Below are 72,089 nucleotides of genomic sequence, written 5' to 3'. Positions count from 1 at the left end.
CCAGCTCCACAGGGCCCTGCTACAGGGAAGAAAATGGAAATTGAGAGAAAATAAGGGCAGGATAAGGAGGGAGAAAAAGTAGAGAAGGAGCAGTTAGCATGAATTATATTTTTTTATTTAATTTAATTTAATGAACACTGATGGGACAGGAAGGTGAAGAATTACGGAGGGCAGAAGATTGAGGGAGAGATTGAGAGGAGGGAAGGCAGGAGATAAGGTAATTGAAAGGATCCAGTGTGAGGGTCAAAGGGTGAATGAATGAGGTCAGGAGAATGGGGCAATAGTTTATGAGGGACATGATTGAGGGGAAAAGCATGGTAAAGGGGATTAAAGGGAGGGGAAATAGAGAGAAGGGGTTCAGGAGTGTAAGGAGAATGGGGAATAATGGTGATCTAACGAGTCACGGAGAAATGAGGAGTATGGGAGGGCAGGAGAACGGGAGTGAAGGGAGGCAAGTGAATGAGGACTGCAGAGTGGAGGGGCCACAATGTAAAGGCAAATGGTGTGGTGGGTAAACGATGGAGGGAAAAATTGAGTGAAGGAAGGCAGGTGAGTATGGAAATGGCAGCAAAATGAGGAAGAGTGCACAATCTTTATGACAAAGAACCTTTAGCAGAAATGGAGAAAGAAAAGGGCAGGAGGATTAAGGGAATGAAGCAAGAACAGGGGACGCATACTATTCAAAAAGAGCAGGAAAGAGTGGGATAGTAGAGAGGAAACTGCTAGTAAGCAAAAAGAGGGGGAAAAGAATGCTGCATGGGAGAAAAGGGAAGCAGGAAGGAAAGGAGTAAAAGTGGAGCATATTTGAGACGCGAGGCAGGCAGGTGCTTGCCCAAGTTGCCCAACTATATGCAGTAACAGCTGAAATAGATAAATGTACAGGGAAACTAATAAAATACAGCCACTTAGATAAAGTTATATGGAAATGGGACAAAACGACTCACATGGTTGACGAAAATTCCTTTTGTGCGAGTTCTCTGTGCTCACTTTATATCAATTTGGCAGCTAAACAAGTCCAGATGAAACCCAAGGTCGGGGAACGGGGCTGGGTGTGTCTGTAGGGTGGCCCACCATCCCACATTTTGCGGGACTGTCCCAATTTCATGTGCCTTGTCTCGCGCACAGAATGCTTGTGACAGTAATAAGCCCTGACTTTACTCCTCTGAGCATGATCATCTGTCCACAGTCTTCCCACATTTCTCGTGTGACAGTTAAAAGTCCAGGGAAACACAGTACCATTCCCTCTGCTCCCCAGCACTCCCAGGTTAAGCTTTGTGTCAACCTCATTTCAATAAATCGATTAGAGGTCGTTGACCCAGACACAGGATGGCACCTGGGTAAGGACTGTTGTCCCTTAAAATGTGCAATTGGTGTGTGATAATGAATGGGAGGTGAATATAATGTTGCATGCTGTCTAAAATAATGTCTCAAGCAGATTACCTTACATTGAATTCTCTTTCACTGTGAATATAATTTTTAAAAACCAAATGATATTGTTTTTAGGTCCACATTCCTTTTCTGGCTGCTACTGAAATCGTACATTTAGGGTGGCAAAAATAAAGCTATACATGTCTTTTTTGTTTGACCTATTTCTATAACAATGTATATAAGTCAGGTTGGTTTCATATGTGATTTGCGTATTTTTCAAGGCATTGATAGAAAAACTAATTATTGTGTTTTTGGAAACCCAAACCTTTGAAAAATATTTGTGACATATCACTGGGGAGATGAGTAGACAAGTGCTTAAATCACAGCCTGGGTCCAAATACTGAACGAAATGTGCTATCCTGGGTAAATCATGTAATCTCACTGTGCCTGATTGGCTGACATTGGGTGTCGCTAGAAGTGATTTAGTTTGCAACTTTTGCTATGAAGAAAAACCCTCATGGTGTACTGAACTACTGAGTTGTTGCATATTAATAATAGTGAATATTTACATATTGCACAGCACATTGGCCCTCATTATGTGTTTGCTTGTAAATCCGGTGGGATACCGGCAAACTGACCTATCGTTACCAGAGCCGTAATATGATGTAATAACTGGCATAATACAGGTGCCAGCAACGGTAGGTAAATCCCCATTACATGGAGTACATAGGACTCCATGGGAGAATTGGGGTATTGCCGGCACTGTTAATACCGGAGCCAGTAATACTATTTGTTTTTTGCTGGCTCTTGGCTGGAGGTAAATCAGTATGGGGTTCGCCTGCTTTATGTACCAGCAGGCAGTGTTTACAATTGCAAATAAACACTGTCTGACATGTTTACATTTCAAACAGCATTTGCTTTTCATTTACACATGATAAGCAGTGTTTACGACGAACATTAAATGCTCTCTGAAATGTGAGCATGTCGGACAGCGTATAGTTGTAATTGTGGGTACCGCTTTCCCATGTGGGTATGGTAAGCCTGCGCCCACAATTTTATGTATTTGTATTTATTTATTGTTTATTTGTATAGCGCCTATACACAGAGAAGTGTTTCAAATCTCTCAGGGGGCGTGGAATGGGGAAAAAATGACAGTCATTCAGAGCCCTTGACTTTCTAAATGCTACAGGCCTGCGCAGAGCTGGGTAAGTGCCAGGATAAGTTCATGTATACATATATTAGTGAAGATAACTCTTTCATGTCTGAGAGTCCTTCGTTTTTGAAAGTGCCTTACACATATACGGTAAAAAAGGGGTGGGGGGCAGGGTAAAAGCAGACGGGCTACTATACAATCCTAAATTGAGTGGGCTATGCAATTATATAGCGGTGTGACATGAATACAGTGAAGGTGGTTGGGTGGTTGAGAGGGGAAGGGAAGAGGAGTGTAGGAAAGGTGGACTACTGGGCATTCTACACTCCGAGTAGTTTAACCAGTTTTAAGGTATAATGCAATGGACAAGTAGGGTGGGGAGGAGAAGAGGAAGGGTGGGGAGTGGGCTTGAGAGCAGAACGGGGGGGACAATACACCAAGAAAACAAGGAGGATAGAATAAGAGGAGAGTGCTAGCAGAGGGTGGGGTAGAGTGGGAGGGCAGGGGAGGAGGTTAAACAGGGGCAGGGAAGAAGGGTCTGCAGATGATCCAGCTAAATTCGTCCATGGCAGGACAAGGTGAAACACATCAAGCAACTGGACACAGTCAAATTTTATTTTCCCAGGACAAGGTGAAACACATGCAGCAACTGGGCACAGTTAGATTCGATTTTAGTCAGGACAAGCTGAAACACATGCAGCAACTGGGCACAGCCAAATTCGATTTTGGTCAGGACAAGGTGAAACACATGCAACAACCGGGCACAGTCAAAATTGAATTTTTCAGGACAAGGTGAAACACATGCAGCAACTGGGCATAGCTAGATTCAATTTTAGTCAGGACAGGGTGAAACACATGCAGCAACTGGGCATAGCTAGATTCGATTTTAGTCAGGTCAAGCTGAAACACGTGCAGCAACTGGTCACTGCTAAATTCATGGGAGTCCAGAAGAGATGGAGAGAGGTGGGACAGACCCAGGTGTGTTTTTAGCATTTACAGTTTGCACTGTGGAGTGCAAATGTGAAGCGCAAAAAGCAGCGTACTTGCTTGTAGGCCACATTTAGCCCTTTGCATTTGCATAAATGATGACAATGTGGCAGCTGGGACCCACTTACGTTAAAGTGAAAATATATCAGACAGTGCTCCAGATAAGATTTGGGAGCATTTTACTCCACATTTTTTAAGGTTGGATGTAAAAGGATTTTTATGGGAGTAAAAATGTAAGTCCAATCCCAATGGGAGTATTTTTATAAGCGTTAAAAAATGTTTTTGTAAAAAATATTTCTTTGCACCTCGTTATTCATGCACATTAACTTCATGTTTACTTCATCAGAACAAGCACTATAGTAGTTTCGTCTTGTGGTACAACCTGCACTTCTGTTCCAAACATATCCATCGAGCTGTGTGACAAGCAGGAACAGAAGGTTCTACGTGTTTGTCTTATATTTTTGTTGGGAGTATTTTGACTCCCTGCTTTCATTTTTGGGGAGTATTTGCCTATTTTTAGAGGGTAGAAGTGGCCAATACACCCCTTATCTGAAGGGCTGGTAACGGGTCTCCGCGATCAAATTACTCAGGTTAACAAAATGAACCCCTATGCAAGCAATCTCATATATATATAATAGATCAAATCCGAACTGTATGTCCCACCATGCACATTATTTATACAACAGCCCGAATGATTGGCTTTTTCCATGGCTGTTAGTTATTTAAATGGTGAAGACGTCTGTCCAAGCATAAAACTGAAGTAAAAGTGAATGTTCATAAACGAATAGAGGAGACTATAAGGTTGTAAGTGGCCTGTGTAGATGAGGACATGCTTTCCCCCTTCGAGCAGGAATCAAATAACGTTTTTCCCTGTGCGAGAATTTGGAAGCTCTCCAGTGGATAAGTGCTAAGTAGCTTTAATACATTCCAGCTGCAGGTTAGCGCAGTAGGCTTGCTTTCCTGCTAATTGCTTGTAGTTATTTCACTTCGGGTTGTCGCACCATTGCCAACAATCCTAGATTTATGAAGGAGCTTTAGACCTTTTCTGACTTGTGTACCTTTCTCATCCTTCCTGAAAACAGTGAAAGCTACTGAGTGACAGGGGCAAGATTTGGTGCAGAGGGGGCGAAAGGCTCCTATCAGGGAACCAGTCAATGCCATTTCATGTATTTGCAGGTAGAAGGGGTGGGCCTAGAGGATCTGAAAGGGGCCACATGTGGGGCAACAGAACCCCCCTGTCACACAGTCCCTCGCCAAGCTCTGCCTCTGGAAATATTGTCCAATTGATGTGTATTGTTATATCAGCTCATACACAAGTTTGGAGGCTGACCCTAAGTTATGAATGAAAGTAAAAATAATAGAGCTTAAAACGGCACAAGAAGATGGACAAGAAAGGATTACCATCCGCCACAATACTGCATCCTCTAATTATAATCTAAGCTTCAACGACCCGCCATAGGCAGAAGTCAATAAACTGGTATTATTCGGCCCATGAGAATTCTAGCAGTAGGAATTCCACTGTATGCACAGACGATCTTGACATCATTTAGGGGTTTCCAGGGAACTTCATAAAAGTACAAATGTTTTTCCATATGCTGAATGTGTTTATACACTCTACCCTACCATATAGCACACAACAGCCGGCATGAGACAGCAAGGAATTGTTTGACAGCCATTCTTATTAATGTCACAGGCATCATCTAAGGGGTCACAGGGTTTTGTAACTTCTACTCCTATGCTGTGCCTTTAAGATCACATTCCTTGCATGTATCTGATTCTGTAAGATTTTTAAAAGCTTTGCAGTTATTTAAGCAATGAACCCCGAGCTGAGGGGCCATTACTTTGTCCGGTAAAGCCCTGTGGCCATCGTTACATTGGTCTGGGGTACTAATAGTGTCTTTGTTTAAGTTTGGAAAACGCTTCAGCGTTTCCCAACTGGAAAAAAAGTAAACAAACAAGATGGCCCCCATGGACACCGTGAAGGGAATACATGTAGTCCCTTCTCCCTTTCCATGGTGGACATTCGCACAGCTGCAGGGATGTGCCGAGAACACTGCTGTTCCTGGCGACGGCGAGGTACCAGGCAGCACAAGGTAAGTGAGGGAGGCGGGAAGGGGTAAAATATGTGCAAAAGGGATGGGGAGTGTAGGAGGGGGCACAGGGCGTAGGGAAGCACTTACATGAGCATCCGGCGGTGAAAGATGGCGGTCTCCTGCTCTGAGGAGGCTCAGAGGGGGGCTTTACCATGTGATCTCCTCATTGGCTGGGATGCATAAGCCACACCCTCACAGGGTACTAATTTGTTTTATCTTTTAGCTGTGCACCCTGGTTTCATCAAAGTCAATGGTTATGCAATGTTACTCATTGTGATGTCACAAGTTCAATGGTCAGGTGATTTGAGTGACGCCACACAATGTTATCAGAGGGTCAGAACATAGGCAGTGCCAGTTCTACTACTCCTATGAAGTTGTTGAAATGGGGACAGTAGAGTTCGACCCATGTACCTCAGTTTGATAGTGGTGAGTTTGCTGTGCTTTAAAATGCATTTAAATTCTGCACCTTCTCCTGCCTCCACCCCAACCCATACCCACAAAGGAGGAAAATACAGGAAGAAAACACAGCATAGACTGACGCCCTTCATCATAAAAAAGAAAGGTAATATTAGTTTCAAGCTACAAGCTTCACGGGAAAATGTATTTTAATATGGTTTCCCAAAAAAAGACATTTTGCCTCATTACGAGTTCAGTGGTAACCCCCCCAGTGCTACCGACAGGTTGCCGTCAAACTCGTAAAACTGTTTCCAACGCCAGATATCCCAGTGCCACTGGGACATTAGTCCTGCCGGCCCGTGATGTCATGCAGCGGAAAGTGTAAGTCCCCATTCCCGTGGAGTCCGCTGGCACTGAACAGGAATGGGGACACGGAAGCACCAGTACTGTTGCTAATAGTGCCGGGGCTTCTGTGAAAGCCATGTCTGCAGGGGCCAGTGGCATACTCGGAGCGTGGCAGTCCGGAAAGGTGCCGGTAAATTGCTACCAGGACCCTTATTTCCAGACCGCCAGCCTCATAATGAGGCCCATATTCTCTGTGCAGTGGAAACGTCCTTGTATGTGCAGAATTATTTTCTGTTCAGGTGTACCTCTCTTCTTTTGGGCCTTTGACTCATCCATAAAGCATGTCACGTTTAGACGAAACTTAAGACCTGGCAATCTTTACAATGGCTGGTACTAGTCAAAATCAACTGTTCAGCAGCATAGCACCAGGAAGGCACTTGAGTGGAACAAGGGCACTCTAAAAGAATGTGGAAGCATGCAGGCAGTGGCAGCCTGCCACTATGGCTGGTAGGCACCGCCCTCCCCGCAAGAGTAGCAGGTTGCCACATATGCCGCAGGAGTGGCAGGCAGCACAGTTTCTGTGTGCTTTACTTTCATGTGAGAATGTGCTGCCTGCCTTTTGCAGAGGCTTGTCCTTCTCTGCGCCTTTCTTTTCTGTTTCTAGCAGGAGTCCTTTGGGTTCTGCAACAAACCTAGTGCAGAATAATGGGAAATGGCGGGGCATCGGAAGACTGCCCCATAGGCTCTCATTATTGCACCAGTAACATAGACACGCTGCATCACAGGAGAAGTCTCTCCTGTCAGTCAGCGTATCCATGTTGCGGACACCCACAACCTGAACATGCTGACTGACAGGAGAGGCATTGTGTGATGAGAGTTATCACATGGCTAGACTGATTTACATTGGTGGTTCCAGTCTAGCCATATATTCTTTGTGTGTCATGGCATTTTAGTACTTTGGATCAAGGGTAAAAGCGAACATAAGTGTGATTGCCTGGTATACTTGCCTATCTTAGTATAGACTGTCTGGATTTACTTTCTTTCTGTGGCATGGCATTGTTTTCTGGCTCTGAGACCTTATATGGTAATACTGCCATATATTGGTGCAGCATGCATGGTCATGTATGGGCTCAGCCAGCATGAAAATGTTTCATATACTGGCATATATTGTGGGCAAAGGCATCATAAAAAATGTGTTGCAAAATTGTTCTGTGCACTGTTGGTGACTTGCATCTGTTGGGTCTTTTATGTGCTACCATAAAAAACTGACTGCAAACTGATCACAGAAAGTACAGTAAAATGCACAATTGTTGCCATTATTTTGAAAATGTTCTCAAGGGGTGAATCCCCCTGACCTCCTGAGCCCTCTTATTTGGTTCCTGCTCACTAGCTTTCCTCAATCACGCATTTTAGGCTCAGATATGTAGTTAGAAAATTCACCAGCCGCCACTGCTCGCATACTTCTCAGAATGAGCAGGTGGGAACATATTACACCAGCTCTGTGCTCTCTGCGCTCGCTCTCAAGAGTATCAATTTAAAGACTTCTGCATAGAGAATGGGACAGTTCACAGAGTCCGTCTTGCATTTTTTCCAGACAACTTTTCTCTTTATTAGCCATGCCATCTTTTAAAACCCCAACACAAATAATCTCCTAGTCCTGTCTACATTTAAACGAGGGGGTGCGGCTTTCTCTTGTATTTCTGCTAAACCAATTCTATTCCATACTTAAGACTTACACCATAACCACCTACATTTCAGAAACAATCTCAAAACATTTGTGTTCGATAACCTCTGAGTTTTTAAATTAAGTGTCTGGTAGATTACTATCGTTTAAATCCCAACATGTAGGGACCATGAGACCACTTTTGTGGTGATAGAGTGATTTTGAAAACCTGCACAACATAGCATAACAAAGCATACGCACTAGACTGCAATGTCGGCATGCTACTTTATTTGGAGGAGTTGTCTGATTAGTCATGTGGAAGGAGTCGAGTTTCTCATTTCTTGGATCAATGCATAATTACCTTTTATCTCTCCGAAAATTATGCACTTTCTTCCCTTCTTCTTGATTTACTGGCCAAGAAGGGCTAACGGTTTTTCTTACATAGATATGGGCCGGTGGGCACTCCCACAATCCGATTTCTTTGGGTGCGGAGTAAGAGGGAGCAGAGAGAATTCTTCAGAGTTTCTTATAATGAATACAAGGATTTTGACATGAACTGCCTTTGCGAATTGGAGGCAATAAATCCTTACAGACCAAGAGGATACAGGATACAAAAGTTTGCGCTTTTTTATCTTTTGTGTTTATGGCTTTTGCCTTTCATCAGTAAATATCAGTTTGAGAATGACAGATTTTGCGTCATTCTACACATCATCGGCGTCAAACGTTAGCAAATATTGCTCATAAACACCATATGCATGATACACACAAAAAAGTATTATTCCATGAACAGCAGCCGACACAAATGAAGACATTGAAGGAAAGGTGACATTGTGCGCCATGAGGAACTCAAGAATCATTTTATGTATCAGTCATCAGAAGCAGTCTTTCTGTTCATTTATCGAGAATGATAAAAACACCCAAAATAGCTTCCACTAATCCTGATGAACCACATTCTTAATTTTCAATAATAGTTGTTTCTTATTTTTTTCCGCTGCACATTGCCATATTTTACATAGAAATTGAAATATATCAGCGTGCCAACGTTTCACTTGATATAGATCATCTTCGCAACAAATACATTCTCAGGAACGTTTCTCCAAGTCTTTGAATCAGTGCTAATTCAACGTGCCATCCATTCAGGAAGTTCCAAATCTTTTTACCATAAACTGCCAAGGATCAGTTAGCTAAAAAGCATATTAAAAAGAAGCAAGCCAAGGCAGTGTTATCTGAACTGGTAGAGTGCATACAGTTACAACTGTGAGAGGATGGTCTTCCAAATGGTTCTCTGGAATTTTCTTCAAATATTTCTGAACCAAATTTAAGATAAAGGTAAATGAGCTGAGTGAGCAGGATCTGAATAGGTGCTTCCGCAGTGACGAACGCATTGATGACTTAATTGAAGGAGAATGATGATAAAATTATGATTGTCCTCAAAATCTAATCAGGAGAGGAACAATGTTGGGGAAAGACTTCTGACATCTTATGGAGGCATCAAGATCAATTTAAAGGATAACGATTCAAGATCCTTATGGAGGGAGGAAGTGTAAGATAGTGCAGGTGGTAGCAACATACAGATGAAGTGATAAAAAGGATCCTCCTGAATCTGGTTTGGAGCAGAAATAGCAGATGCTGGAGGGACTAATACCAGAGAAATCCACTGAATGTTGTTTTAAGACAGAGATAATCAAAGACAAGAATGGTTGGCAACAAGCAACGGCATTTGTGCTCTTCCACGGTTTGGAAAACAAGTTGCTGTCAGGTTAGTGGCCATAAACAATTTGTTTGTGGTCTCAGTTTGTTGCTGTACATAGATTTCTTTTTTAAGAAGGCTTAGTTTTCAGCTTGGGTGGTGAGGCACAGCCAGTATTTGCCCCACCAAAAACAGGCACTTTCTAATAGCACTTTAGATTGAAAGGCCTAAAGTTGTCACTTGGATATAGCTCATGTGGTTAGAACAGTCCTTCTGTCAATTTAAATGTTAACATTTCTCTAAATGTTAGATGCGATCTGCGTGGTGTTATTGTGAATCATCTCTTATTTATTGAAAATTGCAAGATGTACTGGTTTTAATCAATCTATTTGCGGAAGCCATAAACCAGATTTAAAAAGTGATGCAAGTGGTTCCAGTTCAAAGTTCATTGAGTTTCCCAAATGCTGAAAATATTGACAGCTCTAAATCGATGGCTATTCTTCATGTGTGAATTTGTGCTCATGTGTAGTAACATTTGACTTGGCATAGAATATAAGAAAGACTGGACTCATAGATTTGCCAGGAATGCTGAAAGATGTCAGAATGTGTTTCCCTGCATTGAAAATTACTGCAAGCACAAAGCAGGCTGTAGCCATCTAATTTGACATCAGAAAATGAACTTCTTTACCATAAAAGACATTTGCACCCATATGAAACAAAGTGTTTTCCGTACTGCCTTGTTTATTTTAGGCTGACACCTGTGACATAGTGCACTACAGGTGATTGGAGGAGAACCAGAGACAGAGAGGGAGAGATAGAGCGAAAGAGAGACAAAGAGCTTCAAGGTGGGAGAGGAGATGGCAGGCACTAAGAAGCACAGAGTGGTTTGGAGTCAGGAGAAGGTGTACCCAGCCTCTGACAAGGGTGTACCTGAGAGGGGGAGGTACAAGCATGTGGTGGAGTGCCAAGGAGAAACGGAGGGACACACACACTTAAGGGAGAGGACAGGTGGTGCAGGAAAGGTTCCCCAAGACAAACATGAATTGTTACCCGTCAAAGCGGACAGGTGGCACAGGCTGGTTGGACACACCAGGACCCTCAGTCAGGGAGGTGATGAGAAGATAGACAGTGAATCTTTGAGCTGAATCAGTTTTTCACCCTCTTTGTGGAAACCTGGGCTTTTCTATATATTCAACCCCAAACTCAATATTTTTGTCGGTCTAGTGTATGGGTGCACATGGATCCCAAGGCCCTGTAGTGTGTCTTGCAGGAGCTGAGGAAAAAAGAAGATAGCCAGAGTTCATTAAGCCTGGAGATATGAAAGAAGTGCATGAGACACTTCAAAAGTCAAGGGGCCTCATTATGAGGTCGGCAGTAAGGGGTTAATGGTGCCGGTAAGGATGCCGGTGCCGTTAAACCCTTACCGCTGCATTACGAGGTCCCTTAGTGGGTCCCACTAAGGGCGGCTAGTAAAACTATGGCTACCTCCATTCTCGTAATGAGGCCCAAGGACTGTGAATGACTGTGTAATGACCCTCCATGCAAGGAGGAGACCCACATTAGAATGTCTGAATTAAAGCTTGTTTTGCTAAAGGAGAATCAGTCCTGTCATTGATGTGTTATGTTGCTTTCCATATTTAACCCAGCCCTGCAAATATCCTGAATACCTCTTTATTTAAATATATGTCTGGGTCCTTGCCTTGTGTTATTGTAATTAGCGTATTGGCCCAGCCCACGTTAAAGTATCCCTGCTCCTTTAAGGGGCAATCAAACAGTTTACTGTCACTTAAGTAGTTGCCATAGGTCATTTCCTTGTCTAGTCAGAGCATGGGGAAGGCGATGTCCCCCCTTACCAGAAAGCAATTACTCAAGCTCCAGTATTGATAGGATGTGTGACTGGGAGATTACATATTTAAAGCAAAGTAAAGACTGGATAAATAGGGATACTTTTGGCTCAGACGGTGCCATGGCCTGTGGAGACTAAACTGCACAGGAAGAGACCAGATCTGAAGAGATATCTGTGAAGGACATCATCATTTATATAGCAAGCTGTTAACACGCCATTAAGAGGAAGATGAATAGATAGTGTACGGTCTATGGCTGCTTTTGCGCTGTCGTGAAGACTGACATGCCTTTAAGTGGATTTGCATCAGCACTGTTGCATTCACATCTGCCATCAGGTTTGGAAGCAGAAACAGGCAGAAGGCTCTTCGAAGCAGAGACAAGAGATAAAGTGGGACACAACCATATACTACCAGGCCAACCATTTCACAGAGGAGCCAGAGGACACTGGAGCAAGCAGACACCGGAATTATGGGCCTGACTGGCAGGCTCAGGAACACCTCTGTTCTTTACATATGCACTAATCTAGTCTTCTTTTGGATATGGTGGTTTCTGAAGATAATGATCTCATCTGATATAGCCCACCCCCTTTTTTCTTTCCGTGTTACTTGTGTGTACTCGCATTGTACCCATCAATAAGGGTATCTCCTTCTTGGAATAATCCCATTGGACATATTTACATTTGTACAAAGGTTTCCGTTACACTGTTACCTGAATGGACAATATTGCTTTGGGAAAATTCACAGTGCACACAAACGTTGTCCCGTTTGAATAATAAAGTGTAAAATCACAAAACAGAGGGTTCATATCATCGCCTGGACCTACCTTATACTTTGAGGAATTACCTAATTTTAATTTCCCCTGCCTCTTTGGTAACAGCACTGATTTGTGACATCACACAATTTGCATCATACACTATTACACCATTTGAACTTAACAATGTTCCAAAGCTTGGTGGCTAGGAAGGGGGGCTTGAACCGCCGGTGAAAGACAGTGTTCATCTCACCTGACAGCCGGCCGGCTCCCCTGCCACCATCTTCCTTCCACCGTCCATCCTGTTTTTTCCCCTTCATACCCCCCACTTACCTTATTTCTGCGGAACTACTTCCTCTGCGTGCTCCTGCAGGCTGCCATGGAAAGGAAGAGGGGCTCTGTGCGGACTCCCGCTTCCCTTTCCATGGCGTCCAACTTGGTAAAGTATTTTCCTTCGTTCAACGGGACGCCGCACACATCACGTTGAACGAAGGAGCACCCTGGGTTACCACTTTGGTAGCCCGGGTTGCTACTGGCCTTAAACCTACTTCGCTCGAGCCGTTAACTTGGGCTGCCGGCCCGTTACCCTCTGTTCCAGCCCTTGGAATGGCGGTTTAACGCCACATTAATCACTTTGGACTGCATTATAGAAGGCCCACTTTTAGAATAATTTCCGTGGATTGGGTTTGCAATCAGACTTCTTCCAGGAGATCAACTGCTTGGGCTACGAAGATCATGGGAGGAAACATTTTAGGAAATGCCTTATCTTCAGTGGTCATGTAGTCAGGACGGCAAGACAAGGCATCAGCGATCAGGTTCTGTGATCCAGGGACATGAGTAATGTGGAACTGATACTGGGCAAAAAAGTATGCCCAACGTGCCTGACGACTGTTCCTGCACTCCAGTGACTGTAGAATCTGAAGGTTTCGATGATCAGTACGGACTTGGAAAGGATGTCTGGCTCCCAGAAGTAGGCGTCACCATTCAGTGAAGGCTTGGCGAATGGCTAAGAGTTCCTTTTCCAGGACGGAGTAGTGTGTTTCACTCGGAGTTAAGGTTCTTGAAAGATAAGCAACAGGATGTTCCAAATCGTCCTCCATCTTCTGCTACAACACTGCTCCTATAGCGTAATTAGAGGCATCCGTTTCCACTAAAAAGGGTTGACTTGTATTGGGTTGAGCCAAAATGGGAGCTTGTGTGAACTCGGTCTTCAAACGCTGGAATGCAGTTTCTTGTAATGTTGACCAGACAAATGGGGTGCCCTTCTTCAGCAGAGCCACTATAGGTTGTACAATCTCAGAAAAGGTGGCTATGAACTTTCGGTAGAAATTGGCTAGTCCTAGGAAGGATTGGATTTGTTTCACGGACGTGGGAGTAGGCCAGGTGAGAATGGCCTTTACCTTTGAAGGGTCCATGCCAATCCCCTCCGGACTAAGGATAAATCCCAGATAGTGCACAGAGGTAACGTGGAACAAACATTTTTCAGGCTTGGCTAAGAGGTGATGTTCCCGGAGTCTTTGTAGAACTGCCTTAACATGTCCTTCATGCTTCAGAGGGTCCTTGGAAAAAATCAATATGTCGTCCAGATAGACGATGACGAAGAGTAACAACATGTCAGAGAACACCCTATCCATAAAACGTTGGAATACTGCTGGGGAATTGGCTAGTCCAAAGGGCATGACCAGGTACTCGTAGTGGCCAAAGGGTGTTCTAAAGGCAGTCTTCCACTCGTCTCCTTCCCGGATACGGATCAAATGGTAGGCACCCCTGAGATCCAATTTGGTGAATAATACTGCACCCCTCACTGCCTGCAGGATATCCGATATCAAGGGTAGAGGGTATCGGTCCTTAAGAGTGCATTGATTTAGGCCACAATAATCGAGGCAAGGTCTAAGTTCCTGGGTGTCTTTCTTAGGAACAAAGAACAATGATGCGCCTGCTGGTGACTTTGAAGGTCTTATGGTTCCATTTTCAAGGTTTGTATCCAGATATTCTTTGAGGGCCTTTTTCTCAGGTTCGGAAAGGATAAACATCCTACCGAAAGGAATCACTGCCGAGGGTTCCGTTTCAATTGCGCAGTCTTCGGGTCTGTGTGGAGGTAAAGCCTGGACTATGGCAGTGGAAAAGACATCGGCAAATCCTTGGTAGGCCTCCAGGAGCTGTATTATATTGGAAACCATGAGTGGGGTTTCTTGCTTCTTAGGTGGTTCCTCAGGGGGTGTTGAAGGAAGTTCCAGGGATAGACAATGAGACATACAAAACTCAGAGCCTAGGAATAATGATCCTGCTGTCCAGTTTATATACGGATTGTGTTTTTGTAACCACGGCATACCCAATATCATGGGGTAGTGGGCGGACTTAATGATATCGAATCTGATTAGCTCTTGATGGTGGTTTATTGAGAGCTGGATTTCCTTGGTCTATAGGCTTATGGGCCCTGAACTGAGGGGTCTTCCATTGATGGCTTCCACAGGCTGCATGATGCTTCGTGCCTCATATGAGATTTGAAGTCTGACAACCCATTCCTGATCTATGAAGGTTCCCATAGCTCCACAGTCAACCAGGGCCAGAATGGGGCAGATCTTATTCTTCGAAGGTGAAAGAAATGCCTGGAGAACGACCAGTCTGTTTTGTCCAGGAGAGTTCAAGGATGGAATTGATGTGGAGCAAACATCTCTCTCCCGAATCTCTGCTCCATTTAAGATCGGGAGCTGGCGTTTCCCGAACGCCGAGGAGGTGCCAGAGGACATTCCCTGACCAAATGTTTGTCTGAAGCACAATACATACACAAACCCGTATGGATCCTTCTTAACCTTTCTTGAGGTGATATGGGTGCACAAAAGGCTCCGATTTGCATGGGTTCAGGTTCTGAGGCTGGACTTGGGTTTACGTCCGTTCTGACTGTGCTCTCAAAGGAAGTCTTGGGTGGGTTTCCCTTGGATTTCTTCCTTTCAGCCTTCCTTTCCTGGATGCGAAAGTCTATTTGCCAGGCCAGGTTCATTAGTGCTTGGAATGAATTTGGTCGGGCCACCCTGGCCAGTTCATCCTTGATCTCATCGTTCAGGCCTCTCCTGAATAGGGTAAAACTAGCCTCAGAGGACCAGTCTGCTTCCTTAGCCAATTGTTTAAATCTGGTCATATAAGGGAGCATATCTTGGGAGCCCTGTTGAAAGTCCAGCAAGCGTTCTTGGACTGTATAGACCTGCTCTGGACGGTCAAACATGCCTTTAAGGGCCTGTATGAACCCATCATAGTCGTCTAGGAGGGCATCGCCGGAGTTAACAAGGGGTGTTGCCCAAGTTAAGGCGTTGCCGGAAAGGTGGGATATGATGAAACCCACCTTAGCCCTAGGAGTAGAGGAATAATAGGGCTTAAAGGTAAAGTGGACCAGGCACGAATCCGGGAATCCGCTAAGTGTTTTTGCCGAGCCATCATACTTGTCAACAATACCGCCCAACAGGGCACCCTCCTTTGTAGCAGAATCCCGAGATAAGACCAATTCTTTCAGCGCAGCGTTTTCCGCCTTAAGATTTTGGACTTTGGTTGATAATTCTTGCATGCAACGCATTAAGTCCTGCACGGCGGCTTCCATCTCGTTTTTTGGTTCGATCGGGTGGCGTCCCAAACTGTCAAGGAGTTCCCCCCCTTCTCACCTGGATACGGTGTTTGCCGGTGTCTTCGATCGCTGCCTTCTTGCGAACGCTCCTGGTCTTGAGCGCTGCTCGAGTCTCGTCTGGTTCCAGGTTGCGTTTAGTTCCGGGAGCGCGGAGTCCAGGAATCCGGGAGTCTGGGAAAGCTAGTAATGCTCGGAATCAGGAAGGGGGAAAGGGTCAGGAGCGGGTAATAGTACTGGGACAAGGAAACAATACCGCGAGCTACGAACACACGTCTGAGGCTACTCTACAATAGCATTGAGACACGCAGAGCCGCGGAAGGCGTGGTCTATAAATAGATCACGCCGCGTTCAGCGCATGGAGCGAGCAAGGGCTTCAGCGCTGGACGGCCATGTTGGAAGTAGTACGGAATGTAAGCCCCGTTGAGACAAGGACCAGGAGGTCCAAAAGGGGCGTCATCTGAAGTTCATGACAAGGGTGATATTAAACCAGTGTTTACTAGGATCTTGAACCTGTCATTAACGCAGATCAGTCAGGTTATGACCATGCCTAAAGGGTATTGTGGCAAAAGCAATTATGTAGACCAAGGGCCTGAATTACTTTCTAGTTTTCTATCAACAAAACCGATGTCCATGAATTAGTGTTGCCTCGCTTGACCAGAATGTTCCTGTTATATTAATTATAGGAAAGATGTGTTCCCTTTATTCTTCTTTAAGATATGCACTACTCGTGAACCTCGGTTTCATTCGGACCTCCTACAATGATAACTTCAAAACGCAAATTTAAGAAGGTAGATATGAAAACAAGCATGCATTGGATTCCCGGCGACTCTTTACACTTTGCATTCCTGCGCTGTGGAGGAAAGCTTCATAGTGAGGCAGTAAGAAAGAACGAGGCCTCGGGCTAATGGGCAGAACGATTTGGAAGATGTGCCTTTGCACTATTTAAAGAGCACATTCAACTTCCATGTCTGTAAAATGATGCATAAAAGAAAATCAACAGGATATATTTGCACCTTATCTTATGTCAATAAGTGTTGCAGTGCAGTAATTGGTAGTTCAATTGCTTATTTGTTCTATTGCATTTTGGCTGTAAAATCAGTGATCGAAGTGAAAGGGAACGGTCAGGATAGGTGTTCCACTACTTTTATCTCTTTCTGTTTACCATTCCTCTACTTTTTACGACCATATTCACCAGTCTGTATAGAGGATGTGTCCATTCATGTCCCAGTGCAAGTGTGAAGTTCTAATAAGAATCTTAGTTACTAGTAAGACTATAGCAACGCCCCAGCTGCAACACCTTGTCACATGTCGCACTAAGCTTCCACCTGCCTCCGCCCCTGCCGAGACCACAGTTCCACTACTTTTTGGGTATGCTTCTACCACAGCACCACTCTGTTTAATCCATCTTGTTAGAAACAAAGAGATGTTCTGTTTTGCTTGAAAGCGCCTTAAGATGGCTGCGAGGCATATTGATTCATAGGAATGAATGGTGGTTTATGTTTGGACCCTTCACATTGGTTATACGGTGCATGTATACTCTGTGTTTCATTCGAAAAATGAAACTTTGGCGTACAAGAGAAGTGTTTCACCACTGAAAATGTTGCTTTAAAGAAATGCTAGTCACTTTAAAAAGCTCATTATAATAGTTTTTTTCAGTTGCATGTTTCAATATTTAAAGTGTGTTGCTTCCTTTCTGCTGCTAAATTAAGGCCTACTTGCACATTAATTGCTGTATATAGCCTAGGCTTGGCATCCAAAACACATTCATATGGCGTTAATCCCCCGTTCCAAGGCATGGAACTATGTTATCGGCCAGAACGAAGCAAGGGCAGATAACGAGGGCACCGGGCCGTTACCCCCTGTTCCAGCACTTTGAACAGGGGATTAAGGCTATTAGCACCCCTTTCCATGCCGAGAAGAAGGAGCGGCTGCGGCAGCGGCACTCGTTGCCGAAGAAGTAAGGTAAGTGTGGGGTGGAGAAAAAAAGAGAGATGGAGGGTGGGGGTAAGATGACATTACAGGGGTGTACCAGCAATCAGGCAGCATTGAAAGGGGGCTTAGATCACTGGTTTCAGCTAGCGTTCCTAGCCACCTTATTGGCTGGCTCCAACCACCAGGGTGCCAATTGGTGCTAAATCATGTTAGGAGTTTTCTAAATATATTTTCCCAGTCACCACCCTAGTGGCCTTACAGCTTCGAGACTTGTCCTGAGAATGGCATACTGTGCCCATGCCAGGAGTATAAATACCGTAGTGTGCCGGGCAATGGAAGCAGTGGCAGAACCAGGGGAGATGCAGGCGGGTGGTCACCCCCTGGCTACCTCTTGGTGCCCAATGCGCCCTGCAGCCTCCATCTGGTGCCCTATTATCCCCCTCCTGGCACCAAATGCTGCCTCTGCCACTGAGTAGAAGGGCAGGAGAAATGTTAAACACACATGAGGGAATGATTTGACAGGCAAGTGTTAAGGAGAATTCTCAGGAATGGCTAATTTCCCTTACCTACTGAGACCCTCAGCAGCTTTGCTGGATTTCTAGGATACATTTTTTCACCTGGTAAGATTGTGAGCCCTTTTTTCCCACTCGTACATGTGTTTTGGTGTATGTGTATAACATTTTTGTGTTCATAGACTGTGGAGCCTCGCCTACTCCACAGGCATCATCTTTTTACTGTGTGTTACACAGCACCTTCAGTGCAGTGACACAGGGTTGTCTTTTAGACTTCCCAACTCAGACTCCATTTTCTGGGACTGACTACTGTCTCCCAGAACATGTAAAGTTGGCATTGACTTTATTAGTCTTTTTAAATCCACAGACCCAGTACAAACCATCTTACATGGAGTACTGGAAAGGGTTAATACTCATCCCTGTTTGTCTGTTTATCTTGGAGCATTGTTTTGCTCCCTTTTCATCAAGACTTGGTTGGTGGCAGTGGTAACTACCCTATTTTTCCTACGGCAGTTATCTCAAATAACCTTGGTATTGTTTTAGGCTATCTTGGTAGCCTCAAACGTAAACCCGCTAGACCATATAAGTTTTTATACGGTTCCAGTTGGGTTTATTCACCATTTCTTTTTGAAAATGTCTTTCTCATGTTTTTCTCTGCGCCCCAAACCAGCTTTGATTCCTTTTTGTTCACTGTCTCTTCCCAGGCTTCTACACAGAAGTCCTCCTTAGGTGCCTGAAAGTCTGGGTAGGCAGGATGCGAGTGAGGGGTTTTAGGACCCATGCCATGGGTTCCCTTGATAACCCAAGTTGCACTCCTGTTTGATTGGCTAGGTGACTGTCCGGCCAGGACAGCCACCCTGCTGTGTGATTGACAGCCAGGCTGTGTGAATGGGGGAAAACTGCATAAAAAGCAGGTCTCTGGGTCTGGAAAGGCAGAGCCACCACTGGAACGAAAGAACCAACGAGGAGCTGACGGAAGAGGACCCCTACCATGACTGAACTGCCCGGTGAAGCCCTGCTGCAGGTCTGAATCCTCGAACTCCAACGACAGAGAAGATACTCCCAGAATCTTCTTCCCCTGAGCTGGTGGGACCAACCAGTTCGCCCAAACTGCAAGCCAGGACTCCATCCTCTGGTTGAATACGCTGTGCAGAGCTACAGTGGGCTGGATAGCCAGGAAGGTCGGGCCCTGCTTGGGTTTTAAGGAGCGCACCTTTTATTCGTTGTTTTGTTCTGCTGCTGATTTCTTCCCTGGGCAGTGCAGGACCCTCCAGTCTTCCCACTTCATGTCAGTCCAACAGTAGCTTCAGGAACCGTGAGCCTGTAGGAACTACCAGGAACGTCCACCTCAGCTACAGCTTCTTCTCCATTTAAAGGTACTGTGCAAATCTGGTTGTTCGTTTCGTCCAGCCGCGGTGAAGGTGTGTGAAACCTTTCGCCAATCCGAGGGCTTGTCCTTCTCTACTCTTTAAACTAACTTTTGGCCCTAAGCCTATTTGATTTGATTCCATCACTGTAGTTCCTCTTTCTGGATTGCCCTGCTTACTTACCTGCTCAAATTCTCAAATTCTCAAATTCTGCCTAACTTTGTCTTTCCCTCCCTTTTTAATTACTAGAGTGCCATTTTGCTCCCACTTCATTTTGTGAGCTTAACTTATCTGGAAACTATTGGGAGTGGTGTGGTGTATTAAGAGTTTGATTATTTTAACTGCTTTACTTTAGTGAAATGTCATACAACTGATGTGTAAATAAATGTATATTCTTTTACTCAGAAACCTTGAGTCAGTGTTTTTTTGAATCATAGTAATTGCTGTCCTTTGTGTAACATTGATACTACTCACTTGCTCTTGAGATAAGTCTGGCTGGTCAGCCATCGCTACCACTTTTACTGTGTAGTACAGGCTTGTACCAAAGGTGAATTTGCACTGTCACTTGTAGTCTTAATTGTGTGTGGTGTTCCCAAATTCTGCCTAAGAGCAACAAAGGAAATGAGAGGTAGGGATGGAGTTTGCGATGCTTGCGATCGAGTCATTCTAGAAATATCCAAGCAAGCGTTGATCATAAAAATGCAAATTCGTAATGCTCCTCCTTTAAACGAGCATATACCCATGTGGGCTGTTTCTGGTCCTTGCAGGGCAGTACCGAATTTAGTGAGTGAGTTGCGTTATGGGCTAGGGATGATCTTAAGTGTTCCCTTGAAGCGTGGAGACTCAATGTCCATCAGGTGTTACCATCACCTGACAGGCCCCCAGAGCTGATTGGTTCTCTATCACTGGTGCTCTCTTTCTCTGTCTCTACGTTGTATTTGTAGGATATGGTGTGTTTGTGGATGTCACGTGGTTTGTTTCCTTTGATAACATCATATTTTTAGCCGTTGTCTTTCTGAATATTACTCTGGGTGAAAATGTAGTACTGTTGCGTCATTCATACCCTTGAACATAATATTTTGTGTTGCTAATGTGATTACCTGTATTTGTAACAGTGCTGAGCCTGATGTGGCATAACACAACAGCAAATGGTAGTTTTGAAACCTTTCTTGAACTGCTTTTTTGGGTAGTTAGTTTTTAAATAATACCATATTATGTTTAAACGGTAATAAGACTGAAGCAACATTCTTGCTAACAACTTTTAACATTTCAACCACATTGGGCAAATCAGAGCACATACAGACCAAAGTAATTTCATTGCTCATTCGCCCAGGTTTTGATGTTCTAAAAAGGTTTGTAGTTAATTAAAAAATTGCATCCAATTGTATGTGAGTTTGATTGGTTACCTGTTTAATCAGTACTGATAGAAACATTGGTTGAGAGGTGGGTATGGTCCATGTGTTGAAAACTTAAAATTGAAACAACGTACTCCTGCAGGAGCAAATTAATCAACAAATAACACAATGGTCATAAGAACAATACGTGGACAGATTACTTTGCATATTCAAGTGGGCGCATTGCATTGGGCTACTAAACACATGTGACTAACACATGCCTTAGCTCCTGTGGTGACTGCCCCATGTGCTCATAATAAACAGGGTGTTGACACAGCCCAGCAGTGCGACCGTGGAGCTGGACAGTAAGCATTGCGTGCTCTGTGCTCTGTAGCTGGGGAGGCTCACAGGGCTGGCTGGGCACACCGGTGACCTGTAACAGTGGCAACGAGGTTCCATGGTCGTCCCGACGCAGGCCGCAGGGCTGAAACGTGAGATATTTGGGGAAATTTCTTCTCTGAATTTTCATGCCGCAGAGTCGTAGAGATTGATGCGGTCGGCCACCATTTTGTCCACGTGGTGAGGGTTGTGGCTCCCGTCAAGAGTGCTTATTCACCTCCCACGTGTATTTTTGGAACCCCTCATGCAGGGGGCAGCATTGTGGTGCTGGAAAATCTTTTGGAGTGTTTTGGACACTTTCTTCTCGTACAGTGTGAGGTGAGGGAGGCCTAGTATATTTTTTTCCTTTCCATGTGTCCGAACCCCACTCAATTTTTTGAGCTTTTGCCCTATGGGCTAGGAAGGCTACTCTTTATTCTTGGCTGTTTGGACATTGGTGGAGGGGCAATCAATACAGCAAGCCCAAGAGTGGAGTTGTGGCAAGTGCTTGCACACTCAATTTTTGGACATTTGGACTGTGCCCTTGAAAAACGCATTTTGTGACTGTGTGGACTTGGTGGAGGGGCAATCAACATAACTATCCCAAAGGGGAGTGTTGGCTAACATCGGCACGCTGAATATTTTGGGGCATTCTGCCTGAGGCAGGGCCATTGTGAGTTGTGGCCCCAGTGCTCAGGTGGGGCGCTCTTGCGCTCACCACTATGGGTGACCAGGAAGTCATTGCAGGAGCCCCGGCGACACAGGCAGTACCAGCGGACCCAGTGAGTGCGTGTGCACTGAGACAGCAAGGGGCACTCACGCCAATGCCTGAGTTTGATATTTCTGGTGCCCCATCAAGTCTTGGACCAAAGTGTAGGCTCCAGATAGATTGGCTGGACATGTACTTCCGGGCCACGGGTGAGACAGATGAGGATAGCAAAGTGGCAACACTTCGATATTCGGCAGGACCAGCAGTCCACAAAGTTTTTCAGTCCCTATGCATCCTACACGGCGGCCAATAATGCGCTGCACAAGCATTTCATACCATTGGCCAACGCGGACTGTGAACGCTTCATCATGTGTAGCACCAGGCAGAAGGACGATGAACCTCTGGACACGTTCCATGGACGTTTGAGACGTATGTCATTGTCGTGTGCCTGGGAGAACCCCCCAGACCATGGTCATGAACCAGATCATACAGGGCTGTTCATCTGGAAAGCTGAGAAGGCAGGTGCTGTGGGGACCAAGACTCACGCTGCCCCACATATTGAAGCTAAGCCGGTGCCATGAGGTGTCTGAGGTGCTGGCGTCAAGAATGGATGCAGCGACATGGCCAGGGAAGACAAATGAGATGTGTGCTGTGGGCCGAGATCAAGGAGGAAGAGGGGCCTGACGTCTAAGTGGTGGCCAGCGTGACGTAGGAGCTAGAACCCTCGAGTCCTGCCTCAAGTGTGGATATGATCTTCCACACCCCGCATAATGCCCTGTGCAGGGGAAGGCCTGTGGACGCAGTAGGGCGCTCAACCATTCTGCCTGTATGTGCAGGGCACTGTTGCCGGTTGTGGTGCAGAGGGGGCCGGTAAGGCCAGACTTCTTCAGGCGACAGCGCCCGCCTAATGTCTCACAAGTAGATCAATGAGAAGATGGCATGACTCACGAAGAAGAAGAGGAGGATGAGGAGAACATCTTCTTCATCTCCAGTGTCAGTGTTCTACGTGCCACCACCAGAAGGCAGCCACGGTGCTTCGTGAAGGTCAATGAGTCGACGGTACTGGTGCTGGTGGATACAGGGGCATCAGTCAATGTAATGGCCAGGGTGCACTATATAGCTACTCAGGGGAGGTCCAGGAATTAAATGACCCCCACTTCAGCTCTCTATTTTTGGCATAGCGACACTCCCTTCCTTTTTCATGCTCTACAGGGTGCACTATGAGGCTATGGTGGCACCGCCCACATTGCAGAAGCCCAAGGCGTGGATATTCACTTTTGGCAGTGAGCAGCCCATTCCATTGGCTGAAGCGTTTGTGGGGGAGGTTGAGCATGGAGGGTCACCCATCAAAGCTCGATTCTATGTGACGAGCGTAAGCAGCAACACTCTCCTGAGCTGTGCGGCAGCAGAAGCATTGGGCATCGTGAGTTTTGACTATGCAGTATATGTGGAAGATGTACAGGGGCTTCTCGCAAAGTACAGCCAGCTCTTTGAAGGAACAGGCTGCATGGTCGACGAACCGATTAGGCAGCACATTGATGAGTCCATACAGCCGATTGCGCTCAAGCACCAAGAGTCCCATTCCTTCTGCGGGACCTGGAAGACAAAGAACAGGACCGTTTGGTGACTCTGGACATCATCGAGAAGGTGGATGGACCCTACCCCATGGGTGTCGTCAATAGTGATCGCAAGCACGCCAAAGAATTTGGTGAGGATCTGTGTGGACATGAGGCTCCCGAACAAGGCCATCAAGCGAGAAAGGCACCTCACGCCCATGATCAATGACATCATTGCTGAACTGCAACGGGTGCATTTTTTTTTCTAAGCTTGAACTACGGGCAGGATATCATCAAGTGGTGTTGCACCAAGACTTAAGGTATATTACCACGTTTACCACACACTGAGGCCTATACAGATACAAGTGCCTGAGCTTTGGGGTGTCATCAGCGGCAGAGGTGTTCCAAAACATCATCCGTGGGACCCTGGCAGATCTAGAGGGTATCTTCAACATCAGCAATGACATCCTGGTGTTTGCAGAGATGAGTCAGAACACATGGAATGGCTGGTGAGGACGCTGGAACAGTTACAGGTGTCCCAACACCTTCCAGAAAGAAAAATGTGAATTCCTCAAAAGAAACATTGAGTTTTTCGAATTCGTATTCAAGGAGGGATGCGTGTCACCCGACCCCCAAAAAGTCAAAGATATTGTCGAGGCAAGGCCCCAGAGAATGTAGCTGAAGTCCAAAGCTTCCTGGGGATGGTCACCTACTGTGGCCAGTTCATTCGGAACCTAGCCTCCCGTTCTGAGCCCCTCAGATGTCTCAACAAAAAAGATGCAACGCAGCAGTGGGGTCTGGTGGAACAGGCTGCCTTCGATGATGTGAAGGGAGTGATGACAGCAGAAGACACCATGGTGTTTTGTGATCCATCCTTAACATCAGAAATCATGGTGGATGCCAGCCCATTTGGTCTGGGTGCGGTCCTCACTCAAACGGACGCTAATGGGGAGGTCAGACCGATCGCCTATGTGAGCAAGACACTGTCGGAAACAGAGCAGCACTGCTCACAGATCGAGAGGGAGGCCCTGGCAGTCTTGTGGGGTGTCAGCATTTTCGACTGTACATGCTGGGATGGCCGGTGACAGTGGTGCCTGACCACATGCCCCTGCTGCCAATAATATGGGGTCTCATTGGTGTATCGGCCGGGCAATAACAATGCAGCAGACTATCTGTCAAGGCATCCGAGAGGCAGGGCGGAAGGCCGTGAAGACATCAGTGGGGAGGAGGCTGACAAGCATGTGCAGCTAATTGTGGAGGCGGCAACCCCAAACTCAGTGCCTCTCCAAAAGCTCAAAAGTGCGGCGGCCGAGGATGTGTGCTTCCTAATACTGAAGGCAGCCCTTCAGCAAGGGTCGTGGAAGTCGGTTGTGGACAAACTTGCACAAAGGACCCAAGAGGCGTGGATGGTGCTGGAACATCTGTGGAGAGTAAAGGAAGAATTGACATTTGTTGAGTTAGGGCTATTTCTCAGGGGAGACCGCATAGTGATACTGATGTGTCAGATTCCCCAAGTCACTGATCTAGCGCACCAGACCATCAAGGAACTGCCAAGACGAAAGCAAGGTTATGCCAGAAAGTATGGTTCCCTGACCTCGAGAGACAGGTGGAGGAGTTTGTGTCGGCCTGTGTGTGGTGCGAGGCGGCTGCACCAGCACAAAGAGAACTCCTCATTGAGACAATGTCCTCAGGAATTCCTGTGAGAATGTCAATGCTGACTTTGGGTCCACGGGCCAGGACACTCACTTCTTGGTGGTTGTGGATGAGTGGCCATGGTATGCCGTTGTCGAATTCATCGAATCAATGTCATTTGACAAGGTGGCCGTTGCCCTAGAAAAGATCTTTGCCACTCATGGGCTGCCTCAGACCCTGTGCTCCGACAATGGACTGCCATTCCAAGGGGACAGTTTTGCCCAGTGGATGGGAGAGTATGGCATACAACACTAGAAAATTACACCAGGCTGGCCCTGTGCCCATGGTGAAGCTGATAGGTTCATAAGGACTCTGAACAAGGTGTTCCACATCACTCATGGCCAGCACCACTGCCGGCAATGGGCACTGTACCAGTTCCTGAGGGAAATAGACCCACCCCTCATGCGTCAACTGGAGTGTCACCAGCAGAAGCAATGTTTCGGCGGTGTCCGAGGGGTCTAATCCCTGAAGTGAGAGAGCGAGAATCAGCTGTGATTAATGATGCTCAGGTGGAGCGGGAAAAGAGACTCTGGACAGAGGGAGAGAACGCAAGAAGAGGGCTCTGGCCCCAGCAGCTGATGCCCGCGGATGAAGTGCGAGTGAGGAACTGGCATCCACAAGGCAACCTCTCACTGATTTATGAGCCTGGTCTCATGGACGTGGTGGTGGTGAGTGGCTTGATGGTGACTGCATCAGACGGGACTGCTAATGTTACCCAAAATGCTAATTTTTTCAAGAAGGTGGGTGAGACCAGGCTGGAGGCAATCCTGAGAAGAGACTGTGTCGAGGTACCAGACGAGGGCGGTGGCCCTACCCATCCGCTGAGTCCCCTAGGTCGAGGGGATGCAGGTGAGGAGGGCCCGATCCAGGAGGTGGGCAGGAGGTATACCTGAAGGGTCAGGAGGGGGAAGCCTGCCCATCTCATTGACTATGTGTTGGACCCATGAACTGGTGGGCCCAGTCCACGGGCTGAGTGGAGACTTGTGGGACTGGGAGGGAAGCAAATAAAGGGGTGTTATTATGTGTGCAGTGTAATGTTTTTGAAGTCTGTATTTGCTTCCTTTCGTTTGTTTGTTATGAAAAAAAGAGGAATGTGGTGCCTGCCGCCTTAAAGGCACACACGCGGCAGAGTGACCCCACTCTGCTGCATGTGCTCGTAATAAACGGAGTGTTGCCACGGCCGCAGCAGTATGACCGTGGAGCCCGGACAGTAAGCATTGCGTGCTGAGTGCTCGTTAGCTGGGGGGGCTCACAGGGCCTGCTGGGCACACCAGTGACCTTGAACAGCTCCTGGCCATCTACGCATATTACAGATCTTCAATCCCTGACTTCTAAACCATGAAGGAGCATGCTGCCCTCCGCATGCAGAGAATTATGGTCTCATACTCACAATGAAAAAGCAAAACCACAAGACCAGCATGCTAAGTGTTGTTGGTTAAAATTCCAGTGCTGCCAGGATGTGGGAATTATCACATCGGAACAGTTGTCCGTTATGCCAGTGAACCTCCATGAGTTGAAAACTATAAACAGTAAAAGGACATACAAGCGCACAACACACACACACACAATAACCTATTAATGAGACTGGAGGAGAGAGCTGGTAAGATCTTAGAGGGAGAAGAAGGTGTTTATGGAAGGGTTGGAGAGTGGAGAGGAAGCAGCAAAGAGCACGTTTTCTGGAGGAGGTGGTTGTATTAAGGAGGCTACATTTTGGGTTACTTCTTGGAGGAGGAAGAGTTGAGGGAGGGTTGAAAAGTAAGATTAGGAGGCAGGTTCACCTAAGGAGAGAAATGTAATTTAGAAGAAAACCAATAAAGAACATGCAGATGTGCCTGTAGAGAAGGGGGTGGTTCAAAGGAAGTTATTGACAAAGGTTGGAGTCCTCAGGGTGGAGGCTAGAGACAGTGAACAGGAGGTTGGCAAATTGGTAACAAATGTTAGAAAATATTGGAGGAGGTTGGAAGAGTTAAAATGAAAGTCAGGAGATTGGTGGAAGAAAGGATGGAGTCAGGAAGAAGGTAGTGGAATGACTGTAGAAAGGAAGAGGTGGTGAGCATTGGCAGGAGGAAGGGGTTAAGTCTCTGGAAAGAGGTGGGACATTACCAAAACAATTGCAAGAGAGGGTATCGGGCATGGGGAGAATGCCTGCTCTGACCAGGAAGAGGACAGATGGGTGGAGGTATGTTCTTGTGGAATGGTGGTGAGGAAGGCAGAGTCATTACAGGACTAGGGGCCTGAAAATAGTAGGGGGACCTAGGTTAGGCCTGCTAACCAGCCTCCCACACTCTGTGACCCAAAAACCTCAACCCACAGACCAGACACCCTTACAAAATCCAACCAGTGAAGCCCAGGAGAATATCAGGAGTCATCAATGCACAGACAACTGAGAGGAGCATAGTCCACTCCGGGGGCTACTCTAGAACTCAGTAGGTCCCCACGTCTTTCTGTTGCATTTAGGAAAGGACTGAGCAGGGGGTTTTGGGAATTACCAAGTAATCCTGTTTTGTGCAGACCCTTTATGCTTGACAGCATAGCAAAGTCCTCCAAACCTGTGACCCCATTTCCACCTTTTCTGCAGGATGGACTTTTTGTCTCACACACCTACTTTCAAGGAAATAACACCAGTTCCCATTAATCTAGCATCCTGGTCCTTCACAGCACAGTGCCCCATTTATATTGTCATCTATACTGAGTAATGTTAAATACACACCAAGGTCTTAAAGGGGTATTTCCCAGCTTTACAATACATTCAGAGGGCCAGGATCATGTAGGACAATGAGCAAGGGCAAGCACACTCAGAGCTTCCTTCAGGGGTGTACCTCAGTGACTCACAGATTGAGAGGGGCTTTGTTGCCTGACCCCCACAGAATTTCCAGTTCATGTGCTAACGATTGAACAATATACAAATGTTCTTGCTCACTCCTCAGCATGGCCCTACCTCACCAACATACTGTCAGTGCTTCACCAGCTTTATCCACAGACCAGCGCAGACCTCTGGCACCCTAAGTGGAGCATGCAGAGGCAAGTGTGCTTTCACCAGACGTTTTAAGCCTTTGTTCAGCACTACATAATGGCTCATTTAGCAGTCCAACTAAGGGATGGAAGGAAATCAGAGCCACAGGGAAATCCATACCAAACTAAGGGCAATACCTTAAGAGACCCAATTAAGAATTGGAAATAACAATTCAGGGATCTGAAATAGAGAAAGAAGGAAGACAAATTAGAACGGGGTGAATTGGTCAATCACGATAATCAGATACCCAAAAAAATGCATAAATCCTCAAGAACGATTCACAGACTATGCTAGTAACCTGGAGGTGGAAAGACAAGATTAAGAGACAACGCACGCCTGGGAAAGAGCCAGAGAAGAAGACTGCAAGAGCGAGCCACTAGCCTTCAATGGGTTATATCACAAACACTGGTGAATAGCAGCTTAGCAGAAGAAGTAGAGAATGCCAAGAGACTGCTGCGGTCCACATTACAGACACTTGCAGAGACCCGACCCAAAGAAGAATGAGACAACTCCCAGAGCCTGCTGAGGGTTTTATATCAGACTTTGACAGAGACCAGATGCATTGAAGGAGAGAAAATCACCAAAGAGCTATATCTGAGACAGTGATGGATCCCAGCCAACAAGGTGGATAGAAAGCTCAACGCAGACTAAGGCCTATGTCTCAGACACTGGCAGCAAACTGCCAGATCACTTGGAGGAGAAGAGACAAGAATTCTATTGAGGATCTCTTTGCAAGCACTGTGAAGAGGGGTGGCATCAAAAGAGAACTGAAAGTGTTGGGGGAGAGGAGAGTCTTTTCTGACTGGTTAGTTATGAAATAGAGCCTGTCAAAGATTAAAGTGAGTGGAAGAAATACATGGTAGGAGAGTGTCCAAGGTATCCTTCCCTCGTTGGCTCAGGAGGATGAGCCATGGTTAAAGGCAAATATTGTCTTAGCCTGGCATGCACCCTCAAGAAAGAAGAAGTACCTAGTGGTAGGCGTAATGAAGCAGAAAACTGAGTGCTACACCTCAGGAACTGTGAAGACATGGAGCAAGCTGGGCCCTCTATCCGGCGGTCTGCAAAGCCAAAGAGCGAGCCAGGCAATATACCCGAGGACTGTGCTGTGTGACACGGTCAGAGAGCTGACCATCTCAAAAGGGGAGAAAGACACCCCACAACTTGATGTAGGAGGTCTACCAGCATATTTGCCAGAGCCAGTCCTGCCAGAGGCAGGGTGATGCAGTTGATGCAAGTCTCTATCCCTCTCCATGTTCCTGGTTAAAAGTATCAAGTACCACTTTTGATCATGCCATACCTGCCTTGCCAAATACTGGCCAGTGTTTTCTCTCCATCCTCATTGAACCACAACAACCAGAGTTCCATGCAGCCAAGCAAGCAACATGCTACTCACCAGCGAGGGAGACAGTGGTGCACAGAAAGCTGGCAGACTGTTCCCTACGACAGATTGGCAACCACAGCACATTACAGCAGCCCTCAACAACCAAAATGGGAGACACTAAGTGCCTGCAGCTGAAGGAGGGGTGGGGCTAAAAGGGGAATGTATTGCTTTTGATGGCTGCAACCTGGCCCCTGGGGGAGAGAGAGACAGAAATGATCTAGGGGAATCAGATGGGCACCAGAATGAATGGGAGAGGGAGGAAGGGAATAAACGGGACAAGGGAAGCCAAGGAGTGTGGATTGTTCAGTGAAATCAAGAGTGGAGAAGGTGGACCAAGAGACCAGATGGAGGAGAGACGGTGCAGCAGAGCATGTGGGAATATTATAGCGAGTGTGTGCTGTGTGAGGTATTGGTTGGTGAGAGAGAGTGGCATGTGGATGTGAGACTGTGTCTATGGTAAGTGAAGAGGGTCGATTATCTTAAATGTGGGTGTAAGAGAGCAAGTGAAGCTCAATTAGAAGGGTAAACGGGGAGTGAATTGAGGTTGACTGTGACAGAAGGAAGAGTGGAGAAGAGTGTGGGAGGAGAGAGCAGTAGAGAGTAGTGGGAGTAAGAATAGTAAGGAGGAGTGTGGCAATATTAGTGGAGAGTAGTAGGAGGACAGAGTAGTGGAGAGTAGTGTAAGGAGCGGGTAGTGAAGATTAGGAGAGAGGGGAGTGGAGAGTACCTCAGATGGGAGTGGAGAGTAGTATAGAAGAGAGAGGGAGAGTAGGAATAGAAATGAGAAGTAATAGCATCAGACAGACAGTGAGAGGAAAAAGAGGAGGTTGGGAATGTAGCCCCTGATTACTAGCACAGGCCTGGGCAAAGGCGTTGTTTTGGTGGTCAGGATAAGTCTCCATGAGCAAGGTGGGTTAATGTTGCACGCACCATATTGATGACTGGATGTTCAGCAAACTGAGCACGATGTTGCACATTTCATATGTATTGACTGTAGTTAATTGTGGATGGGATATGTTACTTTTAAGTGTTACTTTTTTGTTAAGAACTGATACATATTAGCTTGCATGATTGCAAAATGAGCAAATGTTAACACCACCAAATGAAACATAAACACAATTCACAAATAGAGTGCTCTGCACATTGATACCAATACATGGGGAATTTGTGAATCTAAATGTAGTGGGCTTTTTACAAATGGATTAGAACACGGCAGTCAGGGCTGTTTGCCAAGTAAACTTTGGGCCTCATTACGAGGTGGGCGCAAAGGGATACCAGACACCGTTAAGGACATCGGTGCTGGTAATCCCTTTGCGCCCTATTCCAAGGTCCCTTAGCGGGTCCTTTCCTTAACGCCTGGTTTTACCAGGCGTTATGGACGGGGCCTGTTAAGGGACTTCAGAGCTAATAACGGTACCACAATTTGCGGTACCGTTATTAGCGCCTTCCCATTGAGCCCTATGGGGGCTCAAATGGGAATGGGGAATGGCTTTTTCAATGGGGACTTACCGGTCCCGCCAAGGTCGGACTGGACTGGTAAGTCCCCATTGAACGGGACCAGACATGGTCCTGTTATTGGGGGTAGTCATGGCGCTAATAGCACAATGACTACCACCGATCTTGGAATGAGGGCCTTTGACTTTTGAGAATCTGATTCTATAGGATTTCAGAGGCCAGAGGACAGGTAAATAAGTAACTTCAACCTTTGCGGGCAGCGCAGCTGAAGGAGGCGGCCATGGGGTTTATTGTGTGATAAGTATTGCAGATGTTAAATGTAACCTCCTGAATTCAGGGGCGCTTGACAGTAGGGGTTTCACTCTTTGTCTTTGGCCAGCAGTAAAACTTGGAGCGAGTCAATGCCCAAGACCTAAGTAGTTGGAAACCAGGAGTTTCAACTGTATTTCAGAGGTGCTGTGTGCAAGGAAATGGCAGTAATTTAGATTAGAATGTTCCCATGGAACCAGTGACCTTGGGAATGATATAGCATTGCTAACTCAAAAAGGACTTATTTACCCACCCTTCTTCATATCGCTTGGAATATTTATGCGAACCATGTGCTGTTCAAATTTGAGATTAAAGGGGCTTAAGCCAGTAATTGCTAGTAATGAATTACAAATCCTTAACTATGTGCTGATGTCATGACCTACCACGAACAAATCCTTAGATGAGATATTTTCTACACATGAGCTGAAGATGTTAGTTAAGGTAACTGCTGCCAATGTAAATATAGGAATTGGAGAAAGATGGTATTTCTTTGAAGAGGTTTTTGTCCAATGACATGTGGGGTGTGGATGTAATAACATTTCTGGATGTGTTTTAACTGTTGCAAAAATGTATATAAGATGTCAACTGATGTGGTTTTGTTGAGACTTGGGTAAGTTTGGTTCTACAGCACCATCTAACTGCTCCCCGGATAAGTGTACAATAAACTTGCTTTACGTACAAAAGGTGTACTTGTTCCTGGGGTGGTGGGCCCACTTGGGTTAAGGTGAATAAAGGGCTCATCCCCACACATTTGGCAAGCCAGCCAAGAGCCCAGGCTTTCCAAATTGTTGGGGGTCTTCTGTCCACACCATTCGGCTGCGGCTCCTCAATGCGGGGACCAGTCTTCTGTGCACTGTCAAAAAAAGAGGTTTGCAGACACCAAATTGGTTAAAGGTCCATCTGCTCCCCAGAGGTGTGGTGCCATGGTCCAGGTGCGTAGGACAACTTGATGGAGCACCACATCAGAGTGTACAAGTTTCACGTGAATGTACTTTTTGAGGTAAAGCAAGAAGGGAAATAGGGGTAAAAGAAGGTTGTTTCTTTGATTTAAGGGATTTGGTAAGGGTAGACTTGGAGTGCATGTATGAAGTTTGTTGAGATTCCGGGGATTGGAAGAATGGATGCTTTGACGGAGTTAGAGAACTGTCTTGCATTGTAAGTCCCTTGTATATAGTTTTTACCTAGTTTGTTATTTTAGAGGTGTGAGGTGGTATCCTACCCTGCATGTCCAGTGTGAGGTTTGTCCTGATACCCTTTAATTTGCTTGTCTGGTTGGCTGGAGCCCACACCTGAAGGTGGGGTGACATCTTATGGTAAGTCCAACCGTATATACATTTCTGAAGAAGGCCCTTGATATTCTTTTGTATCAGCTGTGTGGGGCAGAGCCCTTGATTCGATTTTCTTGGCTAGTTGAAGTAGTGAATGGGGAACTTCCTGTAGTCGGGAAAATATGGTTTTGTAGTAGAGAATGCTATACTAGTAAAAGAAGAGAGAGTCAGAGCAGAGGTACTGTAGTGGAAAGCATTGCGGTCCTCCTATGCTTGAGTGGTGGGGATATCTCAGATATATTGGCCGGCAAGTGTTTTTGATAAGATGCTGTCTTTTGTGAAAGAGTGAGAAGCAAGTGGCTGAATGAGGTAATTGCGGCATAAACGAGCACAGTGAGTGATTGTGGGGAAAGACAAAGTAACTGGGTAGGGGTAAAAAGAGGGTTCTTTGGGTGAATGTTTCTTGTGCTGCGGGTTTGGCTTGACATTTTGTGGTGGAGTATGGAAACTCCATTGAATCAATACCGAACTGAATGAAACCATTAATGAGTACAACCCATGTCAACCACTATATACTGAAAACTAAAATTAACAAGCATTACATTCAAATAAAACAACTATATGCTGAATTCTAAAATGAACAAAACTTTAAAGTCAAGTTAAACCACTGTATGGTGAATTCTAAAATGAACAAAACATTAAATTCAAGTGAAACCAATGTATGGTGAATTCTAAAGTGAGTGGAACTTTAACATTGAACCAAAGAGAGGCTATTCAATACCAAACTGTGGGAAAGCTACATATAACAGAAATATAGACTGGACGCAGAATTAACTGGAACCCTGAAGTTTATTCTAACACAGTAACATTTTTATATGAGAACCAACCATAAAAAGAGGGCACACGTGTGACAAAGAACCCTAAGAAGACAAAGGACATTTTTGTGATACTGGAAATAAGTCTTGCGGAAGCCTGAGACTTGAAACATTTATCGACTTAAGGATAGAGTCTCAAGGTTCTTTTGTGTTGGAACTGTGTTACTTGGAACTTGGGGAAGGAAACCCAGAGTTTGGTTAAAACTATAGCATTCTGAACTTAAGAAAGGTGATTTTGAGACTTTTTTTGGAACTGTTTGATACCTGCTGAAGGGAGCTGAAAGGAAGCTGCAAGCAGGAAGAAGCTCATAACTTTATTGTGGACAGTGTTTATTTTAGTTGTTGACATCCCTGCACATTGTATAGATTTGTTGTGAGGGCAAGTAGAGGTTTTGGACACAGGCAGATTCTTAAGTTGAACTCTTTGACTCAGACTTTCCTTGATAATGATATGATATGATATTTATAACACACCTGTAGACAAGTGTTTCTAGGCTCCACTTTCATTTAGGTAGGAAAATCCCACCATAGCAAAGGGCAAGTTAGGCCTTTTTCCATCCTTGTATTTAAGTTAATGTAGTGTTTTAATTTGAATTCTGAATCTGTTGTCTGTGTCTTGCTTCATGATGCCTTCACAAAGGTGAACATTTTAAAATTCCACAGGGAGTGGCTGCAGGAAACTAAGGGGAAAATACTCAGTTCTTGGCCTATCGAGGGGACCTATTACACAGGGGTATTGGAGAACTTGCACACTTTCCTGACTACAAGGCACAAGGTGTCGAACTAGAGAAGTTGCTACATATCTTAGAACTATGGAGGATGTATGAAAAAGGTGGGCAGGGCCATAATGTTGAAATAGGGGCGGAAGGGCCGAAAAAGGAGGGAGCAACAATTCCTCCTGCACCTCCCCCATATTGTACTACCTTTTATCGCCTGCATAGGGGTACACAGACCCTGAGTTCGAACCTCCATTTTCCCCAGTGGCCACTTCAATGGTTGCAAGATGGACACAGGTGATTCCTCCATTGGCGTCTAGGCCAATGAAGTGGGATCTCGATGGAAAATGGAGGATTACACCTTCAATGGTTAGGGCTGCAGAGAGGTTGCAAAGGGAGAATGGAAAGGGAACACCTCCCCCGACTACAAGATTAGCAGACAGATTAAGACCTTAATTCATAGAATTTCGCACAAAAGTGGCGCACGCGGCTGGCGCACAGTGTGCGCGTGCGAATGTCTGCGGCAGCCGCGTGCGCTAAAATCAATTTCCGCGCACAGCGTATTCATGGATTTTCGCCTCCAAAACCAGCCTTGGCGCAGAGTGGTGCAGCGACCCTGCAGCAGCGCCAGTTACGCCCCCAAGAACGCCCCTAGCGCAAGGAAAAGCCATCAAAATCCCCAATCCAGCGCAAAGGGCTGCGCTAACCCTGGACCAATTTACAGGGCTGCCAAACAGCAAATGCCAAGCGGGGAACGTGTATTACTGAGATTCGCGTGAAGTTTCACACGCGAAAGGGCCTGTGTGAGTGGGGTACGTGTATAACTGGGGTTCGCGGGAAGTTTCACACGCGAAAGGGCCTGTGCGAGTGGGGTACGTGTATAACTGGGGTTCGCGTGAAGTTTCACACGTGAGAGGGCCTGTGCAAGTGGGGTATGTGTATAACTGGGGTTCGCGTGAAGTTTCACACACAATTGGAGCAGGGTAAGTGTATTACGGGGGTTCGCGGGAAGTTTCACACGCAAAAGGGCCTGTGCGAGTGGGGTACGTGTATAACTGGGGTTCGCGGAAAGTTTCACACGAGATTTCAGCAGGGTATGTGTTTTACGGGGGTTTGCGGGAAGTTTCACACGCGAAAGGGCCTGTGCAAGTGGGGTACGTGTATAACGGGGGTTCGCGGGAAGTTTCACATGCGATTTCAGCAGGGTACGTGTATTACAGGGGTTTGCGGGAAGTTTCACACGCGAAAGGGCCTGTGCAAGTGGGGTACGTGTATAACGGGGGTTCACGGGAAGTTTCACACGCGATTTCAGCAGGGTATGTGTATTACGGGGTGCGCGGGAAGTTTCACACGCGAAAGGGCCTGTGCGAGTGGGGTACGTGTATAACTGGGGTTCGCGGGAAGTTTCACACGCTATTGGAGCCGGGTACGTGTATTTCTCTGGTTTCGTGGGATGTTTCACACGCAAATTTGCTGTCAGAGCGGGGTACGTGAATTTCAGGGGTGCGCGGTGAGTCCTACACGTGAATTGGCAGTGTGGGTCCTCCCAGGTGTTCCCTCTACACCCCACACGGCACCTGCAGGCAGCCCAAACCACAGGGGACTACCCCCCACCCCTGGTCATGACCCGCAGGCAGCCCATCCACCATGGGCATGCCCCCCAGCCAAGCCACATATCAGCTTGCACCCCCACCCCCAAGCAGTCAGGGGCACCTGCCAGCAGGCCCCCACATATGTCCCCCTGTACCCCCACCCCCCAGCAGTCAAGGGCACCTGCCAGCAGGCCCCCACTCATGTCCCACACATGTCCCCCTGCACCCCCACCCCCCCAGCAGTCAGGGGCACCTGCCAGCAGGCCACCACACATGTCCCCCTGCACCCTCACCCCACAGCAGTCAGGGGCACCTGCCAGCAGGCCCCCACTCATGTCCCACACATGTCCCCCTGCACCCCACCCCCCAGCAGTCAGGGGCACCCGGCAGCAGGCCCCCACTCATGTCCCACACATGTCCCCCTGCACCCCCACCCCCAGCAGTCAGGGGCACCTGCCAGCAGGCCCCCACACATGTCCCCCTGCACCCCCACCCCCCAGCAGTGAGGGGCACCTGCCAGCAGGCCCCCCCTCATGTCCCACACATGTCCCCCTGCACCCCCACCCCCCAGCAGTCAGGGGCACCTGCCAGCAGGCCCCCACACATGTCCCCCTGAACCCACACCCCACAGCAGTCAGGGGCACCTGCCAGCAGGCCCCCACTCATGTCCCCCACATGTCCCCCTGGACCCCCACCCCCAGCAGTCAGGGGCACCTGCCAGCAGGCCCCCACACATGTCCCCCTGTACCCCCACCCCACAGCAGTCAGGGGCACCTCCCAGCAGGCCCCCACTCATGCCCCACACATAGCCCCCTGCACCCCCACCCCCCAGCAGTCAGGGGCACCTGCCAGCAGGCCCCCACACATGTCCCCCCCAACAGGTCATCACACTCCAGACCCATGCCCCTCATGGCCACCCAAATCCCACCCCAGTCCAAACACCCCACATTGAATTCCCAAAGTCATGATAGAAAATACATAACCAGCATGGCCATGAAACAATGTCCCTCAGACCCACGCAGTGGTGACACATGACTGTGAAAAGATCAACACTGTGACATGCACAAAACAAATGATATAAGAGCACATCAGTAAAGTATATAATAAATGTGTATTCAATAATTAACCAAATGAATAAAACAAAATCACACAATAATGGAAATAATGAAGAAAAAGCTGCATGTCCAAAATATTTAAGAAAAATGTGTTACTGCAGAATCCAAATCAATCCAAAAGCAAATGGGTCCAAAGAGTCTGTCCGTCCAACCAAATCCAAAGTGTAAAAATAAGACACATTCATTGATCCATGGTAAAAAAGAAACTTAAATGAAGTGAAATCCAGTGTTGAACTATATACAAAGTACAAATCCAGGGTCCACGAGCCCAACCATTGAAAGGAAACCTACAAAAACCCTACCTAATTGTCAGAGTCTGCAGAAGCCTCCCCCCGTGTCTCCTCACCTGTGACCTCCGGTGTAGGAATTAGGGTAGACTCTCTGTCTCTCCTTCTTTCTTTTCTGCGTACTTCTTCACCTTTTTCCGCCTTCTTTCCCTTCCTTCGTTCGTAGAGAAAAGGACGCTCTCCACCCGAGGCCACCTTGACAATGATTTGAGAATCGTCAGGCGGACCCAAGGGAGCTCGCCCCTAAATTCAGGGAAAAAGCCTGGTAAGGCGCAAAAAACCCTGAGCGGAATCAGCATGTAGGTCTTGCTTCGGAAGAAAGGTTCAAATCCTTAACTGGAGTATGCAGTGGGACCCAGGTCAGCTACGGCGTAATAGCGTAATGGCTGTGACTCCTGGAAGAGGCACAATCCTGAGAGCTCGGAGTCCAATTGGTTCTGAAGGTAGGACAGCCACCTATGCAGGTAAGATATGGGGAGCTGGAGAGCGAAGGCTAACAAAAAAGAAGGACGATGGAAAGGTAAGAGAGAAAGAAAGACTGTACCAAAAGGCAGAGCCGGCAAGGAGCAAGAGTGGAGGAAGTAAAGAAAAGAAGAACAGAAGGGATATAAACCCCTGAAAGCACGGAACTAAGGAGGAAGGAAGCGCTGGCGTGCGAAGCAGGCAGTCAGCGAGAGGGGAAAGAGAGATGGAAGGCAAAACACGGTACGCGGAAGGACGCGACCGTAAGAAGAAAAAAAAGGAATTAGAGTAAATATTCTTGACCGTGGCAGGGAAAAGGCAAACATAGGTAAGGAAGAAGTACGGAAAGGTAAGAGGGCTGAAAGCGTTGGAACGGAGAAAAAACCACACGGAGTAAGCACCGGGCGGTCCGACGCGGGCAGTTTGAATGAGTTGCAGCGCGTCTGGTAAGGGGGCGTGTCAGCCTATATAAACAAAAGGCACATTGAACACTAGTATGCTGCTGCTGATTCCGCGATGGCCTAATGAAGCCGCCATTTATTCCATATTTTCCACGGTTGAACCGTGACAGCATGCCCCCTCTTCAGCAAACTACCACCAGGTTTACCCGGGTGGAGGTGATGAAAGCGCCTGATTAACCTGGGGGCGTGAATATGCCTTCTGGGTTCCCACGTGCGTTCCTCCACGGGATAACCTTTCCAATGCACTAAATATTGGAGGGTTCCATGCTTGTATCGGGAGTCTACAAGTCTTTCCACCTCGTATTCATCTGGAGGCGGGTTCTTGAGGGTTAGAGGTCGAACCTTCTTGCGGCCGTAAGTGTCTGGCCTGAAGGCTTTTAATAACGAGGTGTGAAATACCGGATGTATCCTCTTGAGACTAGGAGGCAACCTTAAACGAAAAGCCACAGGGTTGACTTGGGATTCAATGAGATACGGACTTATGTACCGGGCAGTGAATTTCCCAGCATGAGTCCACCTTGGAAGAAACTTAGTGGACAACCACACCTTGGTACCTGGAGTCCAGCCGGGGTTAGGTAACCTCCTGCTATCTGCCTGTTTCTTGTATTGAGATCTGCTGGCTTCAAGTTGTAGCCTGGCGTCTCTCTGTATGCATCGTAGGTCTTCCAAGTGTGTATCTACAGAAGGTACGGTGGTTGTAGGCAATCCAAAGAAAGGAATGTGTCTGGGATGATACCCATAGGTGAACAGAAATGGGCTAACCCCAGTGGCGGAATGTCTTGAGTTATTATATGCAAACTCAGCCATAGAGAGGAAAGACGCCCATCTCTCTTGTTCTTTGCTACAAAAGCAGCGGAGATACTGTTCTAAGGTGGCATTAAGTCGTTCTGTAAGGCCGTTGCTCTGGGGGTGGTAGCCCGAGGAGAGGGCGCGCTTAATGCCCAATGATTTACACATTGCAGACCAAAATCTTTAGGTAAATTGAGTCCCCCTGTCGGAAATGATACTCTTGGGTAAACCATGTAGTCTGACAACATCCTTCAAGAAGACAGCCGCTGCTTCAGGAGCTGAAGGAAGGCTTGAGAGCGGGGAAAAGTGTGCCAACTTACTCAAAGAGTCCACTGTGACTATAATCGTGGTATAGCCAGAAGATGGCGGTAAATCGACTATAAAATCAGTCGAGATAAGTTCCCAGGGCTGGGATGGTAACGGTTCTTGTTGAAGCAGGCCCAAAGGCTTAGATGCTGAATGTTTATTGGAAGTACATACTGGGCAAGTAGCTACGTATTCCTTAGCATCCTGATGCATGTTAGGCCACCAGAATTGCCTAGACAAAAGGTCTAAGGTAGCGGTACGGCCCTTGTGTCCCGCAGATGGCAGATCGTGACACCAAGACATTGCTTGTACCTGCAGGTCCTTTGCGGGTAGGTACAGCCTACCCTGGAAAAAGTAGAACGGTCCTCTCCTTTCCAGGTCAGTTCGTCGTAAAATTGGATCAGTCATTACCTTAGTGGCTTGTTCCACTTCCTGCAAAAAGGAATTAATAACTCCAATGAATCTCTTTCCAGATAAGATATGGTCTACCTTCGGCTGACCCCTAGCCTTATCTTCTTCTTCAAGACTTCAGGATAATGCGTCAGCCAATACGTTCTCTTTCCCAGGCAGGTAAGTGATTTCAAAATCATAATACGAGAAAAAATAAGCCCAACGAGCATGTCTAGAATTGCGACACTCCATCTGTTGCAGCACTCGTAAATTACGATGATCCGTGCGTACTTGAAAGGGATGAGTGGATCCCTGAAGCAGGTGTCTCCATTCAATACAAGCTTGACGAATGGCCAAAAGCTCTTTCTCTAACACAGAATAATTTACTTCACTAGGAGTGAGAGTTCGGGAATAGTACGCCACTGGATGCTCCTCGCCATCCTCTCCTTCTTGTAACAGTGCAGCTCCTATTGCTCCTCCGGAGGCATCAGTCTCAACAATAAATGGTAAGGATTGATTTGGTTGGGTCAAAATTGGAGCTGTGGTAAAAGATGCCTTGAGCTGTTGAAAGGCTTGATCAGCCGCCCGATCCCATTCAAACCTTCTTCCCTTCTTTAGCAACTGAGTAATGGGTAGGACTTTGTCGGAGAAGTTGGGAATAAACCTTCTATAAAAGTTAGCAAGACCTAAGAACCGTTGGATGTCCTTCACGGTCTTTGGAATAGGCCATTGCAGCACTGCCTTAACCTTTCCTGGGTCCATCTGTACCCCTTCCCGGGAGAGGATAAAGCCCAAATAAGAGATAGAAGACACTTCGAAGACACACTTCTCGGGTTTCACCAACAACTGATGGTCCCTTAATCTTTGTAATGCTTCCGTGACATGTCTTCTGTGTTCAGCTGGAGTGGAGGAGAAGATCAAAATATCATCCAAGTATACCACTACCGAAGAAAACAGCAAGTCTGAGAATATCTTGTCAACAAAACGTTGGAATATTGCTGGGGCATTAACCAAACCAAAAGGCATCACTCTATACTCGAAATGCCCTAGTGGAGTGCGGAAGGCCGTCTTCCATTCATCGCCCTCTCGGATTCTCAACAGATGATATGCCCCGCGTAGATCAAGTTTAGTAAAGATCCTGGCTCCCTTAACCGCCTCCAACACTTCCTTTATTAAGGGCATGGGATAGCGGTCTCGAATGGTCATGCTATTGAGACCACGGTAGTCAATACAAGGCCTCAACTCAGTGGTTCCCTTCTTGGGTATAAAAAACATGGACGCCCCCGCCGAGGAGTGAGATTCTTGAATAAGTCCATTCTGCAGATTGGCATCGAGATACTCCCTGAGCGCTCTTCTTTCTGGGAGAGACATTGGATACATACGGCCAAACGGTACTGAAGTTCCCGGTCTCAGATCAATATTGCAGTCTTCTGACCGGTGAGGAGGCAAGGAGCGAGGTAATCTGTCTTCAAAAATGTCTATAAACTGATGGTAATAAGGGGGAATCAACTGCACCACTGTGGTTGATACGGGTATTGAGAGGCTAGCTGCAAAAGCTGGGTGAGCCAAGGGGAGACAATGCTGCGTACAATAGGTGGAAGCGAATTGGATGGTATTGGCTGACCAATCAATCAGAGGATTGTGGCGATGTAACCACGGGATTCCCAATATCACGGGAAAATGAGCTACCCTGATGATGTCGAAAGAGAGTTGTTCTTGATGTTGCAAAAGAGACATCTGCCCTATATCGGTCTCTTGGGAGACGGGTCCAGAGGATAGCGGGTTGCCATCAACCCCTTCAACAGGAATGGGGTTTTCCTTGAACAGCAGAGGAATTCGGTGTTCCAAGGCCCAATGAGTGTCCATGAAGTTACCGGCGGCTCCGCAGTCTAGCATAGCGAGTGTCTCAATCGGAGGGTCGGCTTCAAAGATCAAAGTGATCGAAAAAACCATTAGGCGATGGTCATCGGTAGGTACGTCCTCTTGGCTATCTCGGCAGGCAGTAGTCCTTCCAGCCCGGATCCTTTCCCTGCTCAGGACCGGGGAGATCCGTTTCCCGACCGTCTGGGCGGAACTTCGGGACAATTTCGAAGCAGGTGTTTAGAGGATCCGCGGTACATGCAGAGCCCCAGATTCTTCCGGCGTTGTCGTTCATCCGGAGTTAAAGGACCTCTTGCGGCCCCAATTTGCATGGGTTCTTCCGGTTGAGTCTTCCCAGGAGGGCTCATAGGTGTCATTCTGGAGGGAAACTGAATCTTGGTCCTTCGTCTTTCCTGTCTTCTCTCCTGCAGGCGGTATTCTAACTGAAGGGTAAGCGTAACCAGGTCTCTGAAGGAATCAGGTCGGGCCATTCTTGCAAGTTCATCCTTCAATTCTTCATGTAAACCACGGCGAAATAAGGTCTGTTGAGCCGAATCTGGCCAGGCTGCTTCAGTGGCCAATCTACTGAATGAAGAGGCATAAGTTTGGACATCCTGTGACCCCTGTCTGATATCAAGTAGTCCCTCGTAGGCAGAGTATTGGACTTCTGCTCGCCCGAACCTGGATCTTAAAAGTTGAGTGAATTGGGAATAGTCATTAATAGTCATTAATGGCTGGGTCTTCTTGAGTGATTAGAGGAGTAGCCCAAGCCAGGGCATTTCCAGTCAAGTTAGTGATTAAGAACCCCACCTTGGATCGGTCGGATTCATAAGCCTTGGGGCGAAAGGTGACGGTTATCTGTTAATTTAGGGTTTGATTCTCGGCGCGTAGATTCTGGACTTCTGTCTGAAGACCTTGGATGGCGTTGACCATCTCTTGGAATTGTTCAAGGGACGCCATGGGTTTTAAGGGGCGCTGCAAGCTGTCAGAGTCTGCAGAAGCCTCCCCCTGTGTCTCCTCACCTGTGACCTCCGGTGTAGGAATTAGGGTAGACTCTCTGTCTCTCCTTCTTTCTTTTCTGCGTACTTCTTCACCTTTTTCCGCCTTCTTTCCCTTCCTTTGTTCGTAGAGAAAAGGACGCTCTCCACCCGAGGCCACCTTGACAATGATTTGAGAATCATCAGGCGGACCCAAGGGAGCTCGCCCCTAAATTCAGGGAAAAAGCCTGGTAAGGCGCAAAAAACCCTGAGCGGAATCAGCATGTAGGTGTTGCTTCGGAAGAAAGGTTCAAATCCTTAACTGGAGTATGCAGTGGGACCCAGGTCAGCTACGGCGTAATAGCGTAATGGCTGTGACTCCTGGAAGAGGCACAATCCTGAGAGCTCGGAGTCCAATTGGTTCTGAAGGTAGGACAGCCACCTATGCAGGTAAGATATGGGGAGCTGGAGAGTGAAGGCTAACAAAAAAGAAGGACGATGGGAAGGTAAGAGAGAAAGAAAGACTGTACCAAAAGGCAAAGCCGGCAAGGAGCAAGAGTGTAGGAAGTAAAGAAAAGAAGAACAGAAGGGATATAAACCCCTGAAAGCACGGAACTAAGGAGGAAGGAAGCGCTGGCGTGCGAAGCAGGCAGTCAGCGAGAGGGGAAAGAGAGATGGAAGGCAAAACACGGTACGTGGAAGGACGCGACCGTAAGAAGAAAAAAACGGAATTAGAGTAAATATTCTTGACCGTAGCGGGGAAAAGGCAAACATAGGTAAGGAAGAAGTACGGAAAGGTAAGAGGGCTGAAAGCGTTGGAACGGAGAAAAAACCACACGGAGTAAGCACCGGGCGGTCAGACGCGGGCAGTTCGAATGAGTTGCAGCGCGTCTGGTAAGGGGGCGTGTCAGCCTATATAAACAAAAGGAACATTGAACACTAGTATGCTGCTGCTGATTCCGCGGTGGCCTAATGAAGCCGCCATTTATTCCATATTTTCCACGGTTGAACCGTGACACTAATGAACAACTATATAAAAAAAGGTGGGGCATTTTCCAAGCGCCCCAAATGAAATGAAAACCAAAAGGAAACCTAACACTAATTAACTATATACAATGGCAGCGGGCTAGTCCGACGGCTCACTTCCTGATTTCCCGGGCCAGGGCATCATCGAACTCCTGCTCGATGTCCTGGAGGCGGACCTCTTCCATGGCCCCGAGGGTTCGCAGGGACGATGACATCCGGACCTCCAGGTCCCTGTGAATTGCCTCGAGGCACTCGGCCCGCCTCAGAGCCCTTTGCATGGAGTTCTCCGCCCTGACCATCGTGAGCCGTGCCTCTTCCGCCCACTGCCGCTCCGCATCTCTAGCATGGCCTAACTGCTGCCACACGGAAGACACTTCCCATCCTGGGTCCTCCTGCCCTGCGGCGGATGCCTGCCCCTCCGATGACGAAGGCCCCGAGCCATCATGGCTCCACCTTGTTGCTGCTGCTTTGCCTGTGCCCGTGCCCTGGCTCCTGCTGCCTGCACATCCTCCTCCGGTTGGGGTGCAGTTGTTGAGGTGGCCACCCCTGCTGGACGTCCGACTCCCGACTGTGGCAGGGATGTGTCTACCACCAGCCTGGCCGCACGGTCAGAGGCAGCTCCACAGGGTACCCAGGTGATACATGGGTGGGAAGATGGCACGGAGGATGACTGGTGCATAGGGGGTTCAGGTGAGGAGGGGGTCGAAGCAAGTTTCAGCAAACGGAGGAATCCGGCCTGAGTGACCTGTCCCAGTAGGCTCACATGGTCAATGACCCATTCGAGATGACGTGTAGTCTCCCGATGAAAAGACTGCAGGTCACCTCGCATGGCCCGTTGACGCAATGCCACCCCACCCAGGACAGGCTCAACCTGGTCCCGGATAGCCATGTCTGCAGGGAGAGGAAGCGAAAAATCTGAAAAGGGCAGGGATACTCTAGCATCTGGACCAGAGTATTACAATTGCATAGAACAACAGAAAAAGATTGTCCAGAGAAACAAATCAATTTGAAAAAATGTGTATCAAAATTTATTGAAAGTGATACCAACAATTTAAACAATGGTGAGTCAATCACAAATAATTAAACACTGATCACTTTAATACAGCAAAACAGCAGCAACCGTATGCCTAAAGTCGGCTAAAACATTGTCACACATACTTGCCATTCATAGTGCACTCATTCAAACCTAACTCAACATACCGTGACACACATCCAAAAGCTTAAAAGACAAAAGAATCATGCTAAAAACATGTGGGGAGAAGGAATTAATGACTGGTCCCCATCAAACAGACATAATTTTTATATTCATAATCAATAGAATTAATTAATAAATAATCTATTGTCAGGGTGGATCAGAAGGAAAAGTGCAAAAGATCACATCCCTGTAGGGTATATCTCTCGACTGGTTTCGACGTGTAGTGGTAGTAAACACAACGTCTTCCTCAGGAGGTGGATGTTACCATTCTGTAAAACACAAAAACATGGCTATAGACTACTGCGTAGAACATATGAATTACACGCTGATGTGCAAGATTTTCACGTGCCAAAACACTCCGTATCAAGCTGGCCATGCGAAAACACTCAGAAGACCACGCTCCTGCCCTGAAGGCCATTTTCCTGCCCCCCAGTACCCTGAGCACGCTCCCACCTGCCATCTGCTGCTGCCTGACTGCCTGCTGCCCACATGCCCTGCTATTTGCTGCCTGCACATCAGCCATCTGCAGGGGTCCAGTTGCTGTGTCCACCCCTGCTGGAACAGAAGACTCCCGACTGGGATACCATCGCTCCACAGACCAGCCCCAGGACACAGTTGCCCACCCACGCCTGCCTCGGGGGTCGCCATGTCGGGGCAAACACCATCTGAGACCACTGGCGACCCCCAGCCAGAGGGGCAGAGGGCCACCAGCTTCAGTCAGAAGGAAGTTGGTGTCCTGGTGGAGCATGTCCTGTGGCATTATGATGCCCTCTTCAGAACATCACGCGCCAACAAGGAAGGACGGGATAGGATCTGGGACGACTTTGTAGTTGCCATCAACGCGGAGGGGGTGGCAAACCGCAACATCAAGCCAGTCAAGAAGCGCTGGGAGGACTTGAGGTCCAGGACCCCCATAAAGGCCCGGCGCCTCATGGAGGGGGGCCGGGGCAGCATGAGTACCATCCAGATGAGGGTCCTGGAACACGTAGGCCCAGCGCTCCACGCCCAGATCCTTCAGAGGCAGACCCGTCTGGAGTTAAGCGGTAAGTGACCAAGCATTGCTGTGTGAGACAGGGCATGTTGCAGGGTGCTGGTTGTCTGATACTTGCCTGTATGTGCGACATAGGCCATGTACGTATGTTTGTGTGCAGGGACATTATGGTCATGCATGTGAGACCAGTAATGTGTGAACCACATGGTTGGTGCATGTGTTACAATGCAACATGCGGAGCAGCATGCGGAATGCCTGTTGCATGCCTGTCACTATTTTTGGACATGGATGGGGTGTGAGAGATGGGTGCTGCTGTCATGGACATGTCTGGTATCCATGTCTGTGTGTCTGACTTGCGTGTCTGTGACTTGTAAATGCCATGGATGCATGACACATGTCTGTGACAATGTTCAGATTCACTGATGCAGCGTACTCATCCTTGTATCCACTGTGTCTGGGGTGTACGAGGCCAGATGGATGAAACTACGGTGAAGTGTTTGCATGTGATAGGCTTGACCCATGATGTATGTGAGTTTCAAACCAGCATTGTATGTTTCAAGAGTCCCTTGGACATGTATGCTAATGTTCATAGCATGCGCCATGCCTGTTACTGCATGTGTTTTGCCTGCACTGACCCATGTGTTGTGGAGGGACATGATGGAAGTGATGTTTGACAGTGCCACTCATCTGCTATTGCTTCCTTTCTAGGGGACCATTGTACAGTACCCTCATGCTTGTGTTCTATGTCTCCCTCTACACAGCGGCAAGTGATGAAGAGGGTGGAGAAGACGCTGTGGAGCAAAGCGGCGGGGATGCCCTCACCGGCCGGCAACGCAAGGCCCAGTCACCCTCCCAGAAATTACCATCGTCCGGGAGTGAGGGGACTGGTGATGCGTCTGCCACTATGGCTGCCGCGGAAGGGGTGGGTGAGCCCCCACAGGGGCTTGCAATGGCAGAAGATGGTGTGGATCCATCCAGGTTGGTGGTTTCCACAGAGGAGGAGGAGGCCGCTACTGAGCCGCACATGGGGCCTGGTGGGGGGTGGTACCACTGGTGCAAGTGGTGCAGTCCAGGGGCAGGAGGCAGCACAGGTCGCCGTGGAGGGGCCTGTGCATGTCACTGTCCCTGACTCTGTGACTGCACCACCATGCACCAGCAGGGATGCCCCATCCCAGACCCGTCCGCAGGTAGGGGGGATGTCCATGTCATCTGACACTCCTCTACCTGCGGACAAGGGGACCCCTGGCCATATGGAGAAGATCCTGATTGGTGTCGCGTTGCGCACACGTGACATTCGTGATGACGTGCGTGCTTCCAGGGGGGGGGCAGGGCACATGCACGACGGCGTCAGTGGATTCCATCAGCCTGGATGCCGTCGTGCTGGCAGAGGCAGTTGCGTCGGAGGCAGCGACAGGCTCAACGTGGGAGGCATCATGGCTCGGGGCCATTTACATCAGAGGGGCAGGCATCGGCCAGAGGGCAGGAGGACCCTGAAATGGGAGTGTCTTCCATGTGGCAGCGGTTGGGCCAGCAGATACGTGCGGAGCGGCGGCGGGTGGAGGAGGCACGGCTCACAATGGTCAGGGCGGAGAACTTCATGCGCAAGGCGCTGGGGCGGGTGGAGTGCCTCGAGGGAATTCGCAGGGAGTTGGAGGTGGACATGGGGTGATCCCTGCGAGACCTCGGGGCCAGAGAACAGGCCCGCCTCCAAGACATTGAACAGGAGTTCGATGATGCCCTGGCCCATGACATCAACAAGTAAGCCGTTGGACTTGCCCGCCGCTATTGTATGTAGTTCATTAGTGTTAAGTTTTATTTCTTTTTTCTTTCATTTGGGGCGCATGGACTATGCCCCACATTTTTGTATATAGTTAGTAATTAGGCAGGTTTCATTGTAGGTTTCATTTATGTCGTTGGGCTCATGGACCCTGGATTTGCTATTTGCACATAGTTTTACAGTGGATTTTTGTCCTTCATCTTTTTTTTTCACCATGGAGCAATGGATATTACGCTTTTCTTTCCCTTTGGTTTTGCTTTGTTGGACGGTGACTTTGGACACATTTTCATTTGGATTAATTTGGATTCTCGTTTTATTTATTTATCATTTTTTGGGACATGCTGCATTTTGAATATTATTGGCATTATTGTGTGTTTTGATTTCATTCCCTTCATTTTCACTTGAATACATTTTTGTTTCTTACTTCAATGTGTGGTCTTCTCTCATTGGTTTCATGCATGTCACAATGTGGGATTTCTCAGTCATGTGTTGCCATTGTGTGGGTCTGAAAGACTTGTACTCCTGCGCATACTGCCTTTTTGTGATCTATCATGTAATGGGGATTTCAATTTGGAGTGGATGTAAAGCTTGGTTGGGTGTTTGGACTGGGGTGGCGTGGGGTGGGATTTGGGTGGCCATAAGAGCCAGGGATCTGGATTGTGATGATGTGTTGGCTGGGGGGCATGCGTGGGGGCCTGCTGGCAGGTGCCCTGCACTGCTGGGGCATGGGGGTGCTGGGGGACATGAGTGGGACATCTGTGGGGGCCTGCTGGCAGGTGCCCTGCACTGCTGGGTGGTGGGGTTGCTGGGGGACATGGTGGGGGCCTGCTGGCAGGTGCCCTGCACTGATGGGGGGTGGGGGTGCTGGGGATATGTGTGGGGGCCTGCTGGCAGGTGCCCCTGACTGCTGGGGGGTGGGGGTGCTGGGGGACATGTGTGGGGGCTGCTGGCAGGTGCCCCGCACTGCTGGGGGTGGGGGTACTGGGGGAAATTAGTGGGACATGAGTGGGGGCCTGATGGCAGGTGCCCTGCACTGTTGTGGGGTGGGGGTGCTGGGTGGCATGAGTGGGGGCCTGCTGGCAGGTGCCTGGCAATGCTACGGGGTAGGGGTGCTGGGGGACATGAGTGGGGGCCTGCTGGCAGGTGCCTGTCAATGCTGGGGGGTGGGGGTGCTGGGGGACATGAGTGGGGGCCTGCTGGCAGGTACCCTGCACTGCTGGGGGTTGGGGGTGCTGGGGGACATGAGTGGGACATGAGTGGGGGCCTGCTGGCAGGTGCCTGTCAATGCTGGGGGGGTGGGGTGCTGGGGGACATGTGTGGGGGCCTGCTGGCAGGTGCCCTGCACTGCTGGGGGGTGGGGGTGCTGGGGGACATGAGTGGGACATGAGTGGGGGCCTGCTGGCAGGTGCCCTGCACTGCTGGGGGTGGGGGTGCTGGGGGACATGTGTGGGGACCTGCTGGCAGGTGCCCTGCACTGCTGGGGGGTGGGGGTACTGGGGGACATGAGTGGGACATGAGTGGGGGCCTGCTGGCAGGTGCCCTGCACTGCTGGGGGGTGGGGGTGCTGGAGGACATGTGTGGGGGCCTGCTGGAAGGTGCCCTGCACTGCTTGGGGGTGAGGGTGCTGGAGGACATGAGTGGGACATGTGTGGGGGCCTGCTGGCAGGTGCCCTGCACTGCTGGGGGGTGGAGTGCTGGGGGACATGTGGGGGCCTGCTGGCAGGTGCCCTGCACTGCTGGGGGTGGGGGTGCTAGGGGACATGCATGGGGGCCTGCTGGCAGGTGCCCTGCCCTGCTGGGGGTGGGGGTGCTGGGGGACATGAGTGAGACATGAGTGGGGGCCTGCTGGCAGGTGCCCTGCACTGCTGGGGGGTGGGGGTGCTGGGGGACATGAGTGGGACATGAGTGGGGGCCTGTTGGCAGGTGCCTGTCAATGCTGGGGGGTGGGGGCGCTGGCGGACATGAGTGAGGGCCTGCTGGCAGGTGCCCTGCACTGCTGGGGGTGGGGGTGCTGGGGGACATGGTGGGGGCCTGCTGGCAGGTGCCCTGCACTGCTGGGGGGTGGGGGTGCTGGGGGACATGTTTGGGGGCCTGCTGCCAGATGCCCCGGACTGCTGGGGGGTGGGGGTGCTGGGGGACATGAGTGGGACATGAGTGGGGGCCTGCTGGCAGGTGCCTGTCAATGCAGGGGGGGTGGGGGTGCAGGGGGTCATGCGTTGGTGATCAGTAGTGCAAGGTGACATGTGGCTTGGCTGGGATGGGCTGCCTGCGGGACATGACCAGGGGTGCAGGGTAGTCCCCTGTGGTGTGGGCTGCCTGCAGGGGCCATGGAGGGTGTAGAGGGAACACCTGGGAGGACCCACACTGCCAATTCACGTGTAGGACTCCCCGGCACCCCCGAAATACATGTACCCTACTGAAATCGCGTGTGAGACTTCCCGCGAACCCCAGGAATACATGTACCCCACTCGCACAGGGCCAATCGCGTATGAAACTCCACGCGAACCCCAGTTATACACGTACCCCACTCGCACAGGGCCTATTGCGTGTGAAACTTCACACGTACCCCAGAAATACACGTACCCCACTCGCGCAGGCCCTTTTCACGTATGAAACTTCCCGCACACCCTAGAAATACACGTACCCGGATCCAATCGCGTGTGAGAGTGGGGGTGCTGGGGGACATGTGTGGGGGCCTGCTGGCAGGTGCCCTGCCCTGCTGGGGGTGGGGGGGCTGGGGGACATGAGTGGGACATGAGTGGGGGCCTGCTGGCAGGTGCCCTGCACTGCTGGGGGGTGGGGGTGCTGGGGGACATGAGTGGGACATGAGTGGGGGCCTGTTGGCAGGTGCCTGTCAATGCTGGGGGGTGGAGGTGCTGGGGGACATGAGTGGGGGCCTGCTGGCAGGTGCCCTGCACTGCTGGGGGGTGAGGGTGCTTGGGGACATGAGTGGGACATGAGTGGGGGCCTGCTGGCAGGTGCCTGTCAATGCTGGGGGGTGGGGGTGCTGGGGGACATGAGTGGGGGCCTGCTGGCAGGTGCCCTGCACTGCTGGGGGGTGGAGGTGCTGGGGACATGAGTGGGCCATGAGTGGGGGCCTGCTGGCAGGTGCCCTGCACTGCTGGGTGTGGGGGTGCTGGGGGACATGTGTGGGGGCCTGCTGGCAGGTTCCCTGCACTGCTGGGGGGTGGTGGTGCTGAGGGACATGTGTGGGGGCCTGCTGGCAAGTGGCCCTGACTGCTGGGGAGTAGCGGTGCTGGGGGACATGTGTGGGGGCCTGCTGGCAAGTGCCCTGCACTGCTGGGGGGTGGGGGCGCTGGGGGACATGAGTGGGGGCCTGCTGGCAGGTGCCCTGCACTGCTGGGGGGTGGGGGTGCTGGGGGACATGTGTGGGGGCCTGCTGGCAGGTGCCCTGCACTGCTGGGGGGTGGGGGTGCTGGGGGACATGAGTGGGACATTATTGGGGGCCTGCTGGCAGGTGCCCTGCACTGCTGGGGAGTGGGGATGCTGGGGGACATGAGTGGGACATGAGTGGGGGCCTGCTGGCAGGTGCCCTGCACTGCTGGGGGGTGGGGGTGCTAGGGGACATGTGTGGGGTCCTGCTGGCAGGTGCCCTGCACTGCTGGGGGGTGGGGGTGCTGGGGGACCAGCGTGGGGGCCTGCTGGAAGGTGCCCTACACTGCTGGGGGGTGGGGTGCTGGGGGACATGTTTGGGGCCCTGCTGGCAGATGCCCCTGACTGCTGGGGGGTGGGGGTGCTGGGGGACATGAGTGGGACATGAGTGGGGGCCTGCTGGCAGGTGCCTATCAATGCTGGGGGGGTGGGGGTGCAGCGGGTCATGCGTTGGTGATCAGTAGTGCAAGGTGACATGTGGCTTGGCTGGGATGGGCTGCCTGCGGGACATGACCAGGGGTGCAGGGTAGTCCCCTGTGGTGTGGGCTGCCTGCAGGGGTCGTGGAGGGTGTAGAGGGAACACCTGGGAGGACCCACACTGCCAATTCACGTGTAGGACTCCCCGGCACCCCCGAAATACATGTACCCTACTGAAATCGCGTGTGAGACTTCCTGCGAACCCCAGGAAAACACGTACCCCACTCGCACAGGGCAAATCGCGTATGAAACTCCACACGAACCCCAGTTATACACGTACCCCACTCGCACAGGGCCTATCGCGTAAGAATCTCCACACGTACCCCAGAAATACACGTACCCAGATCCAATCGCGTGTGAGACTTCACGCGAACCCCAGTTATACAAGTACCCTGCTTGCCCAAGGCCTATCACGTGTGAAACTTCACGCGAACCCCAGAAATACACGTTCCCCACTCGCACAGGGTCAATCGCGTGTGAAACTTCACGCGAACCCCAGAAATACACGTACCCGGATCCAGTCGCGTGTGAGACTTCACACGAACCCCAGTTATACAAGTACCCCGCTCGCCCAAGGCCTATCGCGTGTGAAACTTCCCGCACACCCCCGAAATACACGCATACGGTATTTTTCACACAGCGGGTGTCCGTGTTTGTCACGTACCCCTTTGCACGTCATTTGTCCTAGAGGGACACAGTATGGGACATTCATCATAGCTGTATGTACGTGCTTTTTGTTAGCGCACATTTTTTTCATGCGCAGGGATGCTACCGCCTGCCTCCGTGTGGCGGACGTGTTTAGGCCTGTGCGCGTCTTTGCCCGTGCGCTGGTTTGCCCTATTCGATTCCATGAATACGTTTTGTAGGCGAGCGTGTGGGTGTTCCGCGCACTTGCCTCCTGTACTTCCCCTGTGACGCCCACATTTTCACGCGTTGTTCACCATTCCGCGTGTCATGCCCCGTGTTACGCCTACTTTTGTTGTGTGTGCCGCGCTATCTGCGCTTTTGCTGTGCGCTTAACGCACGCTGTTTGAAGGCGTGTGCACCAGCGTGCGCCGAACAGGATTTCAGCGCACATCCATGGATTTCCATGCGCACGGACTTCCATGAATGGCTGTGCTTGGGTTTCGCTGCGATTTTCGCACTGGCACTGCGATTCGCACGTTTTTGCACGTTTGCGCTGAAAATTTCAGCGCACATTAATTCCATGAATCGGCCAGTGAAGGTGGCGGAACGAGAGAGAGCAAGGCTGGCAGATAGAAGCGCAGTTGAAGGATCGAGAACGTGGGAGGAAGAGGAGGTCAGGACTTTTCCTGCTAGAATAGAGGATATGTTGTGGGAAGTGTTAGAGACACGCGAGTGGGAAAAAAGTGAAAGGAGCACTAAGGCTAGTGGAGGAAGAGGTAGTGCTGCTATGATGGCAAAGAGATGAAGAGCGAGAGGAAGTGAGAAGACAAGTAAGGGATGTAGAATAAGGAAGGTGATATGAGCAGGTTCTTGTTAGGTTGGACAAATCGGTTATCAGAGCGGTTGAGGTGGATATGGAGAACAGGAATGCAGTCCCAGGTACAGGGGCAGAGCAGGGAGGACAGGAAACGGTGCCCTATGGTAGTGCTGATTATGCTTCTGTGCCTGTAGAGGTGTCAGGGGATGTGGTTACTGGCGTAGGAGATGAAGAGAGATGGGAATCGGATGTCAAGCAGGAAGAGAAAGGTGTAGTCACCCTGCCTCCTGCTCGAGTAGCAGCGATAGATAGTACACCATGGAGCCATAGGATGGACCAGGGTACTTTCATGGCCTTAGCAAGCAGTAGGGGAGATATGGGAAAGCCCCAGTAGAAATGGGTGCAATTCTGTTTCCGTTGCTCCAGAAGGGTCTGGGAAAGGCGTATAATGTACTGTGGCCACACATGGACCGGAATAACTTGATGAAGACAATCCCTTCACTCACAGCAGGGGGAAGGAAGTGGATTTATGCATTAGAAAAACATACTGCTGGTGTCCTGCTGGCAATAGAGGACTTGAAGAGCGTATTCACGGCCCTAATGGGGGAGTGGTCAAATGAGCTTTGGAGGGGATTGGGGTATCCAAGAGTTTAGTTGGATACAAATGCCCATGATGGGGCAGCTTTTAATAATTGAGGGGCGCAGGCATGGGGGGACTTGCGGATTATGTATCCCGATATGCCTGATATATATTCGATTCTAGTCAAAACTATGAAATTTGATGATGATCCTGTCAAACACATCGAGTTAATTCAGGAGATGTGGAGGGCAGAGATGAGAGAAGTGTGGGACAAGCATGTGGTGATTTTTTACCACATGCTGAAGTCGGGACTTCCCAAAGAAGTTCAGCATAATCTCGATAAAATGGTAGCAATGGAGGCCAAGAGTTGGCTGGAAATTCAAGTACATATTGTGCACTTTAGTAAAAGGAGGCAAGGAAAAGAAAAGAAGAGTATAGAACAGGTGCAAAAAGCAGAGGCTATGCTTGTTCAGCAGAAATTGGTGAAGATTTGTTTGGAAGGGGCAGGAATTCTTTTTTATTTTTTGTATTTTTTATTGTAACAATTAGTTATTTACACAACTTTAATTACAAACATAGCTACAGTTCCTTCGCCATCTTCTCCATTAATGGTCCATATAGATTCATAGTTAAACTTTGATTCTATTTAATATTAATCATTCTCATTGAGCTGGTTCTGCTTCTAAAATATTTTCAAGAAAGTCTACTAAGGCAAAGGTCAGTCTGACATTATTTTCAGCTATTGATATGTCGATGTTAGATGCTGAAAAAAGAATGATCGCTGGATGGACACATCGCTGCATTTGCTGATTAGATGTTTTAGAGATTCTGGTTCATTCTTGCAAAACCTGCATATGTTATCTGTTATTTCTATGTGATGTCTCAGCCACATCATCTCTTTTGTTTTGTAAATATTGAGATGCAGCCTTAGAAATTTGTTGCGATGGAACCTGGATGGGAATCTTACTAGATATGTTGGTAGTTTATCTAGATTATTGCAGATTAAGCCTAAATTGAGCGTGGATGGCATGGAGTCGCGCGTTTCAGTGTTTTTTATTCAGTTCCACCATCTAAGCTTCTTTTTAGCAATCTGAGGCGTGTCTATTACTGTAGCCCAAGAGATGTCAGTGATTGCTAATATCTTTCTGACTTTCATGGCCCAGGTTCCTAGGATTCCAGTATATGGATTTTCAGCAGATTCTTTGAGTATTTCATAGGCAGGTGCAACGCTATTAAGGTTCATTTTGCGTAAAAGTGCAATCGATTTCCATTGAATCAATCCATTCAAAGGGTTCAAACCTAATTTGTGCCTTATCGCCGCAATAGGCACATAGGACGGTATAGCCAACACCCCTCTCCAGAATTGACTTTCTAGGATTGCCCAGATTCGATTGTCGATGTTTGATCCCGCCTCCGCCCCATAAGTTTGAGCAGGAATGACTTTCTGGCGATAAAAGTTCATAATTGGGATCAGGGTAAATTTGCCATATTCGTTGTGCAAGCGTTTGTCTTGCAAGGTGAATGATGACATACAGTGCTTCAAGTCAACTATCCAGTTCTGTTCTCTGATGGATTTGTTTATTTGGACCCCAAGATATCGTATAGTGTGAACGGAGTCAATATTTTCACCAACTGCTGACCATTTAAATCTCTTTAACGATGTCTTTTGAGTTGTGCCAAACGTAACGATCTTCGATATCCCTGCATTCATTTCAAGGTCATCTGCTTGTAAGTAGACGACCAATGCATTTAAAAGTCATTGAAGACCAATCTCAGTTTGATCAATTAGCACAATGTCATCTGCATAAATCACCCAACTTATCGGCCGATTGTTCAGTTTTGGCGGAAAACAGCAGATATTTTGCAGCGCTTCGGGTAGATCGGAAATATACAGCTTGAACATCAGCGCTGCCAAAGGGCAACCTTGTTTGACTCCTTGGGTTGTTAGAACCTCTTTTGTCAGATGACCACTGTTGTCAGTGCAGACTATAATTGATGTTTCATTATGTAAGGCCATAAGAGGATGGAGTAAAGCTGGTGGACAGGACCATGTTGATAATTTGCTCCAAAGTTTTGTACGGTTAATTCTGTCAAAAGCTTGACACATATCTATGAAGGCCACAAAAGTTTTCTTTTTGGTCTTCAAGGTTTCAAGCTCCAACAGATTTTCTATGAGAAGATTAACTTCTGTACCGACATCTTTGGTGAAGCCAGTTTGGCGTTTATCTAATAGATTGTTAGCTTACGCCCATGCTGCAATTTTCCGTTGTAAACAAGTAGCAAATATTTTGCCTATTATGTCCAAGAGGGCAATGGGGTGGTAATTGGCAGGATTGACCATATTGCCCTTCTTGCAAATAGGAATAATTGCTGCAGATTTCCACGAGCTCGGGATTGACTTAGACACTGAAATCATTTCAAATAGATCCACAATGAAGTCAGCCCATAACTCCTTTTTGTCTTTTATCATTATGTTCGTGAGCTCATCGGGTCCTGCTGCACAAGAATTTTTTAGCTGTTTTATGAGTGTGATGATCTTATCTCTGGATTCGCACACATCCCAGGGGTCCATTGACAACGTGGGTTCTAATTGACATGTGCCGATATATCGGAAAAGACATTCCTGAAATGATTTTCCCAGGTTAACATGGAGATGCCATTGGCCAAACTTGACTCTTGGCTGTTATTCATATTTAGAATTTTCCAGATATCTCTGGTTTTACGTTGAATAATCAGTCCAAGCATTAATTCTTGACGTTCTTGGTCTTTGATTATTTTGAAAGATTTTAGCCAATTTCGATATTTCATTTTGCAGATTTTAATGGCCCCATTTTTATTGATGATTGTGCTATTTTTCCTTTTAATTCGTCTGATATTCTTATGCATTTGTTTTTTCTTCTGATTGACCTGTACACTCAACACATATTTTTTCTGTTGTAGCTGAGACTTACACCTTGCTTTTTTGGTACAAAACTGCATAAGTAAGGGTGCATAATTTATCTTCTCTGTGATAGTTGTTGCTTCATCCTTAAATCGGTCACTCAGCTGACAGATGTGATGATCTTTAATTCGAAGCCAATTCGTACCCTCGTTTACCTCCACTGGACAGCTATATTGAGGCATAGTTGGTGCCCGCTCCACTGCACAGGTTAGTTCCGATAGGCTGTGATCGCTGTTGTGGGTCTTGAGTATTGACAGATTATCTACTTTTGGCCAGAATGAAGAAGAGATCCGGATATAGTCTAATATTTTCTGACTTTTATCTTGTTGCCAAGTAGATTTGGAGGGATTTCCCCTTGAATGGTGCCATTGACCATCTCACAATTTCTCGCTTGCATGGCATCCATCAATTTATCACCCCTTGTATATAAAGTATCAGTTTGCGATAAGGTTCTAGGTGGTGCCTCAAACCATGAAAAGTTAAAGTCCCCACAAATTAATATTGTTAGGTCTCGGCAAGATGTTATACATGGGTTAATTATTGCTGTCGCCGCTTTAATAAAGCTTGCCGTTGAAATCATTGCAGGATTCCAATATAGGTTAATAACCAATAACTGTGGAGAATGTTCTATAGGTGACGATGTTAAATGTAGTAAAGATCCTTGTACAAAAATGTTTGGAGTAAAAGTTTGTAATATCTCCCAACCATAAGAGTTATTCACCATTGTGATCAAGCCGGAAAAGGGTCTTCCACAATGATTTTTCCCAACTTTGTTCCACACAATGGTGTATGCATCTTTTACCGGTGTCTCCCGCAGCCATGTTTCTTGAAGACAAATAATGAATTTATTGTCAGCGGGATAGGAAAGTCTTGGAACAAATGGATGAATCCTCTAGTGTTCCAAGATAATATCCCGCATGTTTCTGCTCCCAGATTTAGTGATGGTTATGCTCGGGTGTCTTTATGAGAATCAACTCGTCTTGCGATTTCATCTGAATCTTTCTGAGTGAATTTCGTTGGGGACCCAGAAGCTCTTAGGGAAAAGTGGCTCTTCAATTCATCACGCCGGCATTTATTTGATGTGTTTGGATCTTTGACTTTTAAGGATTGTTTCTGACTTCTCTCAGATTGGACTTCAAAACCATAAGATAGAAGCTTGTCTTTTGCCACTAGTAGAGTTTTTTTCCACTGCAATCGATCTAATATGTAGAAACACCTTATCAGCCGAGTTTCCAGAGATATATTCCACAATCAGTATGTCTTCTGTGGTAATTGTGCATAGAGATGGAATGTTATGAAGTAATTTCATCACATTTCTTCTGTTTAGGTTCACATCAATGTCCTCAGGGAACGGATTTTCCACCCTGATTTTCCACGCGTGCTGTCTTGTCTCTGTCTGATGTCTTTCGTGATCTTTTGTTTTCAGTGTTTGATGTTTATTCAATTGAGCGGAGGTCATTCTGTTTTGGGACGATTTCCAACCTCTTTTTCTTGGTGAAGTCTGGGGCCTGACAGTAAGTTGTTTAGGTGTAATAACCTTTTTAGCTTGAACTGAGGATAAAGTAAGATCTTTTCTTGCATCCACCGGCTTCTTTCTTTTTTGTTCAACGAAGCCAGCTCCAGATTTGTGCTCCTGGCTGCTTTGTAGCCTTGCTTCCGAACTTATTTCACCATTAGTGGTAATGGAGTGTACAGAACCAATAGCATAAGTCGATAGATCACATAGATCCACAGAACCCTCATCAGCCTCTGTTTGTTGTGTGTCAGAGTCTAGTCTTGCCCGCTTATTCGGATTTTGTTTAGGATTTGAAGAAGGCTTTACACCATTCGGCTGACTCTTCGGCTCAATCAAATGTATCCTATCTGAGTTATCTGAAGGTTGGCCTTGTGGTATGTGCTCAAATAGGCCAAGCTTTTGAGGTGTTGACAGATTCCTAACAAATTGTTTGACATTTGTTGAGAGCTTTTTTCTTGGATTTTTTACTGCTTTCCTAGAGCCAGGTCTTTGTTTTTTTGCAGTCGTCTTTGCCTTTAATTCAGTACTTGAAGGGAAATTCTTCGCTGGTCCTGTGAATATATCGAAGGACAACTTCTTTCCAATAGCTGCTTTATCAGCTACCACGGGTGCAATACTAGATATCACAGGCACTTGTATTGGTACATTTGCAGCATTATTATCCCCTGTGGTGACCCCACAATTACTTTCATCTGATGAAAGCAATGAGGCTGCGAGATCGAATCTTGACTCTCCCGTCATGGCCGGGACTCTTTGAAATGTCTCACTTGCAGGTATTACTATAGGAATTTTAGGCTGGGAGACCTTTGATAATGATTGAGCTGTTTCTGGAAGTTGCTGTGTGCTTATCGATGGTGCGCTGTTCTTATTGTCAACAACCTCTCAACTTCGTTGTCCGTAGTTCTGTCCGCGACTCGAGGTAACATTATGACTCAGCCATTTCATACATTCTAGGGTTGCAGACATAAGTGTAGAGTTGTCAACCTGGGCACTTGTCGCCAGATCGGCAAGACGATATGGCCAATGTGATGAAATCTTTGACTCTCTTTCCAGTTTTTGTTGAAGGACACCATTTAATTGCTCCATCGATTCTACTTTTGTGATTAAATTGTTGATTTGAGCTCCTTGATCTTTTATGGACTCGTTTAGACTTTCATCCAATTTCTGAAAAGGAATAAGAGCTAAAGATGAGGCAGCTAGAACATTATTATGGATTTGGATACCCACAGCCACTCAAAGGTTTGTTTTGTTTTGTTGTTCTTGCACCCTCTTTTCAGATACTGAGTGTGACAGAACTTGGTGTAATTGTTCATCTGATGGCACCTGACTCACATTGTGTTGCGGGGTAGTCTCTACTTCAGTTGCACCTTTATTTGTTTGTTTTGGCCTCAGTACGCCAAGGACGTATGACAAATTATCACTAGAAAAGGAGTGACACAACTTTGTTGAACTGTGCTGAACTAAACTCTGCGAATTATTCAAAGGTATCGCCATTGAGTCAATATTGGGCTGTGTTGGCAGTTCAGTTGTGTTGCGTCCACTAGTGACTGTGCTTGAAAGTTTATCGCTAGGTGTATTGACAAAGCTTTGCATTAGCTTTTCTTTGATTGTTTGAAAGTCCGCAGTTAGCCTCTCTGTAAGACGCGCCTCGCGACCGCGAGGTCGAGGACTCTTGGTGTGTGGACTAATGGCGTTTGCAACTTCTTGCCCATTTGTAGCTGATGTCGCTGCAACGCTGCTACTTTTGTATGGTTATGGGGTGTTCCCGCACAATGTGATATGCCACTACTGCCAGGAATTGTATTTGAAGGGAGGCATTGCAAGTTTGGCCTTTCAAGTCTCCCCCTTGGGACTTCATAGCTGTCACTTGCTGTCACTAAAGTGGGCTGTTGCTGCGCCATTGTTTTGTTCCGTGCACCCAATCGAAGGTTTGGAGTCAGTGCCGCGTCATGTGTTGATAGTCTGTGTTCGAGCCCACGTAACTCAGTTGAATTATTCAGGTCCAGCAAGGGCTCATTAGGTTTAATTGGGGGCACAAATACAAAGTTGGACGTATTAGCGTTGTCAGCAGACACTTGAATTTGCAATAGCTCTGTGTCAGTCACGTCGAAGGGAGACTGAAACGACGATGTATTCACCTCGATCAGATTTGTCTCCAGAGCTGCTGCAAGTGGGGCGGTTGGTACAGTGGAAGTCTGTGCTTGTGTATTATCGCCATTTAAGCAGTTTACAGGAAACATCATGGTAACTGTAGCATCAGAGCCTTCATACGCAACTGCATTTATGCTGTAGGCTGAAAAGTTAGGAGCGACTTCTGTTAAAGGAGCCGAGCGCGACATACATGGCAATATGACTGCAGGTCGCAAACACGCTACGGGCTTGATTCCAAAGCATGCAAGAAGCTTTTTCTCCTCAACAAGATTCATGGTCAGTGCGACCAGCATTGACACTTTGTATGTCGCCGGGTGCACTTGATCGGTTCGCATGACATGAGAGTGAGGTAAAATGATTGTTAGTGCAGGGCTTACCTCAGCATCTTCGCTAAGCGCCACAGCTGCAACGAGGTCAGAACTAACAGATGGCGCTTGGGAGGGGAGCCTTGCGGTTCAGACTTGAATTGGATTCTCTGTTTCAGCCGCGTCTGCGGGCCCATCATGCAGCTATTGGGCAGTCAATCAAAGAGTATTGCCGTGGAACTGTGGGTCTGTAGTGGACTGGAGTAGACTGGGACTCTCCTCGGAACTCCGCGTGGCGCTCCGCGCACGCATACACCTTTTAAGGTAGAGTCACCCAGAGGCAGAGCACAGTTGAAGAAACAGTAATTCAAAACCAACGAACACAACATAGCTGCAGCTCCTCACTTGTGCAAAGACTGCAGTAGACTGGGACTCCCCTCGGGCAGGAATTATTAACTCTATGCAGGGCCAGCAGGGGCAATTGGGAGAACAGGGGCAGAGTGAATTGGTCCTAGCCAAATGATGGGTTTCTGAGGGGCACGGGAGTGTTTCCGCCGAGAAGTGGGTAATTTGGTGGGATCGGAGTAATGGTTCCTGTGTTAAATGGGCCAATGGGAAATAATTATGGAGGGTTCTATGGGATTCAGTGTGGGTCATGTGGAAGGATTGGACATGTGTCATGAGATTGTCATGACAGGCCACAGTATTTTAACATGGGAGCTCAGCAGAAGCAATCTCGATCCTGCCATATGCCCTGGCCTCTGTGCAATCGCAGCAGGTGTGTGCTGAGCAAAACCCAGTGACTGAGGCTGCACACACCTTTGGGATCCCACCAACCATGCCAGCACAAGCATCGGTACAGACATGGGAGAAAAATCCTTTACCCCAAGGAACGGTTACTCACTGCACTGGAACAAGTATTTTTTAAGGGAGTCCTTTTTCCCTCCCCAGTGCTCAGATGTACCAAGAGTAGGACAGCCTATAGGGGTCTCTGGTGTGTCCATTCCTGTCCATTAACACGAATCCAGAAGAGGCAACCCAGATAGTTGCGCAGGTAGGTGACCAAACTTTCTCACTTATGGTCGACACAGGGGCTACAAAATCTTGCATTAAGGAAGGTGAGTTCCCCTTGTCAGGCAAAACGAAGGACACACAAGGATTATCTGGGGCTATCCTTCTCAGTTCCTTATACTGAAGAACTTCGAATTAAGGTAGGTACTCAAAATATCTGCCCCTTTGTTGTATCTTTCGGGAAGGGACCTCCTGAGTAAGGTACAGATGTCGATTGCTTTCATGGAGAAAGGTATTGTATGTTCAACTTCTGGTTTGTATCCAGTCAGGGACGCAGCGCGTTTTCAGGCCTATTGTAGTGACAGCGTGGTGTGCGGGGTTCCCGTACATTCAACATTGTTTCTTTAAGGGGTGAGGGTTTTGTTGAGTTGTGTCCCGTGGATCAGAAATCAGGCTTGGTGAGTACCGACCGAATTTCTATTTAGGCCTGATGTGCCGCAGGAAGTAACTCCAGGCACCATTGTTATGATTCTCCTAGATGCTGTAGTGACCATGCAGAACAGGGTGGTTCTCTAAGGCATAGATGAGGAAGGCAGAGAGTGGCGATCTGACCTTATCGCTAAGGAATGTGTCAAATGAGCAATTGTTTGAGGACACTGAAGACACAGGAGAGATGGTCTTTGAAATTGGGGTACCTTGCCAGATAGCGATAGAACAAAGCCAAGTACCACAGACCATGCTCATCATTAGAAATACATCGCCATATTGGAAGGAGGATTCGGAAAAGGTGCTGGACCTTTTGTGGACCAGTAAATCTCATGATGTGGGGCTGCTAAGAATGTTGGGTCTGTGTGGATAAAATTGAAACCTGGTGCGATATTATGACTGGTTAAGCAGTACCCCATGTTTAGGGTGGCAGCCAAAGGGATTTACGAGACCATTATGACATTGTTGAAGCAAGGCATAATACAACCCTCTGTGTTACAATGCAATACAGCTATCTACCCTGGGAAGAAAGTGAATGGGTCCAGTTGGAGGATGGTCCAGGATTTGCTCCCTCTCAATAATATTGTTGAGGCGGAATTTCCAGTGGCACCGAATCCTACTTGCATTCTCTGTAATATCCCTAGTGGGCCGACCCACTTCCCGGATATTGATTTAAAAAATGGATTTTTCTCTTTCCTTTACACCCCGATTCTCAGTACCTCATAGCGTTTAGGTCTTGTGGTCAGAGATTTGATAACACGAGGTTGCACCAGGGTTACTTCGAATCTCTGAGTTTCTTTAACAGGGTAGTTCAGATGAATTTGGGGAATTTACATGTGTGCACTGTAATTCAGTACGTGGATGATCCATTGGTTTGCAGCACTTCAGAGGTGCAGTGTCGAGGGATACAAAGTGAAAAAAGAAAAATTGCAGTACTGCCAGACAGAGGCAATATATTTGGGGCAAGTAGAATAGCCTGCAGGAAGAAAGGTAATGCTGGAGAGAGCCACCGCATTTCAGAATATGCCTCAGCCAGTCACAGTGAAACAGATGCAGCAGTTTTTGGGGCTCTGTAACTATTGTAGATCATGGATATTTGATTACTCTACTTACGTGAGGCCCTTACTGCAGGGACTCAAGGAAGTGCAGAAGATGAAAGTTCTGATAGAAAGAATCATCTGATGAAATGGTGACTTGCATTTGGAAACTCAAGGCTACAATCACCAATGCCCCGGTCTTGATGACCCCTAATTATGAGAAGCCATTTAATTTATTTTCACATTTGAACAGGCAGGTGATGACAGCAGGCCTGGCCCAGAAAACATTGCTAGGCCGCAAACATTTAGCATACTACAGGGGACTCGTAGACCCAGTTAGGCTGGGACAGTTCCCTTGTGAGCAAGCTTTAGCTTTAGCGGCAGCGGCTTTTACAATTCAAAAGTCTTCCACCATTACTATGGGTTGCCTGGTGACACTGTACATGCAGTTTTTGTGATGTTGGAAAAGACCAAATCAACATTGACGACCCAAAGAGTTTTGGGGTATGAGGTAATTATTTGATCCCATGCAGTGTCACCTAGTAAATACTGCTACATTTGTAGCTGAACCACTGAAACCCGAGGATATTGTTCATGATTGTGCCACTTATGAGGGATAAGAGGAAGAGAGGAGGAATATGAAAGAAGATGCCTGGGGGTTGGTGGGGTGATGATGTACTTTTGTTTGATGGGTCTTTCAACTATAAATAAGGACACTGGTGAAAGGCATACAGGTGCAGCTGTCATGAGCCTCAGACTGAAGAGACGGTTGCCTTCTCATTACTCTGCACAAGTGGTGGAACTAATGCCACTTATAGTGGTGCTGGAATTGGGGAAAGCAGGCCCAATTTATTCTGACTCTGCGTACGTCTCCTCCACTATACACTCTGGGTCATGAAGGTGGCAGAGTAGAGGGTTTTTGAAATCTGATGGGTGCCCTGTCCAGCATGCTGCGCTGCTATCCCGACTAATTGAAGCGTTAACTTTGCAGGTAGAGATAGGTTTAGCTAAATGTGCTGTACATACAAACCACACTAAGCGGGGAAGGAAGCAGCATATTTACCTTTTACAGATTCCCAGAAAATGATAACCATGTCCCAGCAGGAACAGTTACCAGCCTCATGAACCGCAGTCCCGGCGCTACAGATCAGAGAAATGCAAGAGAAAGCCCCTAGAGAAGAACATGTCCTCTGGAAAAAGAGAGGATGTGTTGTCTCACCCACAAGTTTGCTGTGGAGAGAGGGGGTGACAGTGAAGGTAGTAATGCCTGTAGAGCTGCTTCTCTTGGCTGTAGAGCAACTACACTACCAAGCTACAAATTGCAGCAGAGCCCCAGGAGGACTGGTTTATCACTAACCTACCCGTGCAGGCAGGTAGATTTGTAGGGAACTGTATAGTCTGCAAGAAATTAAATCCCAGAAAAACATGAGGCCTGTCAGGGGATCCTGCCTAGGCGTTATGGTCCATTCAGGGATCTCCACATTGACTTCTTGGACTTGATAACGAGGCACAGTAATTTCAGATATTTGATTGTTGTTGCTTGTCCATTCTCCCGGTGGGTTGAGGTTGGTCCCTGCATACATCCTGATGCTAAATCAGCAGCAAGATTTCTGGTGAGAGAGGTATTTCCAAGATGGGGAATTTGTAAGGTCCTAAAATCCAACAATGGAATCCACTTTTTTGATGCCTTGTTCGCAGAAATGACTTCACCTTTGGGAATAAAACACAGGTTGTGCTCAGTTTTCCACCCGCAGGCCAACCTGATTGTGGGGAGCCTCAATGGGATCTTTAAGGCCTGTTTAGTCAAGTTATATAATAAACTAAAGAACTCCTGGCATTATTGCCTTCCGTTGGCATTGTTTTACTTGAAAAAAGCCAGGGAAGGACCACCATTTAAATCCTTATGAAATCGTGAAGGGACGTTTTTTACACACATCTCTCTAACCTGCCTGCATGGCATCAGACGCACACAAGACCACAGCAGTCTAGGAGAGGAGTTTAGGGAGTATCTTATGGTTTTAATGAAAAGTGTTAAGATTATATCTTTAGAGGTTGTGTCTTCTCACCAACAGACAACAGGAGAAAACGACGACACTACTGACGATCAATACAAGACACAGCTGCTCCTGTGAGAGCAAATCTACATCCACACCTTTGTGCGCTGCTGGAACGAATGGCATTTCCATGGGCCTCACTGAGTGATTTACTCAACTCGGACTGCCATGAAGGTAGAGGGCAACAAGAATTGGATACATCGGCACAGTAGCAGGCATAAAGTTAAGTACACCCTAAGTATTCACCATTCGTTTCAGTGCAAAGGGGTGTACGAACAAAGATCTGAAATTTGAATCATTTTGTTTAGGAAAAGAAATGTCTGCATTTGTAAATTGTGTGGAAAATTAGTGTTTTCATGATTGTTATGGTCTTTGTGTCATCATGTCTAAAGATGGCATCCAGTCTAAATTCAGAAAGTTTTGTGGAATTCAAAGAGATAATGTCAAGAGAAAAGAAAATATTAGTGATTTTTGGGATTTTGGGGATGATGAACTAGATCCCACAATGAATGCAAATGGTTTGGCATCAAATAACATATGGTATAGCCATATGAGGCAGGTGGGGAGAGAGAGATACATAGGCTATTGCTACATCTTCTCTCTCCTCCCCAATGCTTCTGGCATCCCTCGGGTATTTATCCTGAGTGAGATAGGCATAGCAGGTGCACTATGCGTAGGGCACCTAGCCATTTGCAGGGTCTGAGGACAGTTTAAGGGGCAGTCAATTATGGCATCAATCATACCAATCGATGAACACTGTTCAGATCGTAAAGAGCAGAAAAATATGCAGTGTGTTCAAAGAGCCCAATTGACTTTGGAAGGGGCTATTTCTTCTAAAAATGGATGGGAGCAAGGGGTGAAATGTGTCAAAGCTGGAGAAATGAGAGGATACTCAGAAGAAGGGGTGACACAAATAAATCAAGGATGTGGGACAATGTGGAGAATTTACTTGCAGCATCTGACGTGGCTCAAAGAGCCAGAAAAACCTGTTAAGATACAGGCACCTTCTCATTTTTTCTCTGTGATTTAAGGGTGATGGCACGGTACCCATTGGCACAAATGGGAACAGCAGCTGCACGCTTCACATCACTGATCTGTTTGGAGGTACGGCTCTCTCTTCTAAATAACTTCTGGACCTGTGGACAAAACACATAAAGGCAGTTGCCTCAAGCCTTGCGAGGCGTGTGCAGTTTCTCTACCCTTCACATGCCTGTTCTCGCTATCCATGAGGAACATTTAGCAAACTCAGCGTGATGTTGCAAATTTCATATGTATCGAGTGTAGTTAATTGTGGATGGGATATGTTACTTTTTAGTGTTAATTTTTCTTAAGAACTGATAGAAATTAGCTCACACAAGTGCAGAAAGATAAAGGGGGTGATTCATAGAATCAATTGCAGAAGTGGCGCATGCAGCTGGCGCACAGAGGGAGCGTGCGCCAGCTTGCACCAGCCGCGTGTGCCAAAACCCATTTTCACGCACCACATATTCATGGATTTCCCCATCCATATCCAGCTGTGGCGCAGCATGGCACAGCGACCCTGCAGCAGCAGCAGTTACGCCCCCAACCCTGCCCCTTGCGCCAAAAATAGCCGCACAAATCCCCTACATGGCGCAAAGGCCAGTGGACCAGCAGACAGCCCCGCAACAATGAAATTGTGCTAAAAACGCCACTCACCCCGCTCGTGGCAGCCCAATTGTGTGTAAAACTCCTTGCGCACCCCTCAGAATACGCGTACCCTGCTCGCACCAGCCCAATCGCGTGTAAAACTCCTCGCGCACCCCTCGGAATACGCGTGCCCCACTCGTGCCAGCCCACTCGTGTGTAAAACTCCTTGCGCACCCCTCAGAATACGCGTAAACCGCTCGCGGCAGTCAAAAAGCATGAAAATCTCCCTGCGCACCACCTTCAATATGCGTACCCCGCTCGCGGCAGCCAAAACACGTGATAATCTACTTGCGCTCGCGCATCCCCTGCAATACGCATACCCCGCCTGCGCCAGGCAAATCATGTGGAAAAAGCCCCCCCTGTAGTGTGGGCTGCCTGCAGGCATGGCCAGGGGTGATGGGCTGCCTGTGGGGCATGGTCAAGGGTGATGGGCTGCCTGCGGGGCATAGTCAGGGGTGATGGGCTGACTGCGGGGCATGGACAGGGTTGTAGGGGGGTCCCCTGTGTTGTGGGCTGACTGCGGGCATGGCCAGGGGTGATGGGCTGCCTGCAGGGGGTGCATGTGGATCCTCACCACACGGGTGCGTGAATATGGGGTACGTGTACGTGATTTACACGCGATTAGGCTGGCGGAAGTGGGGTACGTGTATTCCGGGGGTGCGCGAGGAGTTTCACACGCGATTAGGCTAGCGCGAGCGGGGTATGTGTATTCCGAGGATGCACGAGGAGTTTCACACGCGATTAGGCTAGCGCGAGTGGGGTATGTGTATTGCGGGGGTGCGCGAGGAGTTTCACACGCGATTAGGCTAGCGCGAGCGGGGTACGTGTATTCTGGGGTGCACGAGGAGTTTCACACGCGATTAGGCTGCCACGAGCAGGATACGTGTATTCCGGGGGTGCGTGAGGAGTTTCACACGCAATTAGGCTGGCGCAAGTGGAGTACATGTATTCCAGGGGTGTGCAAGGAGTTTCACATGTAATTGGGCTGGCACGGCCGGGGTACGTGTATTCCGGGGTATGCGAGTGAGCTTTTCATGTGATTTCGTGGCGTGAGCAGGGTACGTCTATTCTGGGGTACGCGATTGAGCTATTCACGCGATTTCACTTGTACAAGCAGGGTACGTGTATTCTGGGGTACGCGGGTGAGCTTTTCATGGGATTTCACTGGCGCAAGCAGGGTACGTGTATTCCGGGGTACACGAGTGAGCTTTTCACGCGATTACGCTAGCGCAATCAGGATACATGTATTCCGGGATACGCAAGTAAGCTTTACATGCAATTTCGCTGGCACAAGCAGGATACTTGTATTCTGGGGTATGTGAGTGAGGTTTTCACGCGATTTCGTTGGCACGAGCAGGGTATGTGTATTCCGGGGTACGCGAGTGAGCATCACAAGCAAATTGGCAGTGTGGGCCCCTCCCCATTCCCCGCAGGCAGCCCACAACACAGGGGACCACCCTACACTGCTGTCCATGATCTGCAGGCAGCCCTCATCACAGGGGACACCCCTACAACCCCTTACCATGCCGTGTAGGCAGCCCACATGGCACCATGCACTTGTGAGCCCCAACACATGTCCGCCCACCAGTGACGGGCAACTGCCAGCAGGCCCCGACTCATGTCCGACCACCCAATCGATGGGCATGGTCATGTCCCCCCATACCACCCCAGTGATGGCAATCTTCCAGCGGCCCCTTCATGTCCTCCCATACCACCCCCAGTGATGGCAATCTGCCAGCAGGCCCCGACTCATGTCCACCCAACTAACACATTGTCACAACATACATGCATGTAGCAAATGTCCCCCCAATCCCACCACACGCTGGCCCCCCACAGTGCAACTCCACACCAATCCATTGTCCCCACTTCCCAGTACAAGCCCCATGGCATGTCATGCACAGAAGCACACGTGCATGCACCCAAAGACATGCCCAACATGGCCACACAGCAGCGACAATGACGACTCACACCTGCACCAAACTAATGAGAGCAGACAACACAAATATGTGAACTGATGAAAATGTATTAAAAATAAAAATCAACCAAACAAAAAGAAACCATGCCAAGGAAAAATAAAAGAATGTGAACATAACTGAAATGCAAAATCCATGAAAAGTGTGATCCTAAAAAAACACAAATCTGCAAAGGGGTCCATGTCCAGAAACAAAAATCCAGAATCCAAAGGGTAAATAAAAGAAAACCATTCCATCATGGGTGTGAAGAAAATAAAAGAAAAAATTCCACAGTTCCAGCACTATTCACAATTAAAGTTGTTAGGGTCCATGATCCCAAAACCAAATGAAACTTTTTTTTTTTTTTAAATTTCTTTATTGGTTTTTCAACACATATAACAGTGGTTAGACGATGCAGTATGTGTGGATCAAAAACAACATGTCTTAACGTACCCAACCTTCCCACCCCTCCCCCCTCCCACCGAGACCTCAGTGGAGTCCTCAGATGTCCCTAGGCACGAGCCGGGCCGGGACTGGCAGTGCTAGTAGAGGCGCCGTCTTGCGTCACTGGGTGTAGTAGTGGCACCGTTAGCTCCACCCATCGGAGTAGGTCTGCGCTGGAGTCCAGCCTTTGTGTCTGGATCGCCGTTTCCCAAGCCGCAGTCTCGGCGGCTATCCATCTTTTGAGGTCGTCCCACCAAAGAGCTTCGCTTGGCCCTTTTGCGCTCTTCCAACCCATGGCTATGCGTCTTTTCGCTGTTATGTATATCAAATCAGTGAGTCTGTTTAGGGGCTTATTCTTGCTGTTTCGCTTGTAGCTCCCCAATATGCAGGCTGCTGGCTCATGGATCATCACCTCAATTTCAGCTGTCGCTACTTTTTCTTGCACTCGGGCCCAGAACCTCTGGACTACTGGGCAGCTCCAGAACATGTGGGTCATTCCCGCCCTAGGCTCGTGGCATTTGGGACAAGTCTGAATCGTGGCTCCCTTGAACTTTGATATGGCGTATGGCGTGAGGTAGGCTCTGTTGGTGATGAACAGTTGGATAAGTTGGAGGCGAGCGTTTCTGGAGACTTTTTTATGATAATGGGTTATTTGCTCCCATGCTTTGTCCTCAAATTCGAGGTCCATTTCACTCTCCCATCCACTCTTGCATTTCAGTGTGTCCTTTGTCATGGTCTGCAGTAGGGCTTCATATATCCTGGAGGTTTCATGACCTCCTTCGGCAGTGTCCAGCAATGATTCGATGGCTTCGTTCTGCGTAAGTTGGTTGACAGCCTCTGGCCATCTCTCCTTCAGGGCCTTTATTACTGCCCTGTGGAGCAAGAACTGACCCGTGGGTAGGCCTGTGGACTCGCAGAGGTCAGTAAACGTCATGAGCTCCTGCTCGTGGATGAGGTCTCCAAGCACCGCCACCCCATAGGGTTCCCACTGTGTGCGCGTGTCTACAAGACCCCATGAAGCTTTCGCCATGACGGCCGCAATGGGGATCTGCGGGGAATATGGGTCTGCCGCCCCCACTGCCTTGCAGGCACGCCTCCAGAGCTGCGTTCCAAGTTTGGTTAAGTAGGGGTGATGTTGTAGAGCCCCTTTCTCGACCCAAAGGAGGTCTCGGAGTAGCAGTCGCGGCAGGGCCGGTTGGAGGAGCCGGGTATCAGTGGTGGCTTCATCCGCCATCCAGTGTGTTACGTGCCTCAGTTGACAAGCCAGATAATACAGTTCGAAGTTGGGGACTTTCAAACCCCCCTTCTCATAGGGTCTTTGGAGAATGTCCAGCGCCACTCTGTGCCTGCCCCCCTGCCACAGGAACCCTCTACAGAGCTTGTTCAGGTCTCTGAAAAAAGCGGTGGGGATGTTGAAGGGGACATTAGTGAAGCAGTGTAGTAGGCGTGGGAGCGCCACCATTTTGAGGAGTCCCGCCCGCCCAGCTACAGAGAGAGGGAGCTTCCCCCAAAACTCCATGGATTTGGCGAGAGCGTCCTTGGCCCTAACCGTGTTAAGAATGTGTTCGGTGCTCGGGTTGCGGTGTATGGTAACACCCAGGTATTTAAAGGACGTTACTTGCCACTGGAGGTCTAGTGGGGGCAGGGACCCGCACCCCCCGCTATGCAGTGCAGCGAGGGGGTAGAGGCAGGACTTGTCCCTATTTATCTGTATGCCTGTGTGTGTGTGGAAGCACTCCAATGTCTCCAGGATGTAGGGCAGACGGAGCTCGGGATCATGCAGGTAGAGCAGCATGTCGTCTGCATACATGGAGATGAGATGTGACTCCCCGTCTAGCTCAATGCCTCCGTCACCATATTCCTGACGGAGATATGCAGCTACCGGCTCAGCAGCTATAATATAGAGCATGGGGGATAGGGGGCATCCCTGTCGTGTGCCTCTGTGGAGGGGCCATTTGTCCGAATAAGTCTTGTTGGTGCGCACCCTGGCGGTGGGATTGGTGTAGATCAATTGGGTCCATTTAAGGAAGGCGGGTCCGATCCCCATCTTGGTCATAGTGGCATACAACCAATCCCATCTGACCGAATCAAAGGCCTTGGTGGCGTCAAGTGACGCTACGGCGTATTTCTGGGGTTTCCCCTCGGTACTATATATGATGTGGTGTAACCTACGTAGGTTTTCAGTAATAGAACGCCCGGGCACGTAGCCCGTTTGGTCCTGATGGATCAGAAGGGGAATCACTCTGCGTAGTCTATTGGCAAGCAGTGCCGATAGTATTTTGCTGTCTGCATTTAACATAGAGAGAGGTCTATACGATCCGCAATCTGTCCCATCTTTACCAGGCTTTAGTATGGGGATTATTATTGCTTCGCTCATGGAGTTCGGGAGAGCGCCTCGCTCGAAGGCCTCGTTATATACTTGTGCAAGCAGGGGGGCGAGGGTCTCCTCATATGTCTTATAGAATTCCCCCGGGAGGCCGTCCATGCCCGGTGCCTTTCCGGAGGGAAGTGATCTAATTATTGCCTTCACATCATCAAAACCAAATGAAACTTAGTAAAAACCCTACAAAATACAACTATGTAAAAAAAGTGGAGAAATGTCCATCGACTCCAAAATGAAAATAAAATGAAAGGAAACCTAAGCCTAATGAACTATATACAATGGCGGCGGGCTAGTCCTACGGCTCACCGTTCTTACTAAGAGTCTTGGCCAGGGCATCATTGAACTCAGAGTCTATGTCCCGGAGGGGGGACTGGGCTCTGTCCTCGAGGGCTCGCAGGGACACCGACATGCTCTCCACCAACGCCCTACGAGTCTCCTCGAGAAACTGTGCCCGCCCCATGGAGTTCTCCGCCCTGACCATGGTGAGCCATGCCCTCTCTGCCCGCCGCTGCTCTGCATCCATTTGCTGGCCCATCTGCTGCCACACGGAAGAAACACATAGTCCAGGGTCCTCCTGCCCTTCGGCCGATGCCTGCCCCTGTGATGTTGTAGGCCCCAA

Source organism: Ambystoma mexicanum, chromosome 4q (assembly GCF_040938575.1).
Source record: "Ambystoma mexicanum isolate Mex_15411 chromosome 4q, UKY_AmexF1_1, whole genome shotgun sequence".
Classification (NCBI taxonomy): Eukaryota; Metazoa; Chordata; class Amphibia; order Caudata; family Ambystomatidae; genus Ambystoma; species Ambystoma mexicanum.
The sequence above is the reverse complement of the archived record's forward strand: the minus strand, read 5'-3'. Positions refer to the sequence as shown.